Consider the following 72,089-nt stretch of genomic DNA (forward strand, 5'->3'; position numbering starts at 1 on the left):
CACAAATATCACTAAAGTAGCATTTTGAGCCCATGTGATGGGTTTAGTTTGTTACAAATGGTATCAGAGCCTAGATTTGTTAGGTTCTATAGACTTTGAGGATTGATAATTACCAGAGTATAGGTTGAGATAAGATAGGGATAAGAGTGGGTAGGTTAAGGTGGGTTTTGGTCTGGAAGCTAGGTGGCAGAAATCCTTTGACGGACTTTTGTGATTTTTTGAATTAGTCGTGATTTTCAGAAAACCATGGTAAATCTATTGATGATTTCATTTCTAGGTTGAGGGACTAGAATTCAGATAATTTAGGTTGGAATGATAGGATGAATATGTATGTGTGTGAAGTTAATGTTAGGATGAAGATTTTTACCTCAATGGTTTTGTGGTAGAATTAAAATATGAATTATTAAATTAGAACCCGTATATTATATCAATTCCATTATTACATATTTGTATTAATTATGTTAAATGTGAAATTTCTAAGTTGGGTTATATCCTATTTATATACTGTCAGATAGTGCTATTGTATTATTTGATTTAGGTGTAATTCACTCGTTTGTGTTTCGGAAGTTTGCTAAACTATGTGGGTTAAGGGTTCAACTGTTAGAGACAGAGTTAGTAGTGGGCATAGTCACAGGGTCAGTGCTAGTATGTAGCACGGTGATTAGGGATAATCTAGTTGAGATTCAGGGGAGAGTGCTGCCTACTAGTTTGATAGTCCTTGATATGCATGATTTTGACATTATTCTGGGCATGAACTGGCTAGCATCTATCTACGCAAGCATTGATTGTCGTAGGAAGGAGGCGGTATTCAGACGTCTTGGGGAGTAGGAGTTTGTATTTGTTAAGTCGTGTGTGCGTTTGGTACCACAGATCTTTTCTATTATCCAAGTGAAGAGGTTACTTTTGGGGGATGCTAGGGTTACCTTGTAATGGTGAAGGAAGCGCCGAAGGAGGAACTCAAGTTGGAAAATATCCCAGTGATAAGGGAGTTTTCTGATATTTTTCTAGAGGAATTACCGGGCCTCCTGATCGTGAGATGGAATTTGCAATTAATTTGATTCTATGGACAACACCAATCTCCAAAGCCCCATATAGAATGACTCCAGTTGAATTAGAAGAATTCAAGGAGCAACTACAAGAGTTTATATACAGGGGGTTTATCAGACCAAGTGTATCGCCTAGGGGTGCACCTACGTTGTTTGTGAAGAAGAAGGATGAGTCGATGAGGATTTGCATCGACTACTGGGAGATTAATAAAGTAATAATGAAGAACAAGTATCCATTACCCCGAATTGACGACCTGTTTGATTAACTTCAGGGTATGCAGATTTTCTCTAAAATCAAATGCGATCTGGATATCATTAGGTGAAGGTTAGATGAGATGATGTATTGAAGACTGCTTTTCGGACTCGGTACGACCATTATGAGTTCTTGGTTATGTCGTTCGGGTTGACGAATGCTCCAGCGGTATTTATGGATATGATGAACAGGGTATTCCATGAATACTTAGACCAGTTTGTTATTGTGTTCATAGATGATATTTTGATCTATTCGAGGAGCCCTGAGGAGCATGAAGCTCATCCGAGACTAGTGCTTTAGGTACTCATGGAAAATAAATTATTTGCTAAACTTAAGAAATGTGAATTCTGGCTAGAACATGTTACATTCTGGGTTATGTGGTATCAAAGGAAGAGATTTCAGTGGATCCGAGCAAAGTAGAGGCTATAGTTAATCGGGCAAGGTCGAAGAACGTGCAGGGAATCAGAAGTTTTCTAGGCCTTGTTAGATACTACCATTGATTTGTCGAAGGGTTCTCCAAATTATCAGGGTCTTTGATATGACTAACGAGGAAGAATGTGAAGTTTGACTGGACCGACGAATGTGAGCAGGGCTTCTAGGAATTGAAGCAGTGTCTAGTCACTGCCCTAATGTTGACCCTTCCATTAGGTGATGGTGGATTTGTAATTTACAGTGACACATTGTAGAAGGGACTTGATTGTATTCTAATGCAGCAGGGAGAAGTCATCGCGTATGCATCTCGCCAGTTGAAAGAGTACGAAAAGAACTATCCTACGCATGACTTGGAGCTAGTGGCAGTTGTGTTTGCATTGAAGATCTGACAACATTACCTTTATGGTGTAAGGTGTAAGATCTTTACTGATCATAAGAGTCTCAAGTATTTTTTCACCCACAAGGAGTTGAATATGAGGCAGCGCAGATGACTCAAGTTGATAAAGGATTACGACTGCACCATTAACTATCATCTAGGAAAGGTGAACGTGGTAGCTGATGCATTGAGTCGAAAATCTAGGGGTACGTCAGCCTTAGCAGTTATGGCTTGTCACCGTATCGTGATGGACTAGGAGAGTTTGGATGTAGAATTGGTAGAAGGGAACCATTAGTCGTTCATTTTTAGTCTGGTGGTTCAACCGATTTTGTGGGAGAGAATCAGAACAGCTCAGTTGAAAGATGTAAAGTTGATAGAGATTGTAGTGAAGTTACAGGATGAGTAGCACACAGACTTTAATGTGGCTGAGGATGAAGTTCTCAGATTTCACACTCGATTGTGTGTGCCAGATGACGTAGAGATAAAGAGGACGATTCTAGGGGAAGCTCATCGTTCTCTCTATACTGTTCACATAGGTAGCACAAAGATGTATAGAGACTTGTGAGAATCGTTCTGGTGGAGTAACATGAAGAGGGAAATTGCTAAATTTGTGGATCAGTGCTTGACGTGTCAGTAGGTGAAGGCAAAACACCAGAGACCAGCGGGATTACTTCAACCACTGGACATCTCTATGTGGAAGTGGGAGCATATCTCGATGGACTTTGTATCGGGATTGCCTTCAGCGTTGCATGGGTAGAATGCCATATGGGTAGTGGTTGACAGATTGACGAATACTGCTCATTTCATTCCCGTTAGAACCAGTTATTCCATGAATAAGCTGGCAGAACTCTATGTTTAGGAGATAGTCAGAATACATGGCGTGCCCGTGTCTATCGTTTCAGATCGAGATCCGCGGTTCACTTCTCGTTTCTAGAAGAGTTTGCAGGGAGTGTTGGGTTCTTAACTTACTTTCAGTATTGCATTTCACCCTTAAACGGATGAATAGTTCGAACGAACCATTCAGATTCTCGAGGATATGCTACGGGCATGTGTGTTAGATTTTGGGGGCAGTTGGATCCGATATCTGTCATTGGTTGAGTTTGTGTATAATAACAGTCACCAGGCCAGCATTGAAATGACACCATATGAGGTTTTGTATGGTCTCTGGTGCCGATCTCCGTTGTACTAGGATGAAATAGGTGAGCGGCAGATTTTGGGACCAGAACTTGTTCAGCAGGCCTCTGCAAAGGTTGAACTTATCAGGGAAAGGATTAAGGCAGTCCAGAGTCGGAAGAAGAGTTATGCGGATACTTGTCGATGGGAGCTAGAATTTGAAGTAGGTGATGTTGTATTCTTGAGTATTGCTCTGATGAAGGGGGTGATGAGGTATGGAAAGAAGGGCAAGCTGAACGCTAGATATATTGGACCATTCGAGATTTTGGAGAAGATTGGTTCAGCGGCGTACAAGATAGCACTGCCCCCAGCGCTATCCAGGATACACGACGTGTTTCACGTGTTTATGCTGAGGAGGTACGTTCCAGACCCCTCACATGTGATCAGTTATAAATCGTTGGAGATCAGGGATACTCTGGCATATGAGGAGGTATCAGTTCAGATTTTGGATCGAAAAATATAGGAATTGTGTACTAAGGATATACCGTTAGTGAAGGTGTTGTGGCGAAATCATGTAGTTGAGGAGACTTCTTGGGAGTTAGAAACGAAAATACGCCAAAAGTAACCACAATTATTTAGCGAGGACTAGTGCCAGACGGGTAAGGGTATGCTTGTATATGGAGGGATTATAATAAGTTGTGTAATTAGTTGTGTGTAGTTTTAATTATGGATAGTCTTTGGAAAAATTTGTTATGGTTATTGTAATTTCCTAAAGACAGTATTGTAACCACGATATTCCTCCACCATAAGTGAAGGTAGTTAATAAATGTGGTACGGGGCCATTTTGTGGGTGGCTGCCGACTCTTCTGTAGATAATGATTGTAAATTATGGAGATAATTGGTAGTAGTTAACAAATTTCGAGAACGAAATTTTTGTAAGAAGGGGAGAATGTAGTGATCTTAAAAAAAGGAAATTTTTTTTTAAAAATTATTATTAAAAAAAATTTAAATTAAAATTTAAAAATAAATTTTTTTTAAAATTAATTAATTAATTATTATTAGTAATTAAATAATATATTATTATAATAAAATGCATTATATATATATCCTGAAGGATTTAAGAATCCTTTAGGGGGAAGTAAGGAAATAGAGGCCCCCTTTCTTCATCTCCTCTCTCCCACTTTCCTCCATCTCGTCTCCGATATTCGGTCGATCAAAAATTCAAAAATACTGTTGGCCTCTGTTCGCCACCACCGACATTTCTACTGGAGCGGATCTATCGTGGGAGCGGCGTAGACATATCTCCTAGTGTAAGGACAAATGTCAAACTTATCTCAATTTCTTTTAAACTGTAAGCCCTATTAACGAACGAAAATTGTCAGGAGACTCATGGAGAGATTCTCTACAATTTAGTCAGAGCGAGTTTTTGAATTAGAGCTCCGGAATACCAATCCTAAATCGGGGGTAAGTTTGATAATTTAGGTTTTTATTGGGCTATTTAGGGTATTTAAAATTTAGGAAAATTTTAGGGAAAGTTACTCTAGGGATTGTGACGAATAATATGGTGAAATTTGAATTTCAAAGTTTTAAGGGTTTTTGAATGCCTAAGGCGTAAGCCGGGGTGTTATCGGACTTTTTCAGGAATTAGGTAAGGGGATTAAGTTAAGTTAATAATTTTATGAAAATTGAATCAATTTAATTGTTATGTTTATATAAATTTATTTATTTATTTGGGAATTCAAATCCTATTTTGAAAACCAACCGTTCGAAATGGATTTTACAAACTTAGGATATATGGTATGATATTTTTGAATAAAATAAATGGTGGAAAGTTTGTTTATTTATATGGATATGTTAAAATGTCAAAAATTGTGTGGAAGATGATTTAATTTGTATGGATTATTATATATCTGGATTTGAGATTTTGAAATACTAAATTGTTTGAAAAATACTAGAATTGTTGTGAAAAATACTGAAAATGCTTGTGAAAATACTGGATCTATTTATGAAATGTAAGAATTTGAACTAATGGCCAGTGGCCAGGTATTGTTTGATTAGCCAAGGGCCAGAATTATTATTTGATGTTTGAGGGCTGAGTTTTAATTGATGGCTATATGTCGGATTGTATTTTTGGTCGGGGGCTGGGTTTTTGGAATAACAAGAAATATATGTGAAATGATGTTTTAAATGATATTTTCTATTATCTAAATTGCAATATATACTTTAGGAACCCTGGGGACTAGTATAGTGTGAGTACGATACCGTTGTTAGAGATTTGTTATGTGGCCGTGTGTGCCCACACTTGTGCTGAGAGGTGTAGGGTGACCTTGTCCGATTTGCCTATGTGAGGTGAATGCATCCTTGGTTGAGGGCAATCGGACCAGCAATTGGAGTTGCGTGTACCCACGGAGTATGTTAGCAGAAAGTATAGATGACTACTGTCTGGGTGGATCCCCCAGGACATTAGTCTAGCCTTCGGGTTGCACAACTCGTGCCATGGGGATGTAAATGGCGTGTTTGTCATAGGGAGTATCTTATATGCATATCTGTTAATTTATGGGAATACGGTTAACGAATAAGATAACTTCGAGGTCTTATTAAGAAATGTGAGTGCCCTGGTAGCAGTAATGGTACTAGAGTAGAGGGAAGTTATTTGTATGAGCGAGTTATCTTCCCTATTCTTGACTAATTGTGTGTGTGTAAAATAATAATGTTTTCATAAATGTGCTTATCGACTTAGTGAACTGGTTATTTTCTGTACACTAAATGCATACTGGCCACACACTGACATTAACTTAGTATTTCTCTTACTAAGTTGTGCCTCACCTCTACTTTATAAACTGTCTTTTCATGAAATTCTAGAAATTGAGTCTAGTGAGCTAGAAGAGCCGGGTTAAAAGTGTAAATTCATGTAGGTAGTGTGTAGATAGAGATTTTATTTTTGTTTAGTTTTATGGGATGTAATTATGTGGAAATGAATATATTTGTGCATAAAGATAGAACTCTGGTAATGTAATTTGAAGATTTTGTATTTTATTTTTGCTGCATATGTGTGTTTTATATATGATGAATAAGGTACTAGGTACACAAATGTCACTAAAGTAGCACTCCGAGTCCACGTGGTAGGTCGGGATTGTTACATTACTTCGCAGGTTGCCTTTTGATTTTGCTTAGAAATTGACTTTTTCTGTTCACCATAATATGCTTACGGTGATGTTATTTTTAGTTGACAACTATGGCTCTAGCCATGGAGGATAAAGTGGTCGAGATGTATCAGGTCTCTACAAAGGCAAAGGAGCGAAATGTTGCCTTGCAGAATGAGCTAAATGAAGCTCGAGCTGAAGCTGTTCTTCGGGAGAGGGTTTTTCAAGAGGAGATTGCTAGGATTCGGAATGAAGAGATCCGTGCTGCTACGAGTGCCGCGATATCAAACTATTGCAAACTTGATCAGTTTGTGGTGGATACCTCTTAGACGTACCGAGAAGGCTTTTGGAGGTGTTAGGAGTAGGTTAGGACACTGTATCCTGATCTTCCCTTGCCCAACATCTGTTCACTGGGTTATGGTAATGAGAGTCCTCAGTCAGAGGAAGAGATTGAAGAGGTGGATGATGAAGGTAGCGAAGCTAGGTCAAAATTTTAAAATATTACGTTAAGTTATATATATATATCTTCTTGATTCATAAACATGTTTCTCTATTAAAATACCTTGAGCTCCTTTACTTTGATATCATATAGAAAAAATGACAGGAAATTGGAGGTAATGCTTCTTAAAACAAGAATGCTTATGACGATTCATAGGTCATCCATTGGGAAATGAACTAACTACTTCACAATTTTTGTAGTATTAATTGGCACCTTTTGTGGGGAACATTTAGTTTCTAATAGATCGTGGTAACTCACTAACTGAAAATCGTGCCTCCTGGTGGGTAGGCATTCTCTCAAATAAGTATAATTGAGTTCTATGAAATTGCTTAAATTTATTTAAAGAATTTTATCCTACTTAGGATCGTAGAATGATAAAAAAGTTTAAAAACTACTCATACTACGTTTGAGAGTACGAAATTCGGATCTTAGATTTGAATTTGGATGGATTTGAACAAATTTCAATATAATTTTGTATTACATCTTATATAAATTCAATGGCTATCCGATTAGAGTAATTAGCCCAATGCATTTTAAATGAGGTGGCCCTATGAATAGTTTTCTGTCCTACCTATTTAAATAAATTAGTGTGGTGCACGATTTCTTACATAGAGCATTTAAAATAATTAGCTGGGCACATTTTAAGTAAACCATCCTAGTACCTTTTAAATGGGTTAGCTTGATGTACCATTTTTTTTTATCTAGTGCTTCATAATTAATTACTAGACCAACAAGGCTAGTTTTGTAAGCTCAATCCAACTATTAAATCAATTCATACATGAATAAAAATGGATGACATAAATACTATTAGTTAATCAACCCAATTGCATTTTAGATGTCGTTAAACTAACTTGAGGAGTCTTTATATAGGTTTGATATATGCAAGTGAGCATTAGTTTGGTTTAAGTTATAGTTATTAGGCATTGAATTCGAGTGCATATATAAGTTTACTTATCTTCTGTTTAGGTTTTTTGATGTTGGATAACTTTCAAAAGTAAAAATTTACACTCATATTCTAATAATTGTGTAATTAATGACAAGTCAATGAATTGATCGACTTAGACGTTAGACAAAAAAATCTCCTATCTTCTAAATGTCATTGCTTTTAAATATTAAAATTCACTAGTCAAGTTGATAAGAGTTTTTATGTGCCCTAACATTAGAAAGACTTGTTTCTCTAGTAATTTGCTTAGAACAAAAGAATAAAATGAAATGAAAGGAAATTAATTTTTGTAAGTTTATAAAATCATTACATACATTTTTTGCTTTATTTTATTCTTGATTTATTTTATTTAAGTGTACTGAGTGATATAAGATATATTGACTATGCTAACAAGAAGAAAATTTTTGTCCCCTTGCTTGGATTAAAGATTTTGTGAATTGCGAATTCTTGATGCTTACATGCTTAGTTTACTTTACAAATCTTAGTTGCATGACACTACAAAATCTTTTGAGAACCTATTATGCTCATGAAATATTCTCATATATATTTCGATAATCTGAAATTTTAAAACCTTTGAAGCATAAGTAAGGTTCTAAAGCATGTGATTTGCTAAATCAAATGATTAATTGGGAAACACACCACCTTCTCTCTCTCTCTCTCTCTCTCTCTCTCTCTCTCTCTCTCTCTCTCTCTCTCGTAATTCCAAGTAATGTACTATCTCTACTAAAAATATATTCATATTTTAAAATTTAAAAATAAAAAATTTAAAATGTGTGCCCACATTTAAAAAGGGTTCACACATTTCACCATCCTTACCTATCTACACTAATACCCATTTCTAAGATTTCAACCATAACCCTATAAATCAAAACATGAGAAGAAGAAGAAGAAGAAGAAGAAGAAGAAGAAGAAGATATTGTGTTTGCTGTATGTATTTACATGAGAACAATGCAGTCCTTTGGGGCGGAATCAATCCAGAGTCCTGCACCTGTGGAAAAGTTAACCGTGACATTCAAGCGCATACAAACCGCGTTCATGATTATAGGCTTCCTGAAGTACTTAGCCACCACCAGCTCTCCCTGCATCGCCATTGACAGATCGAATTTCATTCTTCCCTGCTCCCGATCCCGATCCCGCCGCATCACCTCCAGCACCCCCTCGTCCACTTTCCACACCGCGAAACCGAACGTCACCGCGAACCTCACTTCCTTGTTCGGAACCGCGTCGACTTGGACCGCGGATCCCGCGGATACCATATCCTTCTTGTAAGTTATCGGAGCCTCCACGATGTTCAACTTGAAGGCTCGGAAATCGTTAGGGTTTTGGATGGAGATGGAGGCGGCCCAAGCGGAGGCGACGCCGTGGTGAGAGATCTTGAAATGGGAGGCGGAGAGGGAGTGGAGGCGCAGGGACGGGGAGATTGGGAAGAACATCACGATTACGGCGATGTAGACGGTCGTGACGAGGAATTGAATGCCGAGGAGTGCGCAGACCCCGCACGCGGCGTATTTGGCGATGCATAAGGCGACGCGCAGCTTTGAGCGTTTGGTTTTGGCGGAAGCGTTCGTGGCCGCGGCCTCTTCTAGGGTTTCAGGCGGGGATCCGGCGTCGGTGACCTCCAGCGTTTGATCATCCATCTTCAAGAGGTACGCTGTCGATCGGGGTAAGCTTATTGATTGGTAATTCGTGAATGAAGAACCCATTTCATAATCGAGGATGAAGGAATGAGTGAATGAATGAATTAAGGTATTGAGAAATTGCACAGCAGATGAATGAGAGGAGAGAGAGTAAAACCAATTATGTGGTGTCCAATATTAGCACACGGAGCAGTTATGAAAAATTAACTACTCTACACGTGCCAAACCAACATGCATGCAAGTATGCAATTGGACACCACATAATTGATTTTAAATATAACATTACATTTCTTGAATTTCTACAGAATTTATTTAAAACATCTATTAACATACTAAAATTTATGGACAGATGCTAATTAAATGTTAAGTAGGTATGAAAAAAAAATGACTTTTATCCTTTGCACAAATTACATTTTAACTCGTCCGTTAGCCGTGTGATAAAATAAATTAAGAAAAAAAAATTGAATTAGGGAAATTAATTAGTTAAATATAATATTTTAAAATCAAACTATTAAGCAAATTGAAAACTCAATCGGTTCTCAAGTTAATCAGACCCAAGTATATAGTTCAAGTGTTTCAAGTCAACCAAAAGACATGGTATACTAATATATAATTATATTATTTTTTTTAAAAATAAAATATATGAAATAAATAAATAAATAAATAATATTGATAAATAAAAAATTAGATACTTACAATATTCCAAAATTTTTGTTACATATACAATTTTCATGCAAATTAAATGACTGAATACATCTTGAAAATAAATAAAAATAATTTAATATAAAAATTGTAATAACTTATCAAACACGGTGTTAAAAATTCATAAATTAAAGACAATTAAAGTTCATATTTCATAAATTTAAATTATAAAACTGAATGTTAGTCTTTTTATGTCTAAAATGCAAATGATAAGAACTCCAAAATTTATATTAATTAATTGACTAGTCCGTTTGTTTGAGTTGGCTTGTCCACCCCCCTCCCCCACGCCCCCCCACTTTTTTTTTTTTTTTTTTCAATTTTATCAAGATTATTATGCAATGAAATAGAGCATTCACCCTAATCTAAAAAGTAGGCAAGTTGCTAGTTTGACTAGTTAGATCGATTAGTCGAGGCCAATTTAAATATGACCATAATATGTGTTGTCTATTTGACCTACATTTAATTTACATTTTTGGGAGTTAAAATTGCATTATCATATTCTGAGATTTCTTAATACCATTTATTTTTTGGCCATAAATTCATTTAACAAATTTGATTTTTTTTTTATTACATAGGAACTCTAGCCATCAACGAATCCTTCGGATCCCCTGGTGTGGCATAAAATCTACGGATCAATGTCTTTTACCCCTAGGTCTCGTTGATAAGAGTAAAGTCCGGATGCGGACACGACTTCTGTGTATCAGTTGGATGTTCGGTCAACCCGATTCTCGGGACACATCTCCATTATCATTCACGATTTCTGCTGGCTTACAGAGAACTCTCACCATCCACGGTTTTCACTGGCTCATAGAGCGAACTCTCACCATCCACAGTCCCCGCTGACTTACAAAGTAAACTCTCACCATCCAAGGTACTGTTGGTTTTGTGAGTGTATCTACTTATAATTGAACCCTCGATGCTTTTTCTTACTTTATGATGTCTTTCCACCGCATCATACTATCAGTAAACAATAAAATCATGTATAAATTGTCCATAAAATAATAATTAAAGTTTTATAATATATATATATAAATAGATAGATAGATAGAAACACACAAACATATAATTGTGATACCAAAACTACAATCACTTTCTTTAAATGTTTTAAAATTTTAGAATACAATATAGAAGCCTTTACTTGACCAATGTTTTGAAAATTGGTCCAGATCTACTTAATTAGTTGAATTAGGAACTAGCTCACTTTTAGGGTCAATTCAAATTTTATATTTAGTACCATAACAATATAAATAAAATGAAGGAAAATTGATGAACTAACTCGTATAAAAGTTAATCAATTAATATAAATTTAAGTTTTTTTTTTAATCCAGTTAGCATCCACATTTTACATATTACATAGATAATTAACATTCTTTTATGATTTTAATTTATAGAGTGTGAATTTTGAAATTTTAGTTTACCATTTTTCTTTTAACATTTTATTTCATGGATTGCATAAATTTTAAAAATATTAAATTATATTTTATTTGTTTTATGATGTGTTTAGTCATTTAATTTATATAAAAAAATTCTAAACATAATAATAATAATAATAATAATAATAATAATAATAATAATAATAATAATAAATAGATAATTGTAATGTTTTAAAATCTTTGTTATATATGATTTTCATGCAAATTAAATGACTAAATATATCTTAAAAACAAATAAAAAAAGTTTAATATTTTTATATTGTTTCTAAGTCATAAAGCATGTTAGAAAAAAATGTAAATTAAAAAAAAATCAAAGTTCATACTTCATAAATTAATTTTATAAAGTTGAATGTTAGTTATTCTATATCTCAAATGTAAATGATAAATTTTTTTTTTTTTTTTAATTTATATTAATTGTGTTGGAGATGTGGCTTGTATTTGAGTGGAACACATGCGCCGGGGAAGTATAGTGATACAAAGAGCAAGGAAGGAGGCCGTAGGAGAAAAACCATCGAGAGTTACATCGACGGTTTACTCTTGGTGGTTAATTGTCAACGGTTTCTATTGTCTGTAGGATTTAGCTCTCAGTGCTTTTCGTCGATGGTTTGCCTGAAACCGTCAACGGTTTTGTTTGACGCAGGTAACTGAATTTGAATTGGGAGAACAGTAGATTGAGGGATTTGGAGGATTTTCCTTCGAGATTTATTACAAAAGTATTTTAAATAGTTTCAATACCTTCTATACGTGTAGGGTTTGAATATAAACAATATTTTGTAACCCTTGATATAAGTTTGATGTTTTGATAGTGAAAAATTAGTCGTTACTCTCGCGGACGTAGACACATTACCGAAGCACATAAATTCGTGAGTCATTGATTTTATTGCTTTCCTTTATTCATTGTGATTGATTGTTTGTTCCGTATATTCATTATTTGAATGTTTGCATTAATTATTCTGTATTGATTCAAATTTGTAAGTTTTCGTTGCCCATTTGTATCAACAATTGGTATCAGAGCTGTTGGTTGCAATGATTGAGATTTTTTCGACGAAGATCAAGATTGGTAAGTTTGATGGAACGAGAAATTTCATACTTTGGCAGAGGAGGGTTAAGGATGTGTTGGTGTAGCAAAGTATGGTGAAGGCACTATATGAAAACAGTTAGAAGGCATGAACAACACAAGTTAGAAGGAGTTGGAAGCCAAGGCTGTGGCTACTATAAGGTTATGTCTGAGTGATGACATGATGTATCACGTCATGGATAAGGAACCGCTAGTGGCAGTTTGGCTGAAACTTGAGAGCCGGTACATATCTAAGTCTTTATCAAACCAGTTGTATCTTAAGCAAAGACTTTATAAGTTTAAGATGTCAGAGGGTTCGGACCTGAATCAACACATCAATGTATTCAATTAGATCATCAACGATATGAAGTGGGTTGATGTGAAGTTCGAGGATGAAGACAAAGCGTTGATACTACTGAATTCCCTACCTACGTCTCCAACGTATGAGAATCTGGTTACGACTTTGATATGGGGTAAAGAAACCCTAGAGTTGGAGGATATCACGAGTGCCCTGTTGAGTTTCCATTAAAGGAAGAAGGTCAGCGATAATAATAGTCAAGGTGAACGGCTCATGGTGAAGGGTAATCAGGATCGTGGAAGGAGCAAGTTCGGGGGTGGACCGAGTATAACAATAGGGTTCAGCCCAATTCAAGGAAGAGAAAGGACGTGCGATGTTTTAAGTGTGGGAAAATGGGGCACATAAAACCTGATTGTCCAGAGGAGGAAGAAGGGTAATGCTGAAAACAAAGATGGTTCTTCAAACACAGCAAATGTAGTGGAAAAAGAAGACTTTGGGAGTAGTGACAGTGATATACTCTCGGTTTCATTTGGGTTAGATGAGTTCACGAATTCTTGGATCTTAGACTCGGTGTGTTCTTATCATATGACGCCCAAAAAATACTAGTTCACTACTTACAGATTGGTGAGTTCTGGTTACGTTCTAATGAGAAACGATGTTGAGTGCAAAGTTGTCAGGATGTGGAATATCAAAATCAAGGTGTGATAGTGTGGTGAGGACGTTATGTGATGTTAGGCACATAGCATAGTTGAGGAAGAATATGATTTTGTTAGACACTTTAGACTGTAACGGGTTTAGTTACAAGTTTGAAAGTGAGGTATTGAAAGTGAATAAGGGTGTTCTGATGGTGATGAAAGCGGGGCAGAGTACTAGAGAATATATACACATTGCTAGGTATGATAGCTGTAGGTGGAGCTACAACTACGGAGCTTGAATCTGATAGTACTGTTTTGTGACATATGCTGTTAGGACATATGAGGAAGCATGAAATGAAGAAACTTCACAAAAGGAATCTTTTAAAGGGGGTTAAATCATGCAAGCTAGATTTCTACAAGTATTTTGTGCTTGGGTAGTAGAATAAAGTTCAGTCCATGATAGTCACACACAAGACAGAGGGAATATTGCACTACATTCATTTGGATGTTTGGGGGCTGATGAGAATAGTGTCACGAAGGGGACATGTGTACTTTATGAGTTTTATCGATGATTACTCACGAAAGTTCTGTGTATATTTTATGCAACATAAGTCAGAGACGTTTTTCAAGTTTAAATTGTGAAAAATTGAGGTAGAAAACTAAACTACGAGAAAGATTAAGTTTCTCAGGACAGACAATGAAACTAAGTACATGAATTCGAGTTTTAGAGAATTTTGCGAGCAACATGGCATAAGGAAACATTTTAAAGTACGCTAGATCCCACAACAAAATGGTGTGGTGGAAAGTACGAACCGAATTCATGCTAAATGGGTTCAGTGTCTCAGGTTGAATGCTAGGCTCGCTATGAATTTCTAGGTCGAGACGGTGAGTATGACTTATTTTTTGGTTAATAGATCACTAAGGGCATCATTAGATGGGAAAGTTGGTGAAGAGGTGTGGATAGGTAACGAGGTAGACTACTTCAGCTTAAGAGTATTTGAGTGTCTAGCCTATGCGCACATTTTTGGTGAGGGGAGATTATCTTTATGGGATATCAGAAAGGTATAAAAAGATTCAAGCTGTGGGATCAAGTGGAAAACAAGGTAGTGTCAATAGATATGCTGTTTTTGATGAGAAAGCCATATTGCGGTGTACTTAGGAACAAGAAGAGAAACAAGTGCTAGAAAATCGTAGTAGCAATGAGCATGTGGTTCAGGTGGAGTTGGAGACTCAGAGTAGAAATGCAATGAGTTCTAGTTTGAGAGATTAGTAGGTGGTGCAGGTGGAGTCAGAAACTCAGGGTGGAGATGACTATGTGTAGAACATAGGGAGTTCTAGCTCGGATGACCAGCTGCCGCGTCACAGTGTAGCTGTAGACAGACCTAGAGACATCGTTAGACCATCCCCAAGTACAAATTTGACGATATGGTGTCTTGTGAACTTATTACTAGCAGTAGGTGTTAGCCTAATAAGACTTAATATCATTTTGATGATAATAAATCAAGTTTACTTAACATGTCAATGCAAGTTTGAGTTTCAGGACTTAAGTGATCTTATGATTTCAAGTGGACATACTTGAAGAATCTGAATGGAAATTTACACTTAAGGCAATGAGACATGATAAACATGAAGGTTCAAGTCATGTGAGACATGAAGCTCATTGAAGCAGTGCATAAAGCTTAGAAGACATATTGGAAGATTCACAACATGAAAACTTAGACACTAAGATTAGGGGTGAGCATAATTCGGTGAAAACTGAATTAATTGAAATAACCGGCCGAAATTGGCCGGTTCGGTTCGGGTAAAAAACCCGATTCAGTCGGTTCGGTTAAAATTCTACAAAAATCCGGTTAATCGATTTCGGTTCGGTTAACTATAGCAAATATATCGGTTAATCGATTAACCGAATTACTACTTAATTATATTTTAAATATAATTTATGCCGGGCGGGGGACTCGGTATTAGGGCTTGGGGCCTGGGGGGAAGAACGGCGGAGCCGCGGAGGGGTCTCACTTCACTGAGACACTCAGTAGGAGAAAAGGGATTTGGGAATTGGGGATTAGAGTTGGGGCTAGGATTTTCGTTTCTCTGCATTCTGCCGATCTGCGTTGCAGGCCCGCCACCCGCAACTCTCCATCAGAGTCATCGGACCACCTCTCGAAGTCGGCGAATCCCCTCTTCGAGTCTTCGGTAGTTCGGCTCTCCAGAGTCCAGCCTCTCGGCCCTCAGCGTCTCAGCTACTCCACTCGGCCCTTAGCGACTCAGCGTCTCAGCCTTTCTTCTCTGTCTCAGCTCGGCGCCCACTAGCTCACCGTGCAAACCTGATAACTCTTCCTCTCTTCCTCCTCCTCTTCTTCTTCTTCTTCTTCTTCTTTAGTAATAATTATCTGAATCCTGTGTCCTTTAGCTATATTCAATGATCTAGGTATTTCTATCTCTAATATTTAGCCAACTTTCTTTATCTTTGAATTTCTTTATTAGCAATATAAAAAAAGAAAGATATTCTTCCATTAAAAAAAAATTATAATTGTTTTCTGTTTTTAACAATTAATTTTAAATAATTTCGGTTAAAATCGGTTAACCGAATTACCCGAATGGGCAATTCGGTCGAGTCAGTTCGGTGTCCTTCATCAATTCGGTCAGTTCGGTTAATGGTATTATTTAACTGAATTTTTCAGTTAATTCGGTTAATTACCCGAATTTAACCGAACCGACCGTTTGCTCACCCCTAACTAAGATAGGAAAATCATACGAAAGTCTCATGTAAGTACTTCAAAACTGAATACTAATTGATTGAAGCTCCTAGGAAATGTCATTGGACTTAGATACCTGATTTTATTCATGGAAAATATTTTCTCAAAGTCCAAAATGAGTTTTTCAAATATATGAATTAAGTTTTGAACCAAAAATCATTGAAAAACAAGTTTGCTGAAAGGACAGGTGACTGATGATAAATCATCAAGCTACTGTGGTGCTTCTGTGTTTGAAAATATTCAAACAGAATAGCCACACGCAATTGACCTCATTCTGACTTTTAGAATACGCTGATTTTAAAGAAGCACATGCGACTGACCATTCGGGGACAGGCGACTGATGCGATTGTTTAAACGCTAAACAATGCTGATCTTGTTTCCAAATCTTGCGTGAATGGTTTTCAAATTAAGAGAAAATTCAAGCGAAAGTTTTTGAAACCCTAGTGCTCTATTTAAACATATTATTCTCGCACATTAGGGTAAGAACATGAATTGAAAAGCAACGACATGCACAACTCTCTTGTGTTATCTTTACTGAAAGGCTACTGCTGTGTTCTTGATTCTTTCAATTGGAAAAGACTGATTTGATTTTCAAAATTAACATCTTTAAATAACAACTGGTGATATATATACTTTGAGCTTTAACTTTCATATTGTTTTTAAGGTATTATTTTTGAATCTAACGTGTACTAATTTGCTCGTTTAAGGAGCTTTTTCTTGTATAAGCAAGTATTTGCTAATTTTTTTTTTTTTGTATTTTTGACAATTCAGGGGAATCATTGCCTAGTGGGAGGGGATTCTCGTTAGAGTGACAAACTCCACCTTTGAGGGAGAGAGGTTGTAACTTCACCTGGAAATGAAGTTGGTAAAGGAAATCCTCGCAACGTGTTGCTGAAGGCAAGGATGTAGGCTGTGGCCGAACCTTGTAAAAACAACGGTGTTTAGTTTCTTCTTCCCTCCTCTTTTTTTTTTGCAAGTTATTAATTGCGTGCATGATTTTATTTTTATAAGAACTTGCTGAATATTATCTCGTGCTCAATATTAAATCTTGTTGAATATTTGAGGTTGAACTAAATATTTGAAAATCTTTTGAAAAGAGGAATCTTATTAAACATAGTGAACTTGCTAAACATATTTTGTTTGAGATTAAAATATATATAAGTTGTATGAGTAAAACAATGATTTGAACATTCAGAAAAGTTTACAACTTTGAGTTTAAAAATAAATAATTTGAGGGTTAACTTGTTTGTGAACATATTTTCTAAATAAAGTATACGTGTTGAAGCTAAACAAGCATTTTACAAAATCTATTTTGAAAGAAAATTCATGTGCTGAAAGTTAGATCTTAATATTGATTTTTATTAAGTCATAAATCAATCACTGAATTTATTCTTGAGTATATTATTGTAAATCCTCTTGAATCAAACTGAAAGTTATAATACAAACAAGTGCTCAACTGAATGTGTTATCTCATATTGTAAATTAAGTTTATATATCCATATTCATATCTAAAGGCTTGTAATTAACATAGTTCTGATTGTTATATATATATATATATTGGAAGGTTGAATAGTTAAGGGTTCAAGTATTTAAAATTCTGCGAATAATTTTTAAATAATATAATTCACCCCCTATTGGGAATACATCCCAATTTCAATTGGTATCAGAGTGTAGGTTGTCGTATATCCTAATAAGTAGCCACATAAAGATTCCTATGGTAAAGTTAGGAGTATATCCATTTGGCGAAGGCCAATCTTCATCTAGACCTCCCATCTTCTGCGGTGAAAACTACACCTTCTGGAAGCAATGAATGAGAATATTTTTGCTAACCATGGATTACAAAGCATGGAAAGTAGTCACACATGCTGACTTGATTCCCACCAAATCTGTAGACAACAAAGAAGTCCCTAAAAAAGAAAAGGAATGGAATGATATAGATATGAAACAAATTCAAATTAACTCTAGTGTAATGAATGCGCTATATTGTGCCTTAGATGCAAACGAATTCAATAGAGTTATGAGTTGTAAATCAGTTAAAGAAATTTGGGACAAGTTAGGTTACCTACAAGGAAACTGTAAATATTAGGGATAGTAGGATTGACATCCTCACCAGCGATTATGAAAGATTTAAGATGAACCAAGAAGAATCCATCACCAGCATGTATACTAGGTTCACTCATATAATTAATTCCCTTAATGCACTAGGAAAGAGTTATTCTACCAATGAGATGATTAGGAAAGTGCTTAGAAGGCTTCCTTCTATTTGGGAATCTAAAGCCAAAGCCATAACGGAAGACAGGAATTTGAAAACCACTTCGTTAGATGAATTAATAGGTTCGCTTCTCATGTATGAGATGACAATGAATGAAAGAACTGCTGAGGGTAATAAGCCAAAGAAAACAATAGCCCTAAAAGCTTCAAAGGATAGTTCTAGTGAGGAAGAGGATGATGAGGGAGATGACGACTGTAGAGACCCATTAAATTATGAAATTAAATAAGGAAAAGAAATTTTTAAAAAGGAAATTCATAAGGCTTCGTCGACGAATGCCCTGGGCTCATTGATGAATTGCTTTTTGTGACCTGTAGACAAGGACACATGTCTCGTCGACGAAGAGATACCGAGATAAGGATTACAGGACATTTAGGTTCGTCAATGAATTCATGGCCTTCGTCGATGAATTCTCTTCTTCGGTTCGTCGACGAATCCACGTGTCTCGTCGATGAAGTCACGTGACTAGCCACCTATAAATACGCGAAAACTTTGATTTTGGCAAGAAAAACTTCATTTTCCTATTTCTCTCTTTAGAAATTTGGTTTCTTTACCTTCTATTTAAGTTTTCAGCTCCATTTTTCCCCGGTTCGATGATCAGAAGCTATCATAATGATCTAAGAGAGATTTTCTACAACTTAACCGGAGTAGAATTTTGGTTTGAGAAGTTTTGGCACCATCCCAAAATCAGGGTAAGTAGGTTATTTTTAGGTTTTTGTGGTTATCAGACTTTTTTTGAACTTAGATTTTGTATATGGTAGAAATATACTGGTGTTTGAGTGGATTAAACTAGAGTGTTGTAATTTTAGGGTTTGAGTTTTCAAACACCATTGACATGGGTTGAAGATCCCAGTAGATGTTTCTTTAGAAAGTCAGGTAATATTGATAAATAATTAGTAGTTTAGAATTTTTTGATTAAAGAGTTGTGTGAGCCTGGGGAAAAGGCAAATATAGTTATTATTTTGAGTTGGGTTGATGGAATTAGGAAATATATATATTTCAAGGTTTTGGAGTTTGGTATGTTGCGGGCATAAGAATAAAGTTGTAGTCAGATCTCCCAGTTAGTTAGGTAAGGTAAACATGTTATACTAGTAATTTTAGAAATTTTACCAGTAAAACATATGTATTTTGGGATATGAAATTATGTGTTATCTGGAAAAATTCTAAAGATGATGTATTACTTTTATTAACAGAAAATGCAGATCATAGTTCATGAGTTTCTTATTTATTTAATTATGTGGCATGAGTAAATATCAGTTCAGTACAGAATTTACATAACCTCTAAAGTATCATGATTAACAATATATATATATATATATATATATATATAATATATATATATATACAGAAAGATGATTTATATAATTTAAGGAATTACGATTTACAACATATATAATAGAAAGATGTTTTTACAGCATTTACGGTATACCATGATATACAGATTACAGAACCATAACTTTCAAATATTCTAGTTTAATTAGATATTTCAGTTTATTCAGATAAGCGTTTACAATGTTATGGTTATTACAGTTGAAATAGAATCATGATAAAACAACAAGATATATATATATATATATATATATATATATATATATATATATATAAATTAGTATTATACAGCATCAGACCTTAGTGGATCAAATTAGATTTCAGAGCACGGTACCGTAGCTATTCAAATCAGACTGCAACCACATATCTCAGATAGTGTGTGAATTTTATGAGTAGTCGACCGTGCCTTGGGAGAGATTGTAGGCTCCCTAGTAGTTTGGGTTAAGGCGGCTAGTCTGACGACAGATGTTTTAGTTGACTTATCCTGGTAGGCAAACCAGTGTTAAGTTTCACCTACGGGTTGCACAATCCTATCATGAGGGGTTAAATCATGACATATAACCATCCAAAGAAGTTTTCACAATTATGTGTATATATATATAGAAAAACAATAGATATATTTATAATTACTAAAAGTATGACTAAATAGAAAGTTTAGAAACAGTTGTACTTTAAGCCACATAGGTGTGAGTTATACTGTATATTATTTTACATACTATCTCAATTTCAGTTGTTTAATAGTATATTATTTATGTAAACTAAGCTGCCACACACTGGAAATAATATATTTCGTTTTACTAAGAGTTGTTTCATCCAAGTAATTTAACACATTTCAGGTGACCCAGGTAGACAAGCATATCAGGCTCGGAGATAAATGAGACGTTTGTATTGCCCTGTCTGTAAGGTAAGTGTTTCAGGGAGATGTATTTTTGAGTAGATCTTAGGAGGTTTGGTAGGTGTTTCTAAAGTGATGAGTATGTATATTTTGGGAAAAATATTGAAATTCTGGTGTTATATTTATGATATTATGATTTTATGTTTTCCGCTGCATAGGTGTGTTATCTTATGAATAGGTATTCCTCAATGCCCACTTTGGGACTAAGATGTTATAGTAGATGTTAACAGGAGAATCAGAGTAATACGATTATATAGCATAAAAAAATGATATGAATATTTGGGTTGTTATAGTTTGGTATCAGAACTTGAGTTGTTAGGTTCTGTAGACTTTAGTGTACAGTAGAAAACAATACTAGAATATATGAATAAAATTTCAGTAAGTTAATGTTGGAGTGTTAGGGCGAGAATTTAGGGTTCTGTTTTGTAGTGTGGAGGTAGGGACTACGGGGTGGTTTATGTGATTTTCCTAAGGTGACGATTTCATGAAAACTATAGTAAACTATCGTCGGTTTCTATTTCCATATGGTAGGATTAGACCTTAAATTAGTAATAGGTGGTGTGAGGATGTCTTAGTTAGATTGATGTAAGAATAACATTATAAAGTTCAGATTCTTAGAATAATTTGATATTATTGTAGGATAGACCTTGAAGGTAGTAGTGCTCATGCTAGTGGCGATGATGGTGCAGAGCCTTCTGGCATGGGCGGCGGGGATTTAGATGCTGTTTTGGGCAGGGTAGCTCAACAGGTTATGACTGAGATTGCAGGGAGCTCCAGTGAGTAGGGAGGCTTGTCCGCAGCCGAGGGGTGTACGATAGAGAAGTTTACCAAGATGAACCCTCCAGCATTTTCAGGAGGAGCAGATCCTGCAGTTTTCGAGAACTGGATGCAAGAGATCGAGAAAGTACTAATGGTGCTCCAATGCACCGATGAGCAGAGGGTCCTCTATGCTACATACAAGTTTACAGGTGAAGTTAAGAAATGGTGGATGGTTACGAAATTAATAGAGGAGCAGAGACCCACACCAGTGGCTATGACTTGGAGTCGATTCAGGGATGTATTTTTCGACATATATTTTTTCTCTACTCTTAAAGAGGCTATGAAACACCCCGAACCCTTAAAACCCGAGCCTGGTGTGTTATACCTGATCATATCTTTGATAAATCATGATCCATAACATACGCAGCGAAAAATATAAAAAAAATCTCCATGTAACATAACACCAGAGTTTACTAATTCTAACTATAATCCATATTAAATCATTCAACACCTGTATTTCCATAAATACGTAACTCCCCAAACAATTTAGTATTTTCACAATCATTTCTTACTTAATAACCTTAAAACATAAAGGTATAAAACATAATATTTAAATTTCTCAAAATTAACATAAAAATATACCATTTTTTTTTTCTATTTCCCAATAATGTTATAAAATTTAAAGCTCTCAAAATTCGATTTCGAGGAAATCCTGTAAAAAAGATAAATTCATATTTGGGTGAGACACATCTCAGTAAGGGAAGAAATAATATATTAAAATAGTGTGTGGCCAACATGAGTTTATATGTGACATATTATTTAACATTTGAAAATCATTAACATAATTTCTGAAATCATTCCCTGAACCTAATCAAACACATGCAAATGTTTAACCCATGAGATTACCCGAGGATGGAGGTGATTACCCGTCCATACAAGTAGTACCCCTCTGTTATGATATTTAGGTAACCCAAAGGTCGCAGTTAAAGCATACCAGGGTACTCACCTTACTCAGTAAGCCCTCAAGTGATAAATTAATCTCGTACTCACACAGTTCCTACAAAAGTTTACCGGCAAAGGTCCTAAGGATAGGGAAATCTACCCGCCCATACAAGTAGGTTCCCTCTGCCTTAGTACGTTATGCAGCTACTGCCACATTTGCAGCTACTAGTGCACTCGCCTTATTCAGCGAGCCCTCAAGCGAAAGGTACGCTTTGTCCAATCGTAACATGTTCTACATACATACATACTTCTAATATCAAAATACATCGTTCTTTCTATCATTATTCAATCATACACATCTGTTCATATTCATGACTTAACATTACATTGCATTTCATTTTAAGTGACTCTTTCCCATTTAATATTGTTCACATTTCACATTTCATTTCCATTCTATTCATTTCCCTTTTCATTTCATTTTCATTTCATACTCATTTTTATTTAATTCATAAATACTCGACATCTTTCCAGCCGTGGTTGGTTAGTTTCAGCATCCTTTCAGTCGTGGTCGGCATCTTTTTAGCTGTGATTGGTTAGCTTCGACATCCTTTCAGCCGTGGTCGGCATCTTTTCAACCGTGATTGGTTAGTTTCAGCATCCTTTCAGTCGTGGTCGACATCTTTTTAGCCATGATTGGTTAGTTTCGACATCCTTTCAGTCGTGGTCGGCATCTTTCTAGCCGTGATTGGTTAGTTTCAGCATCCTTTCAGCCGTGGTCGGCATCTTTTCAGTTGTGGTTGACATCTTTTCAGCCGTGGTTGTTTCTATGATTGTATTAACACTTACATGCAGTATATTTCATTTATCATTTTCATACTCATTTCATTTTCTGTATGTTTTGCATCTCGTATATGTATAACATAATTTCACGCAAAATTTTATTTTACTCATACCATACAATTTAGTAATACAACTCATACACTGCCTGTAAAGTAAGCCAACCAACATTTAATATTTATATACTAAAAATACCTTTTATTTCTTACATAAATACTCTGAAAATATGTTTCCACTTTCATAAGTTCATTTTCACATATACATGTCTAATAAACAGCCCTAAACTCGAAAAAAAATATAATTAAAATGGCTGACATTTTACCCATACTGAAAAATTACACGTACATATAATACAATTTATTTTTTATTTAATTCATAAAAATTCTAATTTAATATATATATATATATATATATATTTTATCTAGTTTCTTGAACTACGCCAATAGGGATTCCGAAAAATACCTGCGGCGCTCACTCGGACCTTGAAATTAAATTCCTAGTTCCAATAAATTATTCCTGAATAAAATATTATTTAAATATTTCTTAGGGCCATAATTTCTAAATAAATAATAATACCCTTAAATATAGTTAAATTTCTCAAATCCCACTCTCGCTTTGGAGTAGGGTCTAGAAAACCCCAATTGAAAAATTACCTACGTCAAAATGACGACGACGATGACTAGGACCCCGTGGTGGTGTCCATTCGTCGATTTAACCACATATTAACAGCGAAATTGAGAAAATGAGAAAAAAATTACTTTTTCGCAGGAGTAGTGCCTAAACCGTTCCCATGAAAAATTTGCTATAGTAGAAATGTCGGCAACGGAATCAGGATTCCAACGGCACCTTCCGTTTCTCGATCTGTCGCAAACTCGCTGAGCAATTGAGAGAAAGAGAGACTCAGACGAAGTGGTTGGAAATATTTTCGGGGGGAGGGGGGGTTTGCGCCTCAGCTTCTTCTTCTTCTTCTTTCTTCTTTCTTCTTATCTCTCTGTCAGTTACCTTATATATATATATATATATATATATATATATATATATATATATATTTCTCTTATTTCAATTAGTTTTTTTTAAATCCAATATAAAAATGTTTAATTTAATAACTAATTATTTAATTATTTAATTTATCTTAATTTAATTTCTTTAATTTTAATTTTTTTTCTTTTCCCACACCATTCCTTTTATTTATTTATTTTTTTTCAAATTATTTTAATCCTTTTAAATTTTCGGGTCTTTACAGGCTAAGGTGGTAGAATTTCTGAATTTGACCCAAGAAAATCTTATGGTTTAGTAGTTTGTGGCGAAGTTCGTTGAGTTGTCATGCTTTGCCCCCTACATCGTTCCAGATGAGGTTAAAAAGGTAAGGATGTTTGAGAGGGGCTCGAGGTGAGAAATATATAAACAAGTGGCAGTTCTAAAGATGCAGGACTTCTCTGAACTGGTTGACAGGGCCACAGTGGCAGAGGAGAGCGAACAGAGAGATGTGGGAGCACCAAACTAGAGAAAGAGACCCATGCCTCTATGTTTCCAGGCGGGTTCCAGCTAAGGCTCATGGAGTGGAGATCGATATGGTGGAGGTTAGAGGCAGATGACGGGACACAGTGGTTCTCAGGGTGGGTGGACTTATCCCATCTGCCCTAGATGTGGCTAGAGACATTTGGGTGAATGCCGGATGGGAGAGAATATCTGCTATCGGTGTGAGAGATTCGACCATATGGATCGATCATGTTAGGGACCGTTGACCCACGCACCAATTCACAAACCTTTTCAAGGAGGTTATCAAGCGCCCCATGTACGCCAGTAGAGGAACATTGTTCTAGCGAGGGTTTATGCACTGATGCTGGAAGACGCTGAGGCTGCCGGAGACGTCGTGACGGGTATTTTTATTGCTTTACCATATAAAACTATTGTTTTGTTTGACTCAGGTGCCAGCCATTATTTTGTGTCGTCCGGATATGTTAAACTATCTAGGATCAAGGCACAACTGTTAGATATCGAGTTATCGGTAGTCATGCCGACTGGATCAGTAGTGAGGTGTAGGAGGGTACTTAAAAACTATCCAGTGGGCATTTAGGAGAAAGTATTACTAGCCAATCTTGTGGTATTAGACATGTAGGGGTTCGATGTGATATTAGGCATGGACTGGATGGCAGCTAATTACGCCATCATTGATTGTCATAAAAAAAGAAGTGATCTTTAGACCTTCAAGTGAGCAAAAATTCAGATTTGTGGGATCATGTGTGCACACCTCGCCACAATTAGTGTCGACTATTCAGGTGAGGAGGTTGCTTTAGGGTCGTTGCCAGGGGTATCTCACTTATATTAAGGAGATGCCAAAAGAAGAATTGAAACAAGATAATATTCTAGTAGTTAGAGAATTTTCAGATGTTTTTTTTAGAGGAATTATATGATTTACCACTAGATCGAGAGATTAAATTTTCTGTGGATTTACTATCAAGGTCAGCACCAATATCTAAAACACCCTATCGGATGGCTCCAGCTGAGCTGAAAGATTTGAAATACCAGTTGTAGGACTTGTTAGATAAAGAGTTTATCAAGCTTAGCGTGTTGCCTTGGGGAGCACCAGTCTTGTTTGTGAAGAAGAAAAACGGGACTATGAGAATGTGCATTGATTATAGAGAGACAAATAAAGTGACAGTCAAGAATAAATATCTTTTTTTTCAGAATTGATGATTTATTTGATTAGCTGCAGGGGACCCAGGTCTACTCCAAGATTGACCTTTGGTCGGGATATCACCAGGTGAAAGTTAAAGTAGAGGACGTTTCGAAGACATCTTTCCGAACTAGGTAAGGGCACTACGAGTTCTTGGTAATGTTGTTTGAATTTACTAATGCACCGGTAGTGTTTATGGACCTAATGAATCAGGTGTTTTATTAATACTTAGACTAATTTGTTGTGGTATTTATTGATGATATACTGGTCTATTTTAAGATTTTTGAGGAGCACGAGAATCATCTGAGGTTGGTGTTGTAGATATTAAAGGAAAAGAAGCTATATGAAAAATTCAAGAAATGCAAATTCTGGTTGAGGCAGGTCACCTTTCTTGAGTATGTGATATTTGGGATTGCATATCAGTAGACCTGAGTAAGATAGAAGTAGTGGTGAATTGGGTGAGATCGGGGAACATTCAGGAGATCAGGAGTTTCCTAAGTTTGGCGAGGTATTACCGGCGTTTTGTGAATGATTTTTTCAGATTATCGGGTCCACTGACACAACTCACGAGGAAAAATGTGAGTTTTGAATGGACAGATGAATGTGAGCAGAGCTTCCAAGAGTTAAAGCAGTAGCTGGTTACTGCACCGGTATTATCTATTCCATTAGGAGAGGATGAATTTGTCATATACAATAACACACCCCAGAAGGGACTCAATTGCGTGTTGATGCAACATAGGAGAGTTATTGCTTACACTTCTCGGCAGCTTAAAGAATATGAAAAGAATTACTCGGTACATGATTTAGAGTTAGTTGCAGTGGTATATGTTCTAAAGATTTGGAGACATTATCTTTATGGTGGGAGATGTGAGATCTTCATTGACCATAAAAGTTTGAAATATTTCCTCAACCAGAAAGAATTGAATATGAGGCAAAAGAGATGACTAAAGCTCATTAAAGATTATTATTGCACTATCAGCTACCACCTAGGGAAAGCAAACGTGGTGACTGATGCTTTGAATCGAAAATCAGTGGGATTAACATTGTCAGCAATGAAGATTCAATATTCGATTCAGATGGATTTGAAGAAGTTCAATGTGGAGCTAGTAAAAGATGATTATTAAGCATTTATTGCCAACCTAGTGTTACAACCTACCTTGTAGGAAATGATTAAAGTTGCTCAGAGGAATGACGCATAATTGGTAGAGCTGATAGATAAAGTGTAGGACGGACAGGGGAAGGAGTTTAGTATCTCAGATGTTGGAGCTCTAAGGTTCCGTACCAGGCTGTGCGTACCTGCAGATGCTGAGATTAGGAGAGCTATCATAGAGGAGGCACATAGGTCCCTTTACATAGTACACCATAGAGGCACTAAAATGTATTGAGATCTTCGGGAATCCTTTTGGTGGAGCGGCATAAAGAGGGAGATAGCTGAGTTTGTAGAGTAGTGTTTGACGTGCCAGTAGGTAAGAACTGAGCATTAGAGACCGGCGGGACAGTTGCAGCCACTCCACATCCTTAAGTGAAAGTGGGATCATATATCCATGGATTTCGTGATAGGGCTACCACTGGCGTTGCATGGAAAAAATGCTATTTGGGTGATCGTTGATCGATTGATGAAAACCATTCACTTTCTTTCTATTAAAGTCAACAACTCTATGAACAAACTGGTAGAGTTATACATTTAGGAGATAGTTCGACCCCATGGTTTGCCAGTATCCATAGTTTCAACTTGAGACCACGATTTACATCGCGATTTTGGAGAAGTTTGTAGAAAGTTTTGGGGTCTCAGTTAGTATTCAGCATGACATTTCATTCTCAGATTGATGGGCAGACACAGAGGACGATCTAGATACTTGAGGATATGCTACGAGCATGTGTGTTGGATTTGGGGGGTATTTGGACCTAGTATATGCCGCTGGTTGAGTTTGCATATAACAACAGCTACTAGGCCAAGATCAGGATAGCACCATACGAGGCATTATATGATAGAAGGTATCATTTTTCACTATATTGGGATGAAATGGATGAGAAGCGAGTTTTGGGACTAGAGTTGGTGCAGCAGGCGTGTGATAAAATTTGACTTATTAAAGATAGAATCAGTGCAGTTTAGAGTCGATAGAAAAGTTATGCAGATACTCGCCGCCGAGAGTTGGAGTTTGAAGTGGGAGATAAGATATTTTTGAGAGTAGCACCACTAAGAGGAGTTATGAGGTTTGGGAAGAAGGGTAAGCTGAACTCTAAGTTTATTGGTCCATTTGAGATACTTGAGAGAGTGAGGTCAGCCGCCTACAGGCTTTTACTGTCAGCTCTATTCAGGATATATGATGTATTCCATGTTTCCATCCTGAGAAAATACATCCCAGATCCCTCCCATGTGATCAGCTATGAGGAGATAAAGTTCAGGGATACTTTAGTATATGAAGAAACACCAGTGCAGATTGTGGATAGAAAGGAGCAGGAGTTGCGTACTAAGAGAATTCCATTAGTAAAAGTCCTGTGGAGGAATCATGCAATGGAGGAGGCCTCATGGGAGCTAGATGAGGAGATACGATCGAAACACCCGCATCTGTTCAATGGAGATTAGCATTTGACAGAAAAGGAACAGTAATAATTCAAGTAAAGCAAATATAGTTTTGTTTTATTTTATGCAAAGCAGAATAATGTATGCATAATTTGTATTTTAGGTTATAGAATAAGTAGTGTTTTCGATTTTGGGAGAATTTTCTTTAATGTATATGTTTGTAATATCCTAGAACCATAATTGTGACCACGGTATTCCTCCACCATAAGTGAGGGTAATTAATAACATAAGTAACAAATTTTTCTTAGTGGATGGTGTATAGTACAGATAGTAAATTTCAAGGACGAAATTTTATGAGGGGAGAATGTAAAGACCCGAAAATTTAAATTATGAAGTTAAAGAAGGAAAATAAATTTTAAAAAAGGAAATTCATAGGGCTTTGTTGACGAATGCCCTAGGCTCGTTGACGAACTACCTTCTGTGACCTGTCGACGAGGACACGTGTCTCGTCGACGAAGAGATGCCAAGAGCAGGATTATAGGACATTTTGATTCATTGATGAATTCATGGCCTTCGTTGACGAGTCCACATGTCTCGTTGACGAAGTCACATGGCCAGCCACCTATAAAATATGCAAAAAATCAAATTTTGGCGAGAAAAACTTTAATTTCCTGTTTCTCTCTCAAGAAATTCGGTTTCTCCATCTTCTCTCTAAGTTTTTGGCCCCGCTTTTTCCTAGTTTGATGATCAAAAGATGCCACGATGATGTCAGGGAGATTCTCTACAACTTAGTTGGAGTATAATTTTGGTTTGAGAAGTTTAGGCACTATCCCAAAATTTGGGTAAGTAGGTTATTTTAAGATTTTTGTAGTTATTAGGCTTTTCTGAACGTAGATTTTGTATAAGATAGAAATATACTTGTGTTTGAGTGGATTGAATTAGGGTGTTGTAATTTCAGGGTTTAGGTTTACAAACACCACTAGCATGGGTTGAAGATCCCAACAGGTGTTTCTTTAGAAACTTAGGTAATATTGATAAATAATTAGTAGTTTAGAATTTTATAAATAAAGAGGTGTGTGAGCCTAGGGAAAATACAAATATAGTTATTATTCTAAGTTGGGTTGATGGAATTAGGAAATGTATATATTTCAGGGTTTTGGAATTTGGTACATTGCGGGCATGTGAATAAAGTTGGAGTTAGAACTCCCAATCAGTTAGGTAAGGGAAATATGCTATGCTAGTAACTTTACAAATTTTACTAGTAAAACACATGTATTTTGGGATATGAAATTATGTGTTATCAAGGAAAACTCTACAGATTATATGTTACTTTTACTAATAGAAAATGCAGATTATAGTTCACGAGTTTTTTATTTATTTAATTGTGTGGCATGAGTAAATATCAGTTCAGTAAAGAATTTACATAGCTTCCAAAGTATCATAATTTACAGTATATATATATATAGAAAGATGATTTATAGAATTTAAAGAATTACAATTTACAACATACATAAGAGAAATATGTTTTTATAGCATTTACAGTATACCATGATATACAGACTATAAAACCATAACATTCAAATATTCTAGTTTAATAAGATATTTCAGTTTATTCAGATCAACTTTTACAATGTTATGGTTATTACAGTTGAAACATAATCATGGTAAAACAACAAGATATATATATATATATATATATATATATATATAAATTAGTATTATACAGTATTGGACCCTGATGGATCAGATCAGATTTCGAAGCACGATATCGTAGCTATTCAGATCAGAGTGTAACCACATATTTCAGATAGTGTGTGGATTTTATAAGTAGTCGACCGTGTCTTGGAAGAGATTGCAGGCTCCCTAGTAGTTTGGGTTGAGGCGGCCAGTCTGACGACAGTGGTTTCAGTTGACTTATCCTGATAGGCCAACTAGTGTTAAGTCTCGTCTACGGGTCGCATAACTTGGAGAGTGAATCAATTGATCTTGAGATGGCTGACCTATGTTTCACTGCAAGAGAAAATGAGGTAAATTCCTATTCAACCTCATCTTATGAAACTAGTGTTGAATCTTGTAATGAATCATCTGAAAGTTTACCTTCTTAGAAATCCTATCTGAATTATTTTCATTACATAATAGATTCATAAAAGTGTCCAAAAGGAATATAACTCTAAGACAACAAAATGAAACACTTGTGAATCAACTAGAATCCTCTAGATTAATTGAAAAAGAAAAGGACTCAACCATTGATGAACTCATACATAAAATAAATAAGATGTCCCATGAACTAGTTAAGCTACAAGTAAATGGTAAAAGTGCAAAAGACATAGAAATTTGTAGTCTTAAAAGTAAAGTTGAAGATCAAGCTAAAATCATATACAACTTTACTAGAGGAAAAAAGAACTTTGACAAACTTGTTGGAGTTAAATGAATGTCATTGGACAAGGAATGAATTGGCTTTAATGGAATTAAGAACACTAAGAAAAAGAACCTCTACATCGGGTACTTTGTAAAAACCTCTAATAATTATGCTGATACATCTTCAACTTATACATATGAACACATTACATGTTTCCTATATAAGAAAAAAGGGCACATAAAATTTGAATGTCCATATAAAAGAGTGTCAAAATTAAGAAAGTATGGAAAGCAAAAACAGAAAATATATCAAATTTAAAAAAACCTAAGAAGGTATGGATGTCAAAAGTAGCACATTGAATCCCTTATTGTAGGTATGCTTTAGGTCCACACCAAAAAAAGATAAATGGTACTTGGATAGTGGGTGCTCAAGGCATATAACCAGAGATAAGTCCAAGTTCACCTTATTAACATTAAAGGATGGTGGCGGATATGTCACCTTTAGAGACAATGCTAAAGGCAAATATTTTGGCATAGGTAAAGTCAGTAAGAAACCTCCCTTGGAGATTGATGATGTGTTTTTAGTTGAAGGGTTAAAATATAATCTACTTAGCATTAGTCAACTAAGTGATAAAGGCTTTCAAGTAACCTTTAAACAAGAAAAATGCACAGTTGAAAATAATAAAAATCATAAAATCTTGTTTATTACAAATCGAGTTGATAATGTTTGTTGCATAAATTTTAAGAACCTGATATCTCAAGAAGTTCAATGCTTCATAGCTGTAAATGAGAATAGTTATGTTAGCCTTGGTGTATTCCAAGAGAGGGGGGGGGGGGGTGATTGGAATTTTAAAATTTTTTCTTAGGTTTAACTTAATCCAACAATCAGTATTACACAAACTTAGGGTCTTTCTATTTAATCGCAAATCTAATCAAGTACTCAACTAATAAACATAAACGTACAGGTGTAGAAAGCAAATTTACGAAAAATAAACTGACACCAGATATGTTATTGGGGTTCATCTAATACTGCCTACGTGCCCTCCTTGGCTCACTAGCACAAGGATTACCACTATAAGGCTCACTTAAACGGGTGGAGCGGCACCTAATATACCAGGTCAATTAGCGGGCTGACCTCAATCTAATCAATCCTTCTAGGCTGGATTACCGTCCCCTTAGGCCACGCCTGGAATACAACAGTATTTTCACAATATGATCGGTACAGTGATTGTGCTTTTCAATAAAGCATATATGTACCAAATGCAATCAATCACATGCACATCAACAATATAGGTAATGTAAGCTCAGTGATGTGAATATTTGTACAAACAACATTCAACAAGATATTATCACCAGAATGTTCAAGAGTGTTCTAAAAAAGCCATGTCTTTGAAACAAGTTATATTAAATTTCAATGTTCAATTAGAGTTTCAAAGATACTTAATCAAATATTTAAATTAATTTAAAATATTTTCCTTCAATGTAATAAGCTCAAGAGTAGTTTGAAAAATATTATAACTTGTAGAAAATATTTTTGCATAAAAAAAAAAAAAAATCAAAGATAAGGGAATCTTGCAATAACAATGCAAAGATCCCTAAACTTGTTAGTTTATCCCAACACAAGATTTATAATATTGAAATCTGTGGGATAAACTTAACTAAACTCCCCAAAAAAGAATCACACAATCAAACAAGAATAGTGGGAGTATTAGTAGTATCTTGTAATCACAAGCACACTCAATAACTCTCACAATATCAAGATGTATCAAAAGAATAAATATTTGAGAGTATTTGGGCAATATGAGTTTTTGAAAAAGAGCGAATTTTGCACTAATGATTTTTGTTAATTGTTGCTAATCCATACAAATGAACTCATATTTATAAGCCATGGTAAAATTATAACCGTTTAGGACCTATAGGGAATTATTAGAAAATATTTAAAACATATTAGAGCTTTTAAACCATTTTAACCCTTTTAACTACGGTAATAATTTAAATGATCTGAGAAGGTTTGGGTGGCTGAACCAAGGTTTGGTCACCCGAATAGACTCAACTTTGAAGAACATTTTAAATGGTTCGATTGCCCAAGTCTAGGTTTGGTAGCCTGAAGAAAATTCAGAAGTGTTTGCTTTGAGGTTCGGGTGCCAGGGTCTAGGGTCGGTAGCCCGAACACAAGAGTTCGGTTGCCTGGGGCACAATTTGAACTAAAATGCTCGGCAACCCGAGTAGGTGAACTGTCTTTTTCAAAGGGTTCGAGCACCCGAGTGAGATAGGATCAAAATGTGTTCGGTCGCCCGAAGTATGGTCAAACTGTTGACCTCTCAACAGTTCGGGCGCCCAAGGTGATTTGTTCACCTGGGATTCGGTCACCCGAGGTCTCTCATTTTACCCTAATATTGTTCAATTCAATTCAATTTACTCCCCAGATTATGAATGATGATGAAGACTTAGTTGTGCATACGTGTAGGGACCTAAGGTATTTTCAAGGGCTGTTTTGAGATAGTCCCAAAAAATCCGGCGTTGGTCGATCGAAGGGTGCTCTATTGACATTCGGTATCCTATGATCAGTCTATGGTGATGTTGAACTTACAAAACTTACATGCATGTCATGTAGTGATTATTACAGACCTATTTGAAATGAAATTATTACAGACCAACAAAATTAAATGCAAATACAATTGACAATAGTGGTCTTCATTCCTTTTGCTTCTCCAAACACCATCATACGGTGTGAGCATTGAGTTTCTTATGCCATCAACTGTATCTTTACCATTCATGCGTGCAAAAAATTAACCCTGTTCATAAGCTCAATGTACAGGTAAGATACATATACTTTGTCAGCATCAAAACAGGGATCAGACTCAAAATGTTAACAAGTTGGTAGTGGCATAGGAGATTAAGACATGCAAGTATGGATCTATTATCAAAATTAGCAACGAAAAACTTGGTAAGAGATTTGCCTAGTACAGTTTGTTAAGGACAAAGTGTGTGATGCTTGTCAACTTGGGAAGCAAACCAAGACAAGCTTTAAGAAGAAAAAAAAACATATCTCTATTGGTAGACCACTAGAGCTTATTCATCTAGATCCTTTTGGTCCCACCAGAACTCAAAGCCTAGGAGGAAAGTAATATGCATTCGTCATAGTTGATGACTACTCTAGATTTACGTGGGTGCTTTTATTATCCTCCAAAGATGAAGCATGTAAGATGTTGATCAATCTATGCAAGAAGCTTCAAAATGAAAAGGGATATGGTATTCAAAATATTAGGAGTGATCGAGGGAGAGAATTCAAAAATAGAGATGTTGAGGATTATTGTATTGAACATGGAATATCAAACAACTTCTCAGCTCCTTGTACACCTCAACAAAATGGAGTTGTTGAGAGGAAAAATATGTCACTTCAGGAGGTGGCCAAGACCATGTTGAACAAACATAACCTGCCTAAATATTTTTGGGTTGAAGCGGTGTACACCACGTGTTCTGTAATGAATAGAGTCTCACTTAGGACCAGCTTAGAAAAGACTCCATATGAACTTTGGAAAGGAAGAAAACCAAATATATCTAAACCAAATATATCTTACTTCCATGTGTTTTGATGCAAGTGTTTTGTTCTGAATGACAAAGATGACCTAGGAAGTTTGATGCTAAATCAGATGAAGGTATCTTCCTAGGATTAGCTGAAAATAGCAAAGCCTTTAGAGTCTATAATAAAAGATCTCTTTCAATTGTAGAATCCATTCATGTTACATTTGATGAGGCTAATCCATCGTCCTCTAAATCTATTGAAGTTGAATTAAGAAAGAGTTTAGAAGATCTAATAATTTAGGAAGTAAAACATGAGAGTTATGAAATAAGTACACCTTTAAACGACAACTCTCAAAGTCAAGCTGAATTGCCTAAGGAGTGGAAGTTCGTAAGGAATCAACCCAAAGATCAAATTATTGGTGAACCTTCATGAGGAGTATCCACCAGATCATCATTAAAGAACCTTTGCAATCATTGTGCGTTCCTATCTCATGAGGAATCAAAGAACATAAACGAGGCAATTAATGATGAATCATGGATAGCTGCCATGCAGGAAGAGTTGAATCAATTTGAAAGGAATAATGTTTGGGATCTAGTCCCTAGACCTGTTAATCACTCTATAATTGACACTAAATGGGTATTCAGGAATACAAAGGATGAGAACGAAATTGTAATCTGTAACAAGGCTAGACTAGTAGCTCGAGGTTACAATCAGGAAGAAGGAATATATTATGATGAGACTTTTGCTTCAGTAGCTAGAATGGAAGCAATAAGAATGATACTAGCCTATGCATCCAACAAAAAAATTTAAATTGTATCAAATGGATGTAAATAGTGCATTTCTAAACGGATTCATAAATAAAGAAGTTTACATTGCACAACCCCTCGGGTTTGAAGACTTTCATTTCCTAGATTATGTATTTAGACTAACAAGAGCCCTATATGGATTGAAACAAGCTCCTAGAGCTTGATATGAATAAGTGAATGACTTCCTGTTAGAAAATGGTTTTTTTAGAGGAAAAATGGATAGCACCTTATTCATTAAGTCTAACCATAATGATATGCTTATCGTACAAATTTATGTTGATGACATTATCTTTGGTGCTACGAATGAGGATTTATGTAATGAATTAGCCAAATGCATGCAAGACAAGTTTGAGATGAGCATGATGGGTGAGTTAACATACTTTCTTGGCCTTCAAATCAAGCAGGCTAAGAATGAGACGTTCATAAACCAATCCAAATACATTAGAGACTTGCTTGTGAAATTTGACATAGAAGGTGGAAAGCCATTGAGAACTCCAATGAGCACTTCTTTGAGTCTTGATAAAGATGAGACCGAGGCATGATAGGAAGTCTACTCTATTTTACTGCTAGTAGACCTGATATTATGTTTAACGTCTACATGTGCGCTCGCTTTCAAGTAGATCCTAAAGAATCTCACCAAATAGCTGTAAAAAGATATTGAGATATTTGGTAGGTACTATTGACTTAGGTCTTTGGTATCCTAAAGACACAACATTTGAAATGATAAGCTATTTAGATGCAGATTATGTCGAATGTAAGATAGACAGAAAAAGTACAAGTGCTACTTGCCACTTTTTAGGACGTTCTCTGGTGTTTTCGTTATCCAAGAAACAGAAATCTGTGGCACTGTCTACTATTGAGGCTAAATACATTGTAGCAGGTAGTTGTTGTGCACAAATTCTATACATGAAACAATAACTTCAGGATTTCAATTTGGAATATTCGATGGTACCAATTAAATGTGACAACACAAGTGCCATAAATATCTCAAAGAATCCTATCTCTTACTTCAGGACTAAGCATATCGATGTTCGTCATCATTTCCTGAGAGATCATGTGCAAAAAAGAGACATAATTCTTGAATCCGTAAATACAGATGAACAATGGGCTGACATTCTCACAAAACCTCTTTTAGAGGATAGATTCATCTCAATACGATGAGAATTAGGTCTATTACATTGTAGAGAGGTGAGTTAAAAAGGAGACACTAAAGTGAATGAGTGGGTGAGCTAAAAGAATATATATATATGTCACTTGCCTGAAGGGCAGGTGACTGACTCATTGAAGCGTAGTCGACTGACTCGCTATTGACTTGTGAAATTCGAAGGAACACACATGCTAGGTGACTGACTCTTCAAGCACAGTCTACTGACTCGTGACGGTATATATACTTACTGTGCGTAAAAACCCTAACTTTTCACGTTCTAGTCAACTGACCACATACCTCCACTCTCCCAAAGTCTCTGCTGTTAGTCTTAAGTTAAATTTCACAAAGATTCAATCGATTAAACTTCAAGATTTCCTTCAATCTTTCATTTCCACTTCATTTTCAAGGATTTCGCCAATTAGTTCTTTAGAAAAATGCCTAGAACCAAGCATGTGGCTAACAAAGGTTCTTCTTCTGGAAAAGATGATGCAAATGACATCGAAAAGTGGTTGGTGGCTCCTTAAGCAAAACAAATCTATTGGAAACATCTTCGATCCACCAAACCCATTTTAGGTAAGGTTCTAGGCCTTGAGTTCTTTCGAGATGAATTTACTGATAGTTTACCGATGTTTAATGCCCTAGGATAGGAAAGATTCATAACCTACCAAGCTAAAGGCATGTATCCGAATCTGGTTAAGATTTTTTATGCAAATCTGGTGAAAGGAGGTTCTACTCAGGTCATGGGTATTGTTATAACGTTAACTCCACAGATTTTAGCTACTAGATTTGGAATTCAAAATGGAGAATTTGAATGTCCCCTGATTGCTACATCTTGGATAATGGAGCAAGTTTTTACACCTGAGGAATTTATGCCATTGATAATGAAAGAAGCTCATGTTTATTTTGGTAATCCTCCATTGTATCATAAGCTAAATCTTCAAGCATAAATCCTACAGAAACTCATCACATACAATATTTTGCCTAGAGTAGGATCACATTATCACACTTCCTACCTCGATTGTTTTGTGATGTGGTGTTTGCTCAAGGAGAGGAAACTTGATCTTTCTAGTCTTATTTTAAAATGGATGATCATGATAGACGAGGCTAGACGAGTCATTCTTTCGTATGGAGGAGCATTGAATAAAATATTTGATCATTTAGGTGTTACCACTTCATCTACCTTATTCATAGCTCATTCTCACTACAATATATTTTCCTTTACTACGATTAAGCAAATGGGGTATGAAAAACATGATCAAGGGTGGTTTCTAAAAGGTAGACGTTTATGTAGACAAGTTTCGGAACCTCAACAGGCTCTTGAACAGTAGCACGATGCAACACCAGTTGAAGATGCTCCATCCTGGTTTATAGCTTATCAACAACAACAAAATGCTTTCTATGGTGATGTGCGAGCGAATTTTATTTCACTTCAGTCATGTTATAATTCCTTGGATTAGTGTGTTGGACGCATTGAGCAGTCCATGGGAAGTTCTTCATCACGTGGCAAAGCTCCAATGGAAACAAATTCTGGAGATGAAGATGAAGATGATGAGGACGACACCGACTTAGATGGAGGCAATGAAGATTAGTTCATTTCTCTTATGAACAAACAACTTTGGCTTGTAATATTTGAGCTGTTCTGTTCAGCTCTTTACATTTTATTTTGTTTGGACATGACATATTTTGGTGCTTGATTGTGCTTAAATTGAGTATTTTTTTTTCATGACGCATGAGTATATTTTTGGTTATTGTACATTAGATTGCATTTACCCTTTTTGTTGATATCAAAAGGGGGAGAAATATGTGCAACATGAGATTAAATGTGATATATTGATATGTTGACATATTGGAGAAATATGTGCAAAATGAGATATATTGATATGAATATTTGAGAAATGCTAAAATGTTTATGAATATAGGACTGATATGTATCATGGAGAAATAGATGTTCAAAATCTTATGATTGAGTTCATTGGATCATATATTTAGGGGGAGTTACTATACATGAGTTAAAAAGAATGATATATATTGAAAATTACGAATGCTTGATTGACATGAGTTATTGAAAAGCATGATATACATTGCAAATTCTAAATGCTTAAAATTACATGGATATAAATGTTGAAAGCATGATATTCTAAATATGTGATATATTATGATATGTATGAATGACTTGTTAAGAGTATGCTTGTTATAAGGGGGAGCCTTTTAAGGCTTTCTCATTTTTGCTTTTTATTTGTCATTATAAAAAAAGGGTAGATTGTTGGCCTAACAAGACTTAACCTCGTTTTGATGATAACAAATCAAGGTTACTTAACATATCTATGCAAGTTTAAGTTTTAGGACTTAAGTGATCTTATGATTTCAATTGGACATACTTGAACATCTGAATGGAAATTTACATTTAAGGCAATTAGACATAATAAGCATGAATGTTCGTCACGTGAGACATGAAGCTCATTGAAACAGTGCATAAAGCTCAGAAGATATATTGGAAGCTTCACAACATGAAGACTTAGACACTAAGATAGGAAAATCATATGAAAGTCTCATGTAAGTACTTCAAAACTCAATATTGATTGACTGAAGCTCCTAGGAAATGTCATTGGACTTAGATACTTGATTTTATTCATGGAAAACATTTTATCAAAGTCTGAAATGAGTTTTTCAAATATATGAATTAAGTTTGGAACCAAAAATCATTGAAAAACAAGTTTGTTGGAATGACAGACGATTGATGATAAATTATTAGGCAACTGTGGTGTTTCTGTGTTTGAAAATATTCAAACAGAATAGGCACAGGTGACTGACCTATTGGACACAATCGACTCATGTCATTCTGACTTTCAGAATACGCTGATTTTAAAAGAGCATAGGCAACTAACCCTTCGGGGACAAGTGACTAATGTGAGTGTTTAAACGTTAAACAACGCTAAACTTGTTTCCAAACCTTGCATGAATGGTTTCCATATTGAGAGAAAATTCAAAGGAAAGTTTTGTAAACCCTATAGCTCTATTTAAACATATTATTCTCGCACATTAGGGTAAGAACACGAATTGAAAAGCAACCGCACACACAACTCTTTTGTATTCTCTTTGTTGAAAGACTACTGCTGTGTTCTTGATTCTTTCACTTGGAAAATGACTGATTTGATCTTTAACACTCACATCTCTCAATTAGTTCTGGTGATGTACTTTGACCTTTAGCTTTCATATTGTTTTTGAAGTATTATTTTTGAATCTAACGTGTACTAATCTGCTCGTTTAAGGAGCTTTTTCTTATACAAGAAAGTATTTGTTGTTTCTTGTATTTTTTACGGTTCAGGGGATTGAATCGTTGCCTAGTGGGAGGAGATTCTCTTTAGAGAGTTGAACTCCACCTTTAGGGAAGAGAGGTTGTAACTTCACCAGGTAATGAAGTTGGTAAAGGAAATCCTCACAATGTGTTGCTAGAGGCAAGGATGTAGTGTTGGAATTTGTGTGATCCCAAAAGTGAGGAGGTGGTGAATTGGGTTTTAAAAATATTTTGGCTAATTTAAACATTTACACTGATTCATCACAGTTCATATCCCCTTCAATATAATAGCATGTATAAAAAACGATGAAGCTATACGTTCAAACATACACGTGCGACATATCTCATTTAGCTCAAATGTGTGTATGCAAATAATTATGACAGTAAGTAAACAAGCATACACATATGGAAATTAAAGCGTAGAAAGTAAATGAGATAGTGAGAGAGCGAAACAAGACTTTCATTTGGACTGTAATATAGGCTAAGAGGATAAAGGTCAAAGAAGAAAGAGATATAATAAGACTCAAATTTTGTTAATGTTATCAAAGGTGATAATTGGTATGTGATGTATGTCCCCTATTTTCCTTCTTTCTCTTTCTCTTTCTCTTTCTCGCATCTTCTTTTTTTACTGCGCCTTTCATTTTAGATCTATTTTTAGTTTGAACTCCATTTGGGACCAAATTCTTTTTAAAATTGCCCCAATCTGGGGTGTGATCCTTTGACGGGTTATATCAAGAATTGAATATTTCGAGTTCAAAGAGGTTAGCAAGGAGTTTTTCATTTCTTGATCCTCTTTCTAGGTTGCATAAAAATGGTTTGCCGTCATTTTAGGTAGCCAATTGTTGTCTCATATAACTTTTCATATGCCTGAAATCCCGAACCTAGCTTAATTTTGGAAAATGACTTTTTAGAAGAAAAAGATTTAAAATTTAGGCTCAAATGATGTAACAAGTGATAAATCAGTGTTTCTTTGTTTTTATTTTTTTTTATTTTGTTATTTTGTTATTTTTTTTTTTTTTTGTGTGGGAAAACTAGTCAGCCAAGGATGACCATATTTCATTTGATCAAAACAAAAGTGACGAGCAACATGAACTTATGGAACAAACAACACCATTTCATGGTTTCTAAACAAAATTCTTCTTTGATGCATGAATTCATAAGATGAGGGAAATTGTTTCATCTTCTTTAACCTCCATTTCGTGGCTTACACTAACATCTATTTCAAGTTCATGAATATTGGTATTGTTATTTTCCTTATTCTCACATGAAACATAAGCAAACAAAATTTTACAATTGAACTCTTGATGCAAGTGATATACAAAAGTGCATAGCTTCATTTCATTGATGGGAATGAAATTCTCTGAGATAGAAATGTCACATGATTACAAAGAGAAAATGAAAATAAAGAAATAAAGAAGACAAAAGCCGCATATGGAATGGATTGGATAGTTAACAGTCTTTTGTGTTTTTGCTCCTATTGAACAAAGGAAAACCCCTCCATTTTGGTTATTTTTGGAACTTCCTGGATCCATGATTGATATATTTTTTTGCCCGGCTTCGGCTCCTTTCGACATGCTAATCATTTCCTTCCCTATTATTGGGTAGAGGATCATTCTAGATTCCATGCTGCTTGTCATTCAAGGACAACCAACCTGTATCCCTTAGTGTTTGTACCTTATGTTTGAACGCCCAGCAACGCTCGATGGTATGTCCTGAGGAGTTGGCATGCTACGACACCGGGCCTCTGGGTCGTACCAATATGGGAAAGGGGGTATGATAGGAGTCCTTAGAATGGTTGTAACCATATTTTGTTCTTTCAATTAAGAGAATAAGTTTGAATATGTCATTCGAATGTGATCTATTTTTGTGATATTTCTTTGGACCCCCTTTCTTGTGTTTGGTTAATCAGTCGGGCATGCATAGGCCTAGGAGGAATGAACTGAGGCTTGGTGCTTGCATGTGCTACTTGATTAACGGTGGGTCCGAAAACAAAATTTTTCTTAGGTCACTGATTTCTGCCTCCTTGATGATAACACCCCTGAATCATCTGAGCCTCCTTATCTTTTTTCCTACCCGTCCATTTCTTGCTTGATCCTGAGTTTGAATCCACACCTTTGGCTTTTCCTGCCTTGGTGGTTGCCTTAATTCTCTCTCCGACGGCCATGACATCCATGAAATCATGGGGAGTTGCTCCTTGAAGGTGCCTAAAGTACGGTTTTTTAATGTATTCATGAATAGGGAGATAGCCTCCCTATCCTCCACCGGAGGAATCACCTGGATGACCATGTCTCTCCACCTATATGCATATTCTCTAAATTTTTCAGTGGGTTTCATTTCCATTCCCTGCAAGGTCATGCGTTCAGGCACTATCTCTATCACGTGGCGATATTGGGTCAAGAAGGCATTAGCTAAATCTTTCTAGGTGCAGATTCGGGTCCTGTCTTGCTGTATGTACCAACGGATGGCTGACCTGGTCAAACTGCTCTGAAAGTAGTGTATCATCAGTTTTTTGTCGTCTGAGTATGCTACCATCACCTAACAGCACAACTGTAAATGGGTTCGACAACACCGGTTCTATCAAACTTATCCAAGTCCAGGATCTTAAATTTTGGTGGTAGGACCACCTTCGGTACTAGGCAGAGATCTGTTAGATCATTGGAACCGAACAAATTGGTCCCTTCAATGGCTTTCAGGAGTTCTTCGAGTACATCACAATGATGCTCGGTTGCGAATTTGCTCGCCCCTGTATTTGCAGCCACCATCGGAGATGCTTCAACCATTGGAAACCCTAGGAATGAGGCCATATTTGGTGGTGGACCTTCTATGATAACTGGCGGTGGCTTGGATGTATGCCCATGAATCGGGGTGAACCCTGGAGGATTGGTGGGATCTAAATTTTCCTCTTCATCTTGTACTTGCATCGCTTTTCCTTTATTTAACAACAAATCTAGGATCATGCTCATTTTTTCATTCAACTCTTCCTACCCTTGCTCAAGGCCCATAATTATGCTTTCCACCTGTTCGGCCATAATCCTCGCCTTTTGTCTCGTGTTGTAAGGGTGGGTAGAGGTGGGATTAATGTTGAAATTTTGAAATTTGATTATGCCTGGTTTTACAGGAAATTAAGAAGTGATTACTTGGCACGCCAAAGAGGAAATCTCATGCATGGATTATGTGTGAATTTATGCATGGATGCATGTAACGCAAGTTAGGTAATCATTCGGCCAGAGTTTTGGGAAAAACCTTATTCATTAATGATCTTGGGGACTGATCTATTTTCCCATTGTAGGGTATCGAGGGTGCTAAAGCTTGAATATTTCATGAATGAATTGAGCTTTTTCCAAGTTTTGGTTAAGTGATATGGATGCCTAATACGGATGCAGTATGTCATTAATGATATCACACAGTTCAAAACAATTTTGTATAAACATGAAAGCACACGGAGAATGATGGAGCTTCTATCCCAAACTCAGGTTAGGCATATATACATGGTTCTCTACGGTTCTATCCTAAGCAAAGGATTTTGGATATACATGTGTGGTTAGGCTATAATCCTTATTGATAAAATGTTCCTAGATTGAACATCAATCCTCCCCTATAGGGGTCCGGACAAAGCTCGCACTAAGCGGAGTGGTTCGTGGGTCCCCATAAGCCCTGCCACATGGGGACTGACACGATTACACATATATCTAATCCTAACAAGGAAAACCCGAGTATAGAGCTGTGAAAGTGTGTGAATTTTTTCGATTTTAACCTAATTCACCTACCCCACATTCATTTATATATTTATTCAAAGAAAATATTCACAATAATCACATGCTTAAAAGTATGCACAACTAACCCTATGCTTGTCAACTTATTCACAATCACATGCTTGGCAAGGTATTCACACTCAATTACATGCTTAACATGGCAAATATGCTTTTTCAAAGTAAACAAGGTATTTTCAGTTAATCCAAAGTAGACAAATATTCATAACACACATGTGTGATTAAATTACCAATTTGTACAACATGAAGGGAGTACTTAAAAAGGTTTAATAATTTTGAATTTTTGGGATAATTTTAAACTAATTAATGACTCGAATCTTGAGGTTCCCAATGGAGTCGCCAAGATGTTGTGACGTTTCCGAACGCGAACAGGTCAAGGTGTAAAAAAGGTTATGGTCTCGGCTGATTACGCGCTTAAATTGCATAATTAGGTATTTTAATTCATGCATTACAAATTATAATTTTAATTAAATGCCTAATTACTCTTAATATTTTAATATTGTGTTCTATTTATAATATTTGAGTTTTATTGAGTAACTTATGAATTTTTGGTATTTTTTTTATTGCAGAGCAACTATTGGAAGTTAAAAACCGACAGTACTTCATAATTTGTGTGTAACTCTCTCATATGAACTCTGATTCATATGATTCAAGATGATGTAGAAATATAAGAAAATGCTCTACAATTTTTGTGTTTCTATTTTTGAGAGATACTAGATACATCAAGATCGAAATCAGACATGAAGTTACCATACGCTATTTTTATGAACTATTTCGGTATTGTTTCGTAATTTGGGCGTAACTTTCTCTTCTGAGCTCCGATTAAGAGGATTCAAAATTATGGGGAAATTTGAGAAAGATCTCTACAACTTTCATGTTTTGAACTTTAAGAGATACAAGTTTCAGTATGGTTGAAATTGACTTTGTGTGCTGGGAAACAAAAGAGAAGAAAAGAAGAAGTAAGAAAATAAAATAAAAGAAAAATGAAGTGGGCCGGGTCTTGATGTGACCCAGCCATGCAAGTGTGTGTGAGGCGCTGGTCATGAGTCCTTAATTTGAGGGGTGCTGGGTTTGGATTGAAGAAAAGGAAGCTAACTTTTGAAGGCATCAAAGGGAAAAGGGTAGGGTATTTTTTTTTTATATAGCTTTTAGTAGGTTTTCTTTGAGGGTTGGAAGGGGGGCAGCAGCTTGCTGTTGTGAAGGACCCAAGCACTATGTTGTGAAGCTCTCTCATCTCCAACACGGCTTGTTCTTTGCTATCTCTCTTTCTCTCTCTCCTCTCTCTTCTCTTCTCCCTTACTCTCTCATCTCTCTCTTTCTTGAACTCAATTTTGTTAAATTAATTTTATTGTTAAGTTTTTAATTTATTCAAAGTTTGGATTAATTTTGGTTTAAAAATAGTTTGTTTAATTTAAGAATTTCTTTTTACTAGATAAATTTATGTTTAAATCTCTCTCTCTCTTTCTCTCTCTCTATCTGTCTCTCTCTCTTGCATTTAAATTCTTATTTGAGCATTATTATTATTAATTTCAATTTCTCTTCTTATTTAAAGTTTTTATAGGGATTTAATTATTTTATTTGAGTGTTTTTATTATTAAAATTGGTGTTGTTATGTATAGTGTATTCTTGTTTGGATATACGTTTAAAGTTTGTTGCCCTTACAAGGCTTAAAATCGCTTAATATCCTGTTTTGATGCTAACAAACAAGTGAAACTTAACATATTTGGTTAAGTGATGTCATTTCAGGATTCAATGATGAATGCAAGGTCAAATGTTTAGAAGGATTCATGAAAGCTTATATTTCAAAGAAGGATGAACAATATGAAGCTAAAAGCATGAATTTAAAAATGGATTCAAAGATGAAGCTTGAAAATCATGAGAGCATGAGGATTAAAGGGAACTTGATGAAAGCTCAAAGAAAAATGAAGCAAGTATAAAGATCTCAAGGAATTCAATAATTGAAAATTTGAAAGAGTCTATAGGAAATTTCATGTACGTACTTCAAAAAAATTTCAATATGGATGCATAAAACTCTTAGGTTAATTTCTTGGACCTAAATACCTTTTAACATACTTGAAAAATATTTTTATAAGGTCAATATTATTTCAAAAGGGTTAGAATCATTTTTGGAACGAAAAGCACCAAAGAAAGGATTTTTCAAATGCTGTTAATTTTTCCATATCCGCATTGAGGTGCATTTTTTTTCTATCAAAAAACTCCTTATTTTAGAAAGTGTTCAATATGAAAGTTGTAGGATTTTCTTTTAGATTTATTTTGACACCAAAAACATTAAATTCGGAGTAACATAGAAAACGTTATAAAAACAAAACCTAAGGGTACTCGAAATTTACAGCAGCCTTGTGTTCCACCAGTACACTGCCAGTGCTCCACCAGGCACCTGGGTGGTCAAACCAGGCAACTGCTAGTGCTTTACCAGGCGACTGCCACCCTATTGCCCATTTAAAATAACTAGGCAGGCAACTGACCAAAAGTGTCGGTCTACTGCCATGCGACATATTTTAAATTTTTATAACAAATAATTTTTTTAAATGAGATTGCTTGCGGCTTAAACTTTGTGAAAACTTGAGGAATACTCCAAGTCACTTGGGGATCGAGTTATATACTTTTTGAAGTCTATAAATAAGCCTCAAGATCATTGAATTAATTACCAAGAATAAAATTCAGCTATCAAACTCTCTCAACTGCTCTCATCATTGAAAGACTCTCTTGCTCATATCTTGTGCACAAATTAAATTGAGTATTGCTAACATTTAATCACTAATCTTGTACTACAAATTCTAAATCTTTCAATCATTGAAAGAATTAATCGGTGATATACTCCCTTGAGCTTCAAGTTAAATTCCATATTGTTATTTACTTTGAAGTATATTATAGTATTGAATTATTGTATTGATCAGTTATATTTGAGAACATTCTTTGTACATCTATTTGTCGTATCTCTTGCAGATTGTGACGGTTCAAGGTTATTTAGATCATTGGCTAAGCGAGGGGATATCTCTTAGAGAGGCGGACTCTAGCCTAATTAAAAGAGTGACCGAGTGAGGGGATATCACTTGGAGAGGCGGACTCTAGCCTACTGAAGGAGAGTGCAATGGTGTTGTTCTGCCCGGAAAAGGAACTGGTTTAGTGAATCCTTTGGTGGTTTGTCAAAGGCAAGGATGTAGCTTGGGTATAAGCTGAACCTTGTAAAAATCATAATCTCATTCTCTCTTTCCCTTACTCTCTTTACTTAACAACATATACGAACTACGTGGATGTTTTAAATTCCTTAATCATAAACACTACGTAGATTTGATATTAAGTAAACTTAAATTTAATTTATTTTTGGGATTGCGGAAGCTGAAAGAGAGTACGTTGGTTGATTTATTCTTTGCAGAAATCATAAGAGAGTATGTTGATTGGTGAAACACTTAAAGACTCTTTAAACTGAAAGTTTATTTAACGCCTAAACTTTTAGAAAGAGTATTTGATTTTATATCTCACCTCATTCTAAGAAAACAAATTCATTAACTACAAGACTGCAAACAAACACAAGATGAATCTTCTATCTTAGTTTGAATATTGTGGATGATTGAAAAATTGATTGGTTAAGTACTTTATTGGTTGTGGATTAAATTTTGTTTTTAAGTATTTATTATTTGAATAAATCAACAAGAAGTAAAGAATTCATTAAAAGAAGAAAAAAAAGTTAAGGATTCTTGAAAAGAATTAAAAGAAAATTTTTAAATGCAATTCACCCCCTCTCTTGGGACTACTCCTAATTTTTTTTCAATTGGTATCGGAGCCTAGTTATGGTAATTCTTAACAAAAAGTTATAAAAAGATCGAATGACACACATAGGAGTAGCCCCCTTTGGAGAGGACCAATCCTCAACTCGACTACCAATCTTTTGTGGACATAACTATACTTTTTGGAAAAAACGAATGCAAATCTATTTTCAACATATGGATTGGAAAACTTGGGAAGTTGTCATGGATGAAGATCTAATTCCTACCAAAATAGTGGATGGAAAATAAATTCCTAAAGAGAAAAAGAATATGATCGATATAGACTACAAAATACTTCAAATAAATTCAAGTGCCATAAATGCCATGTATTGTGCTCTAGACGCTAATGAATTCAATAGAGTCATGACTTGCAAATCGGTCAAAGAAATATGGGACAAGTTAGAAGTAACTTACGAGGACACTATATATATTAGGGATAATAGGATTGATATGCTTACAAGTGAATATGAAGCTTTTAAGATGAACCCAGATAAATCTATAACTAGCATGTACACAAGATTTACTCACATAATAAATTCCCTAAATACCTTAGGAAAAACATACACTACTTATGAAATGATTATAAAAATACTTAGAGGTCTTCCATCTATATGGGAATCTAAAGCCACTGCAATAGCCAAAGGAAGAAATTTGAAAAATACCTCCTTAGATGAGCTTATAAGTTCTCTCCTCACATACAAAATGACAATGAATGAAAGGAGTGAAAAAATCAAAACCCAAGAATCAATAGCCTTCAAAGTCTCAAAAGAAAACTCTAGTAGTGAAGAAGAAATGGATGAAGATGAACTAGCCTTTATATATAAGAAATTCGCAAAAATCCTTAGAAGGAAAAACAAATTCAAAAGAGGAAACCAAAACTCTGAATCAGAAGAAGAAATTAGTAAAAAGAAATCTAAAAATAAAACTCCTACATGTTATAATTATAACAAAGTTGGACATATAAAATCAGAATGTTCACTACTTAAGAAAGGGTCTAAGAAGAAAAACAAAAAGACCATGAAAGCCACTACTTGGGATAGTACAAGCAGTTCGGAATGTGAATTAAGTGACCAAGAGGTTGTTTACACTTGCTTTATGGCATGGGACGATAAGGGAAACTCTTCATCCAAATAGATTAATTATTATAGTAGTGATGAATCAAATGATAAGAGCATGCCATATTATGAAGAATTTCAAAATGATTTATTCAAAGTACATAAGATGCTAATCAAAGTAACTAAGCAAAACACTTTGTTGAAAAACAAGAATGATGGAATAATGAAAGAGTTGGAATCAATTAAGACCATTGAAAATGAAAAAAGACTTGAAAATCAAGAAATTAGAAAACAAGAATGAAAAGATGATAGAAGATCTTCGATCCCTATCTTCTATGGAATATGAGAAAGACATATATATTTTAGAATTAGAGGATAAAATCAGAAAATTATCTCAAGAATTAGAGAAATCAGAAAAGAAGGTTGATGACAAGAAAGATATTGAGATAAATGATCTCAGAAATCAAATTGAAAATAAAGAAAAGATCATTTACAACTTCATAAAAGGAAAGGAAAACTTTAACAAAATGATAGGCTCACAAAGGATGACCTTAAACAAAGAAGACATTGGATTTAATGGGGTTGAAAATAAAAAGAAAAAGAATCTTTACATGAGATATTTTTCAAAAGCATCCAAAGATTATGCTAGCACATCTTCTAATGTCTACACTAACACCATATGCTATCAATGTAAGAAAAAGGGACGTATAAAGTTTTAATGTCCATTTAAGAGAAAAGGTGTGAAAACTAAACAAGTATGGAGAATTAAGGAAGCATCCTTTATTAAACCAACCGGACCCAAGAAAGTATGGGTACCAAGATGAAAGACTAGTTCATAAATAAAAAACTCCATGAATTAAGTCATTCCTCTTTAAAAATTGAGAAAGTAACTTAATTCATGATTAACAAATGAACTAGTTGAAATAGAAAAACTTAAAGATGAGTTTAAAAGCTTATTATAACAAATTCAAAATGGCATTGTCAGCCAAAATCATAGGATGGTTTTTACAAGGCTTAACTTAAGAAAATATTAAGAAAATATCAAATTGAGCTTATTACATAAGTACATTAATTAAGAAAAAGATATTTGAGAATGAAAGCCTATATGCTACATGCTTACATGCCTATATGATATGCTATATGCTACATGTATATGACTTGACTTATATTGATAATTATGGCTCACTATGTTGAAAATTTGAGCATGAGATTATTGAACATAAGCATGAATTTTGATATGAAATTAATTCTTGACCATGCATGCTATTGATGAATCACATTGAGAAACTTACTGCTCTTTATATTAATATCTATGAGTTATGAAAGATATAATAGTTACATTGGTATCCATGAGTTATGCATGATGTGATAATGACTTTGACATTTATAAAGTACTTTGGTATTCATGAATATTTTAATTGATATCAAAATTTAAAAGCTCACTTGTTATCACAATCTAAAAGTTCAATTTGTTTTTAAGCATGACAAGTATGATTATATCTATAAGCATGGTATGATATTGATGATATTGACATGATATTGATATTTAATACATGATGTGAATCAATGTTTTGAAACATAGGATGATAAAAGTATAATTGGTAACAAAACTGAATGTATTGAATTCAGGGGGAGTGTTATGACTTATTGCTTATATTATGATCGTTTCCCTATTAATCAATTGATATTATGAATTGATAAAATTTTAAATTGATATCATGAATTAAATTTTAAATTGGTATCATAAAATCAACAATTGATATCTTGAATAATGTCAAAAGGGGAAAAAACTGTTACTAAAAATCTTACAACTCATATACATGACAATTAAAACACGCTACACATGCTATATTGAAAAATAATAAATTGAGTGTGTATATATGTTTGATATGCAGGTTTGATGATATGCTCAAAATGTAATTTTATTTGAACTTAATCATTTTTTTTTCCTCCTTTTGATTGATGTCACAAGGGGGAAAATTTTTAAGCAAATATTGAGCATAGTATTGCAAAAATTGAGCATGAACATAATATATATCAAAAGGAGAAGAAGTACTTGATATTGATTGATAAACTTGAACTTGAATGAAGTAATGAGTATGATTGTAAAAGAGTTTTTGAAATTAATATTGATCTTGCGAATATTGTTAAGATGATGCTTATTAAAAGGGGGAGTCTTTTTAAGGCCCACTATAATTTTTGTTTCTTATTTGTCATCATAAAAAAGGGGGAGATTGTTGGCCTTACAAGGCTTAACATCGCTTAACATCCTGTTTTGATGCTAACAAACAAGTGAAATTTAACATATTTGGTTAAGTGATGTCATTTCAGGATTTAATGGTGAATGTAAGGTTAAGTATTCAAAAAAATTCATGAAAGCTTATATTTCAAAGAAGGATGATCAATATGAAGCTAAAAACATGGATTCAAAGATAAAGTTTGAAAATCATGAGAGCATGAGGATTAAAAAGAACTCGATGAAAGCTCAAAGAAAAATGAAGCAAGTATATAAAGACCTCGAGGAATTCAAGAATTGAAAATTTGAAAGAGTCTATAGGAAATTTCATGTAAGTATTTCAAATAATTTCAATATGGATGCATAAAACTCTTAGGTTAATTTCTTGAACCTAGATATCTTTTAACATACTTGGAAAATATTTCTATAAGGTCAAAAATTATTTCAAAAAAGGTTAGAATCATTTTTGGAATGAAAAACACCAAAAAGAGAACTTTGCAAATGCTGTTAATTTTTATACATCCGCATTTAGGTGTATTTTTCTCTATCAAGAACTCCTTATTTTAAAAAGTGTTCAACATGAATGTTGTAGGATTTTCTTTTAACTTTCTTTTGACACCAAGCACGTAGAATTCGAAGTTACATAGAAAACTTTATGACAAAATAACCTAAGAGTACTTGAAACTGATAGCAGCCTTGTGTTCCACTAGTAAACTTCCAGTGCTCCACCAGGCGCCTGGGTGGTCAAACCAAGTGACTGCCAGTTCTCCACCAAGAGACTGCCACCCTACTGCCCTTTTAAAATAACTGGGTAGGCGACTGACCAAAAGTGCCAGTCTATTGCCAAGCCAAACGGTAGATTTTAAATTTTTATAACGAACAAATTTTTTAAATAAGATTGCTTGCTGCTCAAATTTTGTGAAAACTTGGGGAATACTCCAAGTCACTTGGGGATCAAGTAACATACTTTTTGGAGTCTATAAATAAGCCTCAAGATCATTGAATTAATTACCAAGAATAAAATTCATCTATCAAACTCTCTCAACTGCTCTTATCATTAAAATGATCTCTTGCTTATCATGGGCACGAATTCAATTGAGTATTGCTGACATTCAGTCACCAATATTGTGCTACAAATTCTAAATCTTTCAATCATTGAAAGAATTAATCAGTGATATACTCCCTTGAGCTTCAAGTTAAATTCCATATTGTTATTTACTTTGAAGTGTATTATAGTGCTAAATTATTGTACTAATCTGCTCTATTTAAGAGCATTCTTTGTACATCTATTTGTCGTATCTCTTGTAGATTGTGACGGATCAAAGTTATTTGGATCATTGACTAAGTAAGGGGATATCGCTTAGAGAGATTAGCTCTAGCATAATTGAAGGAGTGACCGAGTAAGAGGATATCACTTGGAGAGGTGGGCTTTAGCCTACTGAAGGAGTGTGTAACGGTGTTGTTCCGCCCAAAAAAGGAACTGGTTTGGTGAATCCTTTGGTGGTTTGCCAAAGGCGAGGACGTAGGCTATGTATAAGCCGAACCTCGTAAAAATCCTGGTCTCATTCTCTCTTTTCGTTACTCTCTTTACTTACAGCATATACGAACTGTGTGGATGTTTTAAATTCCTTAATCATAAACACTATGTGGATTTGATATTAAGTAAACTTAAGTTTATTTGTTTTTGGGATTGCGAAAAACGAAAAGGAATATGTTGGTTGATTCATTCTTTGCGGAAACCGTAAAGGAGTACGTTGATTGGTGAAACACTCAAAGACTCTTTAAACTGATAGTTTATTTAACATATAAGCTTTTGGAAAAAGTATTAGATTTTATATTGCACCTCATTTTAAGAAAGCAAATTCATTAACTACAGGACTGCAAACAAACACAAGTTGAATCTTCTATCTTATTTGAATGTTGTGGATGTTTGGAAAATTGATTGATTGATTGATTGGTTAAGTACTTTATTGGTTGTGGATTGATTTTTTTTAAGTATTTATTATTTGAATAAATTAACAGGAAGTAAAGAATTCATTAAAAGAAGAAAAAGAAGTTAAGGATTCTTGAAAAGAATTAAAAGAAAATTTTTAAATCCAATTCACCCCCCTTTTGGGACTACACTTTTTTTTTTCAAAGTTAATATTTTTATTTAGTTGACTGATTGTAGGGTTTAGTTCTTTCGTTGTTCTGACATTGAATTTGGTATTTATTTAAGTTATTTCATGCATATTTAATTTTTAGTTAGAACTTAAATTCTACTGCAAAAACTTCAAAATCTTAGGAAACTGAATTTGAGCTATGTTTGGTAAATTTTTCTTTTTTCTTAATTTCTTTTGGAATTACATGAGTTTGGAATTAAAATTGCATTCCCCGAGGAGATAATCTGACCCTTGGGTTAAGTATTACACGACTGAACTCCTATACTTGGAGTCCCCAAGTCCCCTACATACCCGTTCTTATGAACGGTACCTAATTAATCAAAATTTACCCCATAAATTAAATTTAATAAGCCGTTGAAATTACTCCATTTCAAAAATTGTAAAGAAATGCACAAAATAAATATTATGTAAGTATTCCATCAAAATCGAGGCATATCGTACTCCGAAGAGCTCATGCCTCTCTTTTAAAATCACCAAGATGAAAAATCGAGAAATATGTTGAAAAATACGCTCTCGATATTTTGAAATTTTTATATGATTTTTCTAAGTATGAAAAATAATATTCCAGGAGGTTTTGGGACTTCATTCGGGATGAAAAGAGTGTCAAAAATGATCTTGAAATTCAAAAATAATTTTCTTCCATTTTCTTGAATTTCTTATAATTTTCTTGAATTTTGTAATAAGAAAAAATACAATTAAATCAAAATCATGAAAATCAAGTCTAAAAAATATTTTTAGATTTTTTTTGAGTTTTCTGAATTTTCTAGCATATTTCTTGATCTTTATGATTTTTTCTGAATTTTTGGGCATTTTATTTGAATTTTATTCCTATATTTCTTCCCAAAATATAATAGGGAATTAAATAAAAAATACTTTTTTAGAATTTTTTCTTGAATTTTCTATATTTTTATAGTATTTTTTTTATTTTTATGATTTTTTGTGAATTTTTCAAGTGCAAAAAACGTTTTAAGCTTCAAAATAATTTTGTGAACTTTTTCTAAATTTTTATAAAAATGTTTGGAATTATTCAAGTGCAAAACAAATTTAAAACTTCAATATATTTTTTTCGAGGATTTTTCTAATTTTTTTTGCATTTTTTATATAATTTTGTTGAATTTATTTGAATTATGTAAATAAAACAATCAAAAAAAGAAGAACTAGTGGAAATTGGTTCAAGGGGTTGAACCAGTCAAACTTTGACCAGTCTGGGGGCAACTAGTTTAATGTTTGGTCAAGACCATTGACAAGTGTCAGGTTCAGAGTGGTTGATGCATGCGAGTTGGGATCAATCGTGTGGAGACATTTCGGCCGCTAATGAAAGGGCGATATGATGATCCTCTGAAGGCCGCATAGGGTTGTGTGGGTGGGGAGGTATGGATGCCAGGTGTTGCACGGAAGATCAGGCCATCTATAATGCCTCTGATGCATGCGATCCTTACTGTTGGTGTGGAGCAATGATCTGGCGACTGTGGGATGGCCACGTGAGGCACTGGAATGAGAGGAAGGTAGGGCGCCATGAAGTCTTATCTCTTTGCTTGATTTAATACTGCAGTTGGTTCGTCCTCTTGACGATGAATGGGTGAACAAATGAGGGTACCAAGAGCAGCGGGGCTCAAAGCGAAGCCTAGGAGAGATTCTTATCAAAGCCAAGTGTTTTGTTCTTCCTTCAGCGTTTTCTTTTCTGTAATCGACTATTACCTGTGCTGAATACGTGTGTGCTTTCTGCTTGCGAACTGTGTATTGGTTCGAATCCGAGGATTCAGATCTATTTAGGGTTTTGAAAATTAGGTGAAGTTGAAGACTAGTCAACTCATCTTCAACTCGGTGGGCGGCGCCGGGCTGACTCATATGAGCTAACCCGGCGAGTTGTGAGAACTCAGTTGAGCTTGAGTGACTCGAGACACGTGCGGGCTATTACGTGAGGGTTGAGGGGTAACTTTGGGAATGGGCTTGGTTTTGAATTTTAAAATGGGCCGGGGTTAAAATTAGAAATTGGGTTGGTTTAATTTTGAAAAGGGCTGGGGTCATAATTTTGAAAACGGGTCGGCTTTGATTTAAAAATGGGCCTGGGGTGAGCTATTTAAAATGGGCTTGGTTAAAATAGGTTTGGGCCAGGGGCTTTTGAAAATGGTTATGGGCCGGGATTTACAAATGGCTTTGGGCTAGTTGCTTTGAAACAAAGTGGGTTTGAAAGTAAAAACTAGAACCGGGCTGGTTTAGTTTAGAAATGGTATGGGGTTAAAGTTTTGAAAATGGGCTTGGGCTGGGGTGACTTTAAAAACAGGATTTTGCTCAGGGGATTTAGACTTGAAGTGGGCTCTCTGAGGAAATGTTTCGAACCTGAACCCAAGTTCGGGTTTAAGGGAAACGGGGAATGGATTGGGTTTAAAGAACCCAAACACAAGTTTGATTTCAGGTCTGAAACCTTAGATGGATAAAAGAGTTAGAACCCAAGGGCGTGTTTGAGTTGTGGACCTAAGCATAATATCAGTTCCAAGTTTAGGTTCTCCTACGTACCCGAGTCTCAAATAAGGCATTTGGACCTGCTTGCTTAACTACATTTTACAATAATTAGATGAATTGAACAATTCTAGAAGCAAAGTTTTAAACCATTACCCATCTCCTTCCCTCCTCCATTCTTCTTCTCCCCTTTGTTGTCTGTCTTTGATTGTTTGGTTGCTTGCTCTGCTTCTCTCCTTTTCTTCTCTACTCTCTGCAATTTGGTAGAGCTTCTCTGCTACTTTCCTTTTTCAAACTTGCAGAAACTCCCCTCTTTTTTTAATTTCTTTCCCTCTCAATTCTTGCAGGGCTTCTATGCTCTCTAAGGGGTGTTCAGCTACAGTGCTCTGGAGTGATTGGCGCCAAATTTCCCCTAATGGAATCCCCTTAAGCTAGCAGGGAGTACCTTTTTGACAAACTTTATTCCTGTGCATGTGAATTTTGATTATTTTTTGAATTTTAATTTATCCTCTAATAGCTTGATTTTCTCTTTGATGCGCTGGAAACCTTGTGGGACCTTTTAGACATGCCAGCTGGTAGCAAGGGACTGGAGGGGCTAGAATCTTTTCCTTGTGTTTTCCACTGTATTTTTTATTTTTGTAAATTTTGTACGTACCCCCGTGTGGCTTTGTACTGCACCCTTTAGTTGTACACTCCTTTTTTATTCCCTTGTATGTACATTCCCCCCTTGTAATATTACATGTGTCCCTCCCCTTTTTGCATAATAAAATGTGACATCAAGTCTTTCAATTTTGACCCCAAAATCCGTTGACCAATTGAACCCGATTAATAAAATTACTTTAAGACTTAAAAAAAAAACCCTCTTTCAAAATTGACATACCCGATTTGAAAATTGAAAGGCTTCAAAGAAACTTTAAAAGACTCAACTTAAGATTTGATTCAAAATTTTTGAAGGATTCAATTTGTAGAAGCTTGAACCCAAAAAATAAGAAAATAAATGAGAAAGAAGAAAGGAAAATTTAGAAAGGTCAAACAGCAAGACTCGTCGACGATTCCCCTGTTTTCATCGACGAGTTCTCTTTTGTGACTTATCGACGTGGTTCAGGTGTCGTTGACAAAGAAATACCAAGCAACGTGAAATTTAGACTTATGGTTCATCGATGAACCCCTTCTTTTGTCGACGAATGTCCTTCTGCAATTCGTTGATGAAGGCTCCATTTCGTCGACAAAGTTGGCTGAGTTAACGACCTATAAATAGGTTTTAACTTACTTCTTCATTAAGAAATTAAATCTCTCTCTCTCTCTCTCTCTAAACCCACGCCCCCACCCCTTCTCTTTACAATTTCTCGCTGTTTGTCGCTCGAATCGATGATTGGAAGTCACCATGAGGATTTAGGAGCATTTCTCTACAGGTCTAGCGAGTGGATTTTTGAATTGGATCTTTCCAGACATCACTCCAAACTTTAGGTAAGGGTAGTAATGGACTATCTGTCTAGCATGTAATTACTTAAATGGGGTGTATGGGTATGGGGATGTTTAATGGTTGTTGATTTGGAATTTGAGTTAATTAAACTGGGGGGAAATGTGGTTTCAAGATTTTGAGCTCTGTATTGATGTAGGGTGGGCTTTAGGAGCGTCGTAGGAATCTTCTCAGTAAACAGGTAAATGGATCATATTATGTGAGCTATTTTGTGAAATATGGACTGAAAAAAATGAAGCATATGTTTTTGGGGAAATTATTGTGAATGGTTTGATCATTTTCCGTTTTCTATAAAATATGTAGTTTGAGTTAAATAAAACCCTAGAGATGCTCATACCCTGTTTTCAGAAACTTATGTCTTTCCCAGTCAGGTTATTTTTTTTATGGTTAACCAATGGAAATTGTGTGGCATGGGAACAGTTTTTAAATGGCATATGTGAACCAAATGCTTTAACTGATTTTATACAATATGTGATATAACGGCCAGTGGCCGAGTTTTGATATAATGATTGGGGGCCAAGTTTTGATATAATGGCCGAGGGCTGAGTTTTGATATGACGGTCGGGGGATGAGTTTTATTAAATGGCAGTTTTTATACGAAATGAGTTATTGTACAATTTTTATTGTGTAAATTACCATATATGATTCTAGAACCCTGTGGATATGCGATTTGTGATATTGTGATATTGTGGGCACAGTACCGTAGCTATATGTGGTTAATGAGTACAATCACACGGGCATTGAAGTGTGATATGGGATAGTCAATTGGAGACTTGGGCCGCAGTACTACTCCGAGGCTTTTGCCAAGGGGCCCCATCCGAGGTAGTTCTGGATGACCATAGGTAGGTACAATCGTAGTTACAACATTGGTTTAATCAACTATGGATAAGCCAGCTATGAGTTGAGTCCAGCCTTCGGGTCGCACAACCCGTCATGGGGGGAAGCATGCCGTATGAGTTTGTGATAGCGTGATGACGCTACTTCAGCAATCCAGGTTGTGTCTTTTATGCATATATGAGCAAAATTACTATAAATGGGCTATATTAAGTTGATATTTTATTATTCTGAAATTATGTTTTTTTAGATATACAGTGCAGTATAGTTTTAAAAGGCCATTTTCATATACAATTAAATGATGGAAATTTTATTTAACAGGAGAACTCATGCTAGCCACACACTAATAATAATATAATCCGTCTTCCTAAGAAGTGTCTCACCCCATTATACAAATCATTTTTAGGACCTTAAGGGAATCGTGGCTAGCATACTATGGGGCAGGCATTAGACATTTTGGGTGTGCTAGACAAACCTGATGAGTCACCGGTGGTTTTATTTTGTCATTCGGTTGGGTTGTCTCAAATAGACAGGTAGTTAGACATATGTATTTGAGAACAGTTAGAACTCTGGTAAAATGTTTGGATGTTTTAGAAATCTTCCACTGTATGGTTTTAATTTTAGTAATGATAGGTGTACTCAGGTTTCCCTGATTAGGGCGGTTTTCTATGTATATGTGTGTGTGTGTTGTATTAGAGAGTATTTATGTGTTTTACTAGCACTCCGAGCCCACGTGGGGGGTTGGGGCGCTACGGGTGGTATTAGAGCCAAGTTTTCTAGGTTCTGTAGATTAGGTTGGATGATCTTACCAGAGTATAGGTTCAAGTAGGACGAGAATAGGAATGGGTAGAATGAGAATTTCAAGTTTTGCTTTGTAAGCCTTGAGGCAGAAATTCCTTAATGAACTTCTACGTTTTTCTGGATCAGTCGACGGGTTCAGAAAATCATGGCAATCCATTGACGATTTTGTTTTCGAGTGGAAGGGTAAGAACTTGAAAACTAGAATGGGAATATAAAATTGGCAGAGTATGTTGTAAATATTTAGGCCGGTATTTGGAGTTTGTTTAAAGTAAGCATTTTAGTGTTATGATTGCATCAGATATGTTAGGATATTAGAATTCGAAATTCATTTTGGTTCTATCTTCAGGAAGGATCCTAGGGATTGTAACATTGTCGTTAAAGGAAGTAGCAGTGAGGGGGCTGCCTATGAGGGTGTCAGTAATTATACAGTGGCGCTTCGGGATTAGCTCCATAGTTTATGGCTGAGGATATGCGAAGTTCTTGGGGGCAGGATCGTCCCACTGCTGAGCTGGGAGATTCTATTGGGAAGTTCACTCGCCTAAAGCCTCCTACCTTCGTGGGAAGTACTAACTCGATCCTTGCAGAGAATTAGATTCGAGAAATTGATAATATCTTGGTTGTAGTGCGATGCACCAATGAGCAGAAGGTGTTATACGCCACGTTTAAGCTGACTGAAGAGGTCGAAAGATGGTGGGAAGCAGTAAAGCTGTTGGAAGAGCAGAGACTGGTATCGGTGGCGATGACGTTGAGACATTTCAGAGAGGTGTTCTTTGATCGGTATTTTCCAGCATTTTTCAGGAAAGCAAAGGCAGAGGAGTTCCTAAACCTGACTCGGGGATAGCTGATTGTTCAGCAGTACGCTACTAGATTTGTGGAGATGTCACGATTTGCTCCTTACATGGTACCAGACGAGTCTACGAAGGCTTGGAAGTTCAAGAGGAGTTTGAGGCGGGAGATTATTAAGCAAGTGGTTGTGTTACAAGTACATAAGTTTGCTTCACTGGTGGATAAAGCCACTATGGAATAGGTGAGCTTATAGGGGGATGTAAAGGCTTAGAACTCGAAGAAGAGGCCAATGCCTTATGGTTCTCATATGGGTGCAAGGCAGGGTCCTTGGAGAAAGTATGGTAACGGTAGAGGCCAGTGACGGGATATGGGTGCTAGAGCATTTCAGGGTACCTCATCACACCTTGTTTGCCCTAAGTGTCGCAGGTGGAATTCGGGAGAGTGCAGAGGCGGACCAGGTGACTGTTACTGGTGTGGTAAGCCCGGACACATAGCAAGAGATTGCTGCGCGACATTGAACTTCCCACCTCCATAGCCGCAGTATCGGAGAGGTAGCTAGGAACCGCATGGAAAATTCCAGAGGGGTATGACCCAGGCAGGGTGTATTCCTTGATTCCTTGTGACACCGAGAATGCAATAGATGTGATGACAGGTAACATTTAGGTGCTTTTAAATAGTGTTGTAGTGTTGTTTGACTCAGGTGTGACGCATTCTTTCATTTCTCTAGGATTCATTAAATTGTGTGGGGTAAAAAGACAATCGTTAGATGTTGAGTTAGAGGTGGTCACATCGACAGGGTTAGTGGTAGTGTGTAGCAAAGGGGTCCGAGACTGGCCAGTGGGGATTCAGGAGAGAATGATGTCTGCTAACTTGATTATATTTGACATGCTTGGTTTTGATATTATTTTGAGGATGGATTGGTTAGCAACCAGCTACGTGAGTATTGATTGCCACAGGAAGGAGGTAGTGTTTAGACCTCCAGGGGAGCAGTATTTTATATTTGTCGGGTCATGTGTGCATTCTGCACCATGGATTCTTTCAGCCATATAGGCAAGGAGGCTCCTCCTAAAGGGATGTCAGGGGTACATAGCATTTGTGAAAGAAGCACTAAGGGAGGAACTTAAACTAAAGAATATCCCCGAGGTAAGGGAGTTCTCATATGTTTTCTAGAGGACCTACAAGGATTGCCTCCTGATCGTGAGGTGGAGTTTGCTATTGAATTACTTCCAGGAACAGTGTCTATTTCTAAGGATCTATACAGGATGGCTTCAGTGAAATTAAAGGAGTTAAAGGAGTAGCTGTAGGAACTTCTTAACAAAGGGTATATCAGACTAAGTGTATCACCCTGGGAGCACCGATGTTGTTTGTAAAGAAGAAGGATGGGTCGATGAGGAGGTGCATCGATCACAAAGAGATTAACAAAGTGACAGTAAAGAATAAGTACCTGTTACCTCGAATTGACGATATGTTCGACTAGTTATAGGGCACATAGGTTTTCTCCAAGATTGATTTGCGATCCGAGTATCACTAGGTGAGAGTTAAATCAGAGGATGTACCAAAGACGACTTTCCGTACTAGGTATGGCCACTACAAATTTCTGGTTATGCCTTTCAGATTGACTAATACTCCTGCGACATTCATGGACCTGATGAACAGGGTGTTTCGCGAGTACCTAGATCAGTTTGTGGTGGTATTCATCGATGACATCTTGGTTTATTCAAGGATTCCTAAGGAGCATGCAACTCATTTGAAGTTGGTACTCCAGGTACTTAGAGGAAAGAAATTATTTGCAAAGTTCTAGAAATGCGAATTCTGGTTAGAGCTAGTGGCATTTCTAAGACATGTGGTGTCTAGGAAAGGTGTTTCAGTCGACCCGAGCAAGATAGAAGCGGTAGTTGATTGGGCGAGACTAAAGAACGTGCATGAGATTAGAAGTTTCTTGGGTATGGCAAGATATTACCATCAGTTCATAGTGGGATTTTCTAGACTATTAGGTCCACTAACACGGCTCACGAGAAAGAACATGAAGTTTGAGTGGACTAGTGAGTGCAAGCAGAGTTTTCAGAAACTGAAGTAGCGGCTGGTTACTGCCCCAGTGTTGACCATTCCATAAGAATATGGTGAATTTGTAATCTACAGTGACACATCTAAGAAAGGACTCGAGTAAGTCTTAATGCAATAGGGAAAAGTTATCGCGTACGCTTCTCGCCAACTCAAGGAATACGAGAAGAACTATTAGATGCATAACATAGAATTGGCAGTAGTAGTCTATGCATTAAAAATCTATAGGCACTACCTGTACAGTGAAAGGTGTAAAATCTTTATCGACCATATGAGTCTTAAGTACTTTTTCACTCAGAAGAAGTTGAACATGGGGCAGTGGAGATGGCTTGAGTTGATAAAGGACTACAACTATACCATTAGTTACCACCCAAGAAAAGCTAATGTGGTAGCTGATGCTTTAAGTCGGAAGTCAGCGAATGCTTCAGTTTCAGAAGTTGGGGTTCAGCATGAGATTAGCATGGACTTGGAAAAGTTGGGTGTGGAATTAGTGGATGGAAATCACCAGGTATTTACTACTAGTCTGATAGTGAAATCAACCTTATGGGAAGGGATTAAGACAAATCAGATGGAAGATGCAGATCTGGTAGAGATTATGAGTGGAGTTCAGGAGGGGTTGAAGGCAGATTTCAATGTCTCAGATGACGAGGTATTGAGATTTCACTCTAGGATATGCATACCGAATGATGCTGAGATTAAACAGACCATCCTGGAAGAGGCACATTGCTCTCTATATATAGTACATCCAGGGAGCACAAGGATGCACAGAGACCTACAAGAATCTTTTTGGTGGTCTAACATGAATAGAAAGATTGCCTGTTTTGTTGAGCAGTGTCTAACGTATTTGCAAGTGAAGTCCAAGCACCAGAGGCTAGCAGGACCGTTGCAACCACTTCTCATTCCTAAGTGGAAGTGGGAGAACATTTCCATGGACTTTGTCACGGGATTGCCATTGGCACTTCATGGAAAGAATGCTATCTGGGTAGTTGTTGATAGGTTGATGAAAATTGCCCATTTTATTCTGGCTAAAGTCAGTTATTTTATGAATAGGCTGACAAAGCTCTATGTGTTGGAGATAGTCGGACTTCACGGGGTGCCTATATCTATCGTTTCAGATAGGAACCTATGGTTTACTTCTCGATTTTGGAAGAGTCTACAGGAAGCATTGAGATCTCAACTTACTTTCAGTATTGCTTTTCACCACAGACCGATGGTTAGTCCAAGAGGACCATTCAGATTCTTAAGGATATGTTGCGGCCGTGTGTACTGGATTTCGGGGGTAGTTGGATTAAATATCTACCGTTAGTTAAGTTCGCATACAATAAGAGTTATCAAGACAGTGTCGAGATAGCACCGTAGGAGGCACTATATGGTCGAAGGTGCCGATCTCTGTTGTATTGGGATGAGGTTGGTGAGTGACAGATTTTAGGACCGGAACTTGTTCAGCAGACCTCAGAGAAGGTCCAATTTTTCAGGGAAAGAATAAAAATAGCTTAGAGTTGGCAGATAAGCTATGCAGATACATGCCGGCGAGAGCTAGAGTTTGAGGTAAGTGATGCCATATTTTTGAGGATTGCTTCGATGAAAGTGGTAATGAGATTTGGGAAAAAAAGGAAGCTAACCCTAGATTCATCGAGCCATTCGAGATTTTGGAGAGAGTTGATATGATGGCATACAAAATAGCATTACCCTTAGCACTGTCTAGGATTCACGACGTGTTCCACGTGTCCATATTAAGGAAGTACATTCTGAATCCTTCGCATGTGATCCATTACGAGTCTTTGGAACTCTGGGATATGTTGGCATATGAAGAGATTCGAACTCATATTCTAGACTATAAGGAACATGAGCTACGTACTAAGAGAATTCTGCTTGTAAAGGTACTTTGGCATAATCATGCAATGGAGGAAGCATAATAAAAATTAAAGACAGAAATACGTCATAAGCATCCACAACTATTCGGAGAGGCTCAGCACTAAACAAGTAAGTAGAATGGTAGGTAGGTATTGGTTTTGTATATAGGTTTCTTAGAGTAGGTTGTTTAGTTTTATTAGTTGGTTATATTTGTTCATGGTTTGTCTTTGGGAGAATTTGGTATGAAAATTGTAATCTCTCGAGACAGTATATGTAACCACGGTATTCCTCCACCATAAGTGAGGGTATTTAATAAATTTGGGACGGGACTGCTATGTGGGTAGCCCCGACTCTTCCTAGAGTCGGATCAGTAGATCAGTGATAATTCAGGGGATGTAATGGAAATAAATTAGCAAATTTTGAGGATGAAATTTTTATAGGGGGGGGGGAGATTGTAGAAATCCGAATCTAGAAAATAAGAAAATAAATAAGAAAAAAAGAAAAGAAAATTTAAAAAGGGCAAACAGCAGGACTCGTCGATGAATCCCTTGTTTTCGTCAACAAGTTCCCTTTTGTGACTCGTCAACGAGGTTCAAGCATCATCAACGAAGAAATATCGAGCGATAAGAAATTTCAGACTTAAGGTTCGTCAACGAACCCCTTCTTTCGTCGATGAATGTCCTTTTGCAACTCGTCGACGAATGCTTCATTTCGTCGACGAAGTTGGCCGAGTCAACGACCTATAAATATGTTTTAACTTACTTATTCATGAAGAAATCAAATATCTCTCTCTCACTCTCTCTCTTTAAACCTGCATCCCACCCTTCTCTTTAGGATTTCTCGTCGTTCGTCATCGAAATTGACGATCGGAAGTCGCCATGAGGATCTAGGAGCATTTCTCTACAAGTCTAGTGGTGTGAATTTTTGAACTAAATCTTTCCAAGCATCACTCCAAAGTTGAGGTAAGGGTAGAAATGGGCTATCTGTCTAGCATGTAATTACTTAAATGGGCTGTATGGGCATGGATGTTTAATGATTGTTAATCTAGGATTTGAGTTGATTAACCGGGGAAAAATATGGTTTCAGGATTTTGAGCTTCGTACCACCGTAGGGTGGGCTTTAGAAGCGTTGTAGGAATCTTCTCAGTAAATAGGTAAGGGAATCATATTATGTCAGCTATTTTGTGAAACATGGATCGAATAAAATGCACTATATGTTTTTTGGAAAATTATTGTGGATGGTTTGATCATCTTCTTTTTTCTATAAAATATGTAGTTTGAGTTAAATAAAACCCTGGAGATGCTCATACCCTATTTTCAGCAACTTATGTCTTTCCCAGTTAGTTTATTTTATTTATGGTTAACCAATGAAAATTGTGTGGCATGAGAACAATTTTTTAAATGGCATATGTCAAAAGAATGGTTTAATTGATTTTATACAGTATGTGATGTGATGGCTGGGGGCCGAGTTTTGATATAATGGCCAGGAGTCGAGTTTTGATATAATGTTCAGGGGCCGATTTTTGATACGACTGCCGGGGGCCGAGTTTTATTGAATGACAGTTTTTATACGAAATGAGTTATAGTACAATTTTTATTGTGTAAATTGCCATATGATTCTAGAACATTGTGGATGTGTGATTTGTGATATTGTGAGCACGGTACCGTAGTTGTATGTGGGTAGTGACTGCAATCACATAGGCATGAAAGTGTGATATGAGATAGTCAATTGGAGACCTGGACCGCAGTACTACTCTGAGGTTTTTGCTGGGGGGGCCCCATCCGAGGTAGTTTCGGATGACCATAGGTAGGCACAATCGTACTTACAACATTAGTTTGGCTTAGCTATGGATCCGCCGACTGTTAGTTGAGTCCAGCCTTCGAGCCCCATAAACCATCATGGGGGAAAGCATGTTGTATGAGTTTGTGATAGCGCGACGATGCTACTTCAGCAGTCCAGGTTGTGTATTTTATGCATGTATGGGAAAATTTACTACAAATGGGCTATATTGAGCCTATAGTTTATTATTATGAAATTATGTATTTTCAGATATACATTGTAGTATAGTTTTAAAATTCCATTTTCATATACAGTTTAGTGGTGAAATTTTTATTTCACATGAGAACTCATGCTAGCCACATACTGATAATAATATAATCCGTCTTACTGAGAAGTGTCTTACCCCATTATACAAATCATTTTCAGGACCTTCGGGGAATCGTTCCTAGCATACTACGGGGCAAGGATTAGACAGGTAGTTAGATGTGTGTATTTGAGAACAGTTAGAACTCTGGTAAAGTGTTTGGATGTTTTACAAATATTCCGTTGTATGGTTTTAATTTCAGTAATGACAGGTGCACCCAAGTTTCCCTGGTTAGGGTGGGTTGCTATGTATATATTTGTGTTGTATTAGAGAGTATTTATGTGTTTTACTGGCACTCCAAGCCCACGTGGCGGGTCGGGTGCTACACAATTTAAGATCTAGGACTCAAATTAGAACTCAACTTAAAATAACAACACTCCATTTGAAATTCAACCAAATTTTAGAAAAATCAAATCCTAAAATTAAAATTAAGTGGACTCGAATTTTTTGGATTATGGGGTTTAATCCACGATTAGCTTTGACATTGAGGGGCATTGACCAAAATTAGAGAAACTCTAGTTTACAATTAAAATTAAATGGGCTCAAGACTTGAAAAATGACCAAAACTCAAAATAAGATTGGACTCTATTTTTGGAATAAAAATACTGGGACTCAAGTATGCAACTAAAAGAATCAAGGACTTGATTTTGAAAATACACTATTTATTTGAAGAAAAAGATTAATTTTGCAACTAAAGAATTTTTTATAAAAACATGGTGTGGAAAGGACTCAAAACTTTCCTAGAATAACGAGACTCTTCTTGAAAACTATTTTGAGATGATTTAGACTCTAAACGAGACTCAAACTTTGGGAAGGACTCTATTGAAAACAAATCAGGGCTTAGTACTTGGGTTTAAAGTCAGTTTCATTATGTCGGATCCTCTCAGAAAGGCCTGATAAAAATTAGGGTGTCTACACTCTATATAAATTTTCTCTTGAATCACCTTGAAGAAATGTTATTTTGACATCCAACTACTCTTAACTTTAAAAATCTAATTGAGCTACCATGGCCAATAAAACCTAAATGGAATTATTTTGGAGAAGTAGATAAAACGCTTGACCATAGTCTGTCCCTTTTACCCTAGGTACCCGTTTGTTGCTAGTTTAACCTTGAATTTATTTTCCATTTTTAAGGCTACATTTTTCTTCTTAAACAACCATTTGCACCCTAATGTATTCCTTTAGGAAGCTCCACCAAATTCCAAGTTTAATTTATGCAAAAACTCCACCTTTTGCAATACAGTTTTTGTCCATTTACATTTTTATTTTCCTTTTTTTCTCCTTTTTACTTAAAACTACATCCTAGAAAAAGTATGGACATCCACTACTAGTGAATGAGTTAAGGTCAAATGAAAAAATATCTTTGTGATGCTTAGGTGGTGCATCTCGGTATATCTCTCATTAAACCATACATCTAATTGTTGCTATATTTGTTATTTAGTTAAGGGCACTTTTGGTTGCTAGTCTTGCTGTTTTCCAAACTCCACTACAATCTTGGTCCTCCTTGTCAAGCTTGCGACTTTATTCATCTTGTTTGTCTTTTAGCATGCTTTGCTTGTCACTATCGTCTTGTCCTGGTTATCCCATAACTCGAGTCCTTTAACTCCCATTTTTACAACCAATAAAAATGCTCTTCTTTGACTTATGTCCAACTTGGATCAAAGCCCACCAAGAACATAAGCATATGTTGGGAAATCAAAGAGCTTCAATATATAGTAGTTGGCCTCCAAAACTTCCCAAACTTCATTGAGCACTTTACTATCCAAATTTATAGAATGTGACTTTCTAATAATAGAACAAATTGTTTTAATTGCATTTGCTCAAAAGCTCTTAGGCAATCCCACTTGTAGTTATATACTCCTAGACTTCTCAACCAAGGTTATATTCATTCTCTCAACCTCGTACCCCATTCTACTATAGAGTTCAATGAACTATAAAATGTCTAACAATTCTCTTAGACTCACATAAGTTTAGTAACTCACCCGACTTATAATTCTATTAATCATATAATTCAAGGCACTTCGGTAACTTTCTTGCATGTTTCTCATTCTTAGCTTTCCATTTGTTGAATTTGGAAAATGCTTATAACTTTTCCTTCTTGAAGTAAATGCAATCCTTTTTAGAGTAATCGTTGATGAAGCTAACAAATTTCTAAGCTCAATTCCTTGTTGATACCCTTGTAAGCCCCAAAATGTTTATGTGAACATGGTTCGAAATTTCTCATTCTTCTAGAAGGATGACTTGGATTTTTCTCTTTATTGTTACTCAAAACACAATACCCAAAAAAAGCCACTCCACACTCCTTTAATACAAAAAAACGCCACTCCACAATAGCTTCCAGGCTAGTATCGTGATGACACTGTTCGAGGCTCTCTATGGTCGGAGGCGTCAGTTTCTTCTGTATTGAGATGAGGTTGGTGAACGTTAGGTTTTAGGACCTGTACTCATGCAGCAGGCATTTAAGAAGGTGGGTTTGATCCGGGATATGATTAAATCGGCTCAGAGTCAGTAGAAGAGTTACACAAATATTTTCCGTCGTGAGTTGGAATTCGAGGTGGGGGGTAAGATATTCCTGAGAATCGCTCTGATGAAAGGGGTGATAAGATTTAGGAAGAAGGGCAAGCTGAGCCTGAGGTGTATCAGACCATTCAAGGTTCTTGAGTGAGTGGTTTTGGTAGCCTACAAGATTGCATTACCCCCAGCACTCTCGAGGATCCACGACGTGTTCCATGTATCCATTTTGAGGAGGTAGATGTCAGATTCGTCGCATGTTATTAGTTACGAGAACATGGAAATTGGGGATGCTTTACCATATGAGGAGGTACCCGTTTAAGTTCTAGACAGTAAAATTGAGAAGCTACGTACCAAGGATATACTGCTAGTGAAGGTATTGTGGTAGAATCACGAGGTTGAGGAAGCTTCTTGGGAATTGGAATCGAAGATACGTCCGAAGTATTCATAGTTGTTTTGAGTGGTAGTTTGGATAGTAGAGACAGTTGAGTACGTGTGAATAATGCTACTATTGTATGGTGATAGGTGGTTAGTTTCTGGGAGTGTATGTTATTGTGAACTCCCGAGACGGTATATGTATGTAACCACGATATTCGTCCGCCATAAGTGAGGGTATGTATGTGTTATGACGGGGTAGCGTTGTAAGTGGTCGCCGACTCTTCCTAGAGTCAGGTATGTGTATTTGGTTGTGTGGATGAGTTCATAAATGAGAGATTAAAAATTTCTAGGATGAAGTTTTTGTAAGGGGGGAGGTTGTAAGAACTCAACCCCTGAGATATGGAATAAATAAATAAGAAAATGGTAAAAAAGTAGTTTAAGCAGGCTTCGTCGACGAAGCCAGTGTTTCGTCAACGAAGGCCCTTCTATTGTTTGACGACCAAATGCAGAGATTCATCAATGAGGAGAGGCCGAGAGATTTTAAGAAATCCTGAAATCTCAGGCTTGTTGACGAGGCCACCGCGACGTCGACAAATTTCCTTCGCTGGCTTGTCGACGAAGACACCGCCTTGTCAGCAAGGTTGGCCAAGTCAAAGGCTTTATAAATGTATATTTTCTTTGCTCTTTGGCTAAGATATTAAAATGCTTTCTCTCTCTCTCTCTCTCTCTCTCTAGAACTCGAAGCTCCTCTCTCTCTCTCTCTCTAGTTTTCTTCGCTGTTCATCGTTAGAATCGACGATCTGACGTTACTGCGAGGATCAGGGAAGAAATCTCTACGTGTTCGGTGGAGTAGATCTTTGTTTTGAAAATCATGATTTTGTGATTACCAAATAAGTGTGGAATAAACTGTTATATGAATATGCATTGAGTTGTGATTTGCTGAAATGAGATATAGGAACGTGAGTTCCAAATTATTCCAGGTTGTAAAAGAGTGTCCGACTCTATATCTGAAGGCGTGAAATATCGCCTCTTACAGGCTAATCACCAAAGGGTGTGGATCCACTAGATGTACCGGTACAATGCCATGGGAGCCTAGGGCTACGCCATGTGTTAGGGACGCCATGTAATGTGGGCCGGCTTTATGCCGAAGGGTGTGACGACACCGGATTGATTGATCATGTGTGTGTTGAAAACTATACTGGAACCATTTTGTGAAAATACTGGAACTGAACTGTGTATTTTTTATGTCATGACAACACTCATATGCCACACACCGATATAACCTAATTCTGCCTTACTGAGATGTGTCTCACCCCTATTGTACGTACATGTTTTCAGGTCCTTCGAGTAACCGAAACTAGCGTCCTAGTGTTGGGAGCATGGTGGTCGGTTTACTGCGTAGAGTACTTGTGTTAGTACTTGGACTGTAACAGGGTTGTCATTTTGGGTATTGCGGGCATCCTGGGTTATGTTTTGTATTATGGAACTTAGACTCTGTTTTTACAGACTCTGGTATGGTACTATGTATGTATGGAATGAAATTTTCCGCTACGTATATGTCGTGTATGTGAATGTGTATAGGGAGTATGGGAACCCCACGGGGTCGGACCTTCATTCATTCTAGTATCATGTGTGTTTTGTATGATATAAGGATAGGTTAGATTACTACATCACACCTGGGGCCCATTTCCGGGTTCAGGGCTTGACAAACCAGGCAAGGGAATAAATTAAGTCAGAATTTTCATGAAAATACTTATTATTCTACAACATTTTATTTCAGAAATTATGTATGATATAAAAGTATGTTTGGAAAAATTATTGCTTTTTATAAGGAATGTTTATATATATATATATATATATATATATATATATATATATATATATATTAGGGAAAATGGTTTAATTTGTGTGGCATGGGTATAAAATATTATGATTTATGTGATGGCAAAATGTTATGTTTTCAGAACCTTTATGCTATTATTGTTTTCGGGAAATGATTAAAACAGTATATGAATTATATTTTTTGTAATTTATGTGAAACGACGCAAGAGCCGTAATTTATAAAAACGGCGGAAGGGCCGTAATTTATGAAATGACGCAAGGACCGTAATTTATGTGAAATGGCGTAAGGGCTATAGTTTATATAAAATGGAGTAAGTGCCATTAATTTACATGGTATGATATGAAATGTCGGCGCAAGGGCCGTAATGAAAGATATGTTATTTTTATGAAAATATTATTATGTTAGATATTATAGTGAAATAGTTATATTCAGCATATGAAATACAATATATGATATGAGTACCCGAATGATTTAGTTTAGTTTAGTTCAGCAGCACGGTATAGTAGCTATATATGTATTCAGATCAAATATTGCAAGGGGCTGTGAGAGATTGGAAGTTGATGTGGCTTCAGTGCAAAGTTGTAGACGTCCCCCTAGTAGTCCGGACCAGGGTGGGGCATGCCCATCGTACTTACAAACTTATATTGATCTAGCATGGTCGGCTAACCAGTGCTAGGTCCTGCCTTCGGGCTGCACAACGCAGTCATGTGGGGGTAATACATAACATCAGCTAGCTATCCGTCATAGGATTTATTTCACGTATTATACTATGATATAAGATGTTTTACATGTACAGATATATAGAATGACACGTATGCTACTTTCAAATATGTTTATTCAGTATTTATCAAACAGATTTCTCAGATACGATTTATGTACAGTATATGCTTATGACACATGAAATACCCATATTGCCACACACTAATATTAGTTTATTTCCCTTACTCAGAGGTGTCTCACCCCAGTTTTATAATATTTCAGGGAATCCAAGTAGGGGAGCGAATAGAGCTCCACAGTGATAGAGGTCATCTGATCTACCATGCCTGAAGGGTAAGTCATTCCACTAGGGTCAGATGCATTTTGGGTTAGTGATCCTAGGGAACTTTATGTTCATGTTGGGATGTGTGTATTTGAATATGATAGATTTTTGTATAACTTTGGTATTGTGTTTTTTTGGACTATTTGATTTGTATATGTTGTAGCCTTTCGCTGCTAGGGTGTTAGGTTCATATGACAAGTTTATTTCCCAGCACCCACAGGTCTGAGTGGATTATGTATATGGTAGTTATGATTATTGGCAAGCTATTATGTGAAAAAAATATATATATATATATATATGGTAAATTATACAGGTCGTTACACCTCTCGTCAAAGAATACAGGGCCTCGTCGACGAGACCGAGATGAACCTTCGTCGATGAATACAGGGCTCTTGTCAACGATGCTAGAATTCTAAAAATTTGTTGCTTTCGGTAATTGTTCATCGACGAGCTTCAGAACTTTCGTCGACGAACCTCTGTTGTTCCCTCGTCGATGAGTATAGGCTCCTCGTTGACGAGTCCTGTTGTGCTGCCCCCTTCATGTTTTTCCTCCTTCCTTCTCTGCTTGTCAAACAGAAGTATAAAAGCCATAAATAACAAAAAGCAAGAAAACAAAAGTACAAGAGAGGAAAAGGGGAAGAAAAGGAAAACATTTTCTTTCCCTCCTATTGTTTGGTTGGAAAAAAAAAAAAGAGAATGGAAAAAATGAAAATAATTATCAATCAATAAGTCCCTTTCTATTAATTATTTTCTCCTACTTTTAGAAGAATTGATTTTGAGAGGGAACTAAAAAATTATTTTTCTCACTTTCCTTTCTTCGTACCTTGTAATTTATTTATATTTAGGGGTTGGAAAGAAAGAAAAAAAAAAAGAGCAAATTCTTTTCGTCCAAACACTAGCAACACTATGTCTTTATGCCCTAGTGTGGGAAAATACCTTCATTGGGATACATACATGCATACATAAAAGAAAGACCCACTAATGAAGAATGTTCATGATTATCAGTTATATAGCACTAGTAGGTGATTGGATTTCCCTTGCATTCAACAAGATCTAACTAATAATGGAATGTTATGTCACCTATAATAGCCCATATTGCACATTGATTAAGTTTTTGAAAATACTATTTTTTTAAAGTTATGTTTTTAATTGGAAGTCTATATTGACCCCTAACAATAGAAGGTAACTTATAACCGATCTTATA

General features: G+C 36.0%; 1 long non-coding RNA gene across 1 annotated transcript; it reads left to right on the forward strand.

Annotated features, from left to right (window-relative positions):
- Positions 1-10,719: 10,719 nt before the first annotated feature.
- LOC131155819 (uncharacterized) lies at positions 10,720-44,245 on the forward strand. Its single transcript, XR_009136910.1, has 4 exons — positions 10,720-11,015; positions 17,092-17,257; positions 20,755-20,822; positions 44,024-44,245. It is a non-coding gene; the product is annotated as an uncharacterized LOC131155819 (long non-coding RNA).
- Positions 44,246-72,089: the final 27,844 nt, after the last annotated feature.

This window comes from Malania oleifera, chromosome 5 (genome assembly GCF_029873635.1).
Source record: "Malania oleifera isolate guangnan ecotype guangnan chromosome 5, ASM2987363v1, whole genome shotgun sequence".
Lineage (NCBI taxonomy): Eukaryota > Viridiplantae > Streptophyta > Magnoliopsida > Santalales > Ximeniaceae > Malania > Malania oleifera.